General features: G+C 40.5%; 3 protein-coding genes and 1 pseudogene across 4 annotated transcripts; 1 reads left to right on the forward strand and 3 right to left on the reverse strand.

Annotated features, from left to right (window-relative positions):
* Positions 1-23,009: 23,009 nt before the first annotated feature.
* LOC141516860 (large ribosomal subunit protein uL14-like) lies at positions 23,010-23,430 on the reverse strand (annotated as a pseudogene).
* Positions 23,431-24,322: 892 nt separating this feature from the next.
* Positions 24,323-38,731, reverse strand: ZSWIM3 (zinc finger SWIM-type containing 3). Its single transcript, XM_074211227.1, has 2 exons — positions 38,193-38,731; positions 24,323-26,798 (listed from the first exon to the last, which is right to left on the reverse strand). The coding sequence occupies exons 1-2, from the start codon at positions 38,468-38,470 to the stop codon at positions 24,833-24,835; spliced, it is 2,244 nt and encodes a 747-aa protein (XP_074067328.1). The 5' UTR covers positions 38,471-38,731; the 3' UTR covers positions 24,323-24,832.
* Positions 38,732-38,865: 134 nt separating this feature from the next.
* Positions 38,866-51,412, forward strand: ACOT8 (acyl-CoA thioesterase 8). 2 transcript variants are annotated; one of them, XR_012473595.1, is made up of 7 exons: positions 38,866-39,078; positions 39,713-39,849; positions 40,944-41,169; positions 42,809-42,957; positions 44,273-44,467; positions 45,686-45,906; positions 51,243-51,412. XR_012473595.1 is itself a non-coding variant. In XM_074211229.1 (6 exons), the coding sequence occupies exons 1-6, from the start codon at positions 38,969-38,971 to the stop codon at positions 45,802-45,804; spliced, it is 936 nt and encodes a 311-aa protein (XP_074067330.1). In that variant the 5' UTR covers positions 38,866-38,968; the 3' UTR covers positions 45,805-50,130. The 2 variants fall into 2 exon arrangements, 1 of the variants encoding a protein (XP_074067330.1); XM_074211229.1 differs by lacking the exon at positions 51,243-51,412 and having other exon boundaries at positions 45,686-50,130.
* SNX21 (sorting nexin family member 21) lies at positions 45,914-52,037 on the reverse strand. Its single transcript, XM_074211228.1, has 4 exons — positions 51,916-52,037; positions 51,250-51,547; positions 49,829-49,986; positions 45,914-47,053 (listed from the first exon to the last, which is right to left on the reverse strand). Exons 2-4 carry the CDS (start codon positions 51,539-51,541, stop codon positions 46,382-46,384), a joined length of 1,122 nt encoding a protein of 373 aa, XP_074067329.1. The 5' UTR covers positions 51,542-51,547; positions 51,916-52,037; the 3' UTR covers positions 45,914-46,381.
* Positions 52,038-71,352: the final 19,315 nt, after the last annotated feature.

Here is a 71,352-nt window from a genome sequence, read left to right on the forward strand (position 1 = left end):
TATATGCCCATTGGGGACTATTGCTCTCTCAGAACTTGGTGAAAAGGCACCACTGCCCAGGATTTGGCAGTTTGTCATTTTCTGGGAGTTTTGGTTCCCCCTCTTTGCAAGTGACCCAAAGCAGAGAGACTCAGTAGGAAGAGAAAAGCAAATCCTCAGCCAAATCTGATCGATCGGTGGGGACAGCAATCTGTAACTCTGTGCACAGGCCCAAAGGTAAGACCTTAGAATCTGCTAGATTCCTGGAGGGTCAGGACTATTTGGGTGACTGAGGGTTGGGGGTGACCCGAAGGATTGGATGTAAGAGACTTGGTCTAAGGGCACTTGATCCTGAGAGGTCTCTGCCAATATTTAAAATGGGAAGAGCTCAGTCCAGGCCTTCCCCCAAGGACAATAAGGGAAATAGGGATAAGGAGATTGAGGTACCTGTGAATAGTCCATTAGGGAGAAGATTAAGTGAGTAGGATAAGTTACTAAAATATAAAGGGAAAAGTAAGAAGAAAATGATTAAGTATTGTTGTCTTGTATGGGGAAATAAGGATATAGGAGATGGAACTAAAATCTCCCCTCACAGCATTCCTGAGAAGTCAGGCATTTGCCATTGGCCTGTGTTTGTTGATATGTGTTGAAATTGTCAGTTTGGAAAATTCTGTTGCATTTGTGTGATCTGTGCTTGTGCCTTGTCTGTCTTTATGTGTTTAGATTGTTTATTTACTTGTGTGTTTGGTTCCTCCATTGATAAAAGGAGGGAAAAGGGGGACTCAGTGAGTTCCCCTGAAAATTTCCTTGGGTTGCCTCATTTAAAATGCTGCTCTTTATTTTTAGGCAGTATTCATCTAATGCCCTCACTGGCTCTCCCCTTGAGCCTGCTTTCTGCCTGTGTTACAATGGGTAATATGATCCCTCCCTCCTGATCCCTGTCTTGTTTCTTGAGCACTTCCAAGAGGGATTTTTAAAAATTTTATATGAGAAGCCCCCCCCCCAATTCCTTGTTTATGTTCCCTTCTCTTTCCCATTCTCCTTGATTCTGGGCTGCCAGAATCCCCTCCCTCCCCCTTTAAGGAGAGAGAGTTACTTCAGGAAGAATTAGTAAGATAAGTGTTAAAAGGGACCTTATTTTGAAGTTAAAGAAGCAGGAAAGAGAGTGAGAGCACTAACATATATGTAAACAAAGAAATCATAGAAAGAAATTCTATTTTAATTTGAAAAAGGGGAAAATAAAATTCAGAAAGACAAGAGAGTCAAGTTAATCCTATAGCATATAATGTGGTTACCAAGATATGCCAGTATAGGGGAAACTAAATGGTTAATCTTTTTTTTCCAGAATAATATGGCATCATTAGAGCTTCAGGAGTTTATCAATATACATTCAGATACTGTTAGTTAATACAGAAAAATTATGGGACATGTAAGAATTGAAGAATAGAAGTTCAATCCCCCCAGAAAGAATCTAGGATGGTCTCTCTGTAAAAGTTATTCAGTTTACTATATTTGAAGAAGGGAGGGGCAGGGAATATTCTAATTAGGCTAAGGGATTTTTTTTTCCTGTCCATACTTCTTTTTTCTTTTATTTAATATTTATTTATTCTCATTTTGTACAATGTCTTTTTATACTTTAATAAAATATTCTTGTTTAAGAGTGAACAAAATACCCCCTGCCCCCCCAAAATATAGACTCACTTGAGCAATAAAGTAAAGGGGAGAGGAAAAAAGTAAAATTAAAAAAAATAATAGTAATAATTGTAGGTATGGCCAGGTAGTGCAGTGGATGGAGCATCAGCCCTGGAGACAGGAGCACCCAAGCCCCTATCTGGCCCCATACACCCAACAATCACCCAGTTGTGTGACATGCAAGCCACCCCAACCCCACTGCCCTGCATAAACCAAAAAAAAGGAAAAAAAAGACCTAAAATAAAATAAAATAGTAATAATAGTAGGGGTGGCTGGGTGGCAGACAGAGCACTGGCTCTTGAGCCAGAAGCACCTGGGTCCGAATCTGGCCTCAGACACCCAATGATCACCCTGCTATACAGTCCCAGGCAGGCCACCCATCCCCATTTGCCCTGCCTTCCCCAAATAATAATAATAATAAAAAATGTGCTTCAGTATGTGTTCCAACACCACCAACTCTGTTGCAGGGAGATCACATTCTTTATGATAAGTCTATCACAAAAGTTACTTCCATATTTTTCCACCATTGCCATTGTTGATCACAACTCCCTCCTTTTGTATTTCTCCACTAACATGTACTATATTTTCTCTCTCCTTTCACTGACTCTGCTGTAGGGTAGCTGAGTGGCGCAGCAGACAGATCCCTGGTCCTGGGGCCAAGAGGCCCAGAGCCCCCATACCACCCCTTAGGCTCAGCATCCACCTGGCCCTATGGACAGGCCATCCAATCCCAGCCCCTTGCAAGAAGTAAAAAAGAAAATGTGTTATATCTTACCACTCTCCCCCCATGTCCATCCTCTCCTCCTTCATTCACATCCCCACCCCTCCCCTCTGTCCCCCCTCTCTCTCCTTCTTACTCCAGACGTCTATACCCCATTGAGTATATATGCTGTTTCCTCTCCTAGCCACTTCTGATGAGAGCAAAGATTCCCTCATTCCCCCTTGCCTTCCCCCCTTCCATATCATTGCAATAGCTCATTGTAATAAAGAAAAATCTTACTATATGAAATATCTTGGCCTATTCCCCCTCTCCTTTTTCTTTCTCCCATTATTACATTTCCCTTTTTTCTATTGACTCCATTTTTACACCATATTTTATCTTCAAATTCAGCTTTCTCCTGTGCTTCAACTATAAAAGCTCCTTCTACCTGCTCTGCTCATTGAGAAGGTTCATATGAATATTATCAATGTCATTTTTCTATGCAGGAATATATGCAGTTCATCATCATTAAGTCCCTCATGTTTTCCCCTTCTCCTCCAATCTCTATGCTTCACCTGAGTCCTGTATTTGAAGAACAAACTTTCTATTCAGCTCTGACCATTCCAACTACATTTGAAATTCCCCTGGTTCATTGTAAGTACATCTTTTTCCCTGGAAGAGGACATTCAGTTTTGCTGGGTAGTTGATTCTCAGTTGCATTCTAAGCTCTTTTGCCTTCCAGGATATTATATTCCAACCCCTACAAGCTTTTACTATAGTTGCTGCTAAGTCCTGTGAGATCCTGATTGCAGCTCTACAGTATTTGGATTGTGTCCTTCTGGCTGCTTGTAATATTTTCTCTTTGACTTGGGAGTTCTGGAACTTGGCTATAATATTCCTGGGGGTTGGTTTTCTGGGATCTCTTTCTTGGGGGATCTGTGGATTCTCTCCATTTCTATTTTGCCCTCTGCTTCTAGAATATCAGGGCAATTTTCCTGTAGTAATTCTTTGAAAATGATGTCAAGGCTCTTTTCCTGATCATGACTTTCAGGTATTCCGATAATTTTTAAATTATCTTTCCTAAATCTATTTTCCATATCAGTTGTTTTTTCAATGAGATGTTTCACATTTTCTTCTAATTTTTCATTCTTTTGGTTTTGAAGTATTGAGTCCTGATTCCTCGTAAATTCATCAATCTCCCTGAGTTCTATTCTTTGTCTGAAGGATTTGTTTTCCTCAGAGAGCTTTCTTATCTGTTTTTCCATCTGGCCCATTCTGCTTTTTAAAGCATTCTTCTCCTCAATAACTTCTTGAACTGTTTTATACATTTGACCTAAGCTGGTTTTTAGCATGCTATTTTCTTCAGCATTTTTTTGGATTTCCTTGACTAAGCTGCTGACTTCATTTTCATGTTTTTCCTGCATCTCTCTCATTTCTTTTCCCAGTTTTTTTCTAACTCCCTCATTTGATTTTCAAAGTCTTTTTTGAGCTCTGTCATAGCCTGAGCCCAATTTCTGTTTTTCTTGGAGTCTTTAGATGCAGGAGCTTGTGCTTCCTCATCTTCAGAATGAGTGTTTTGATCCTTCTTGGGCTCACAGGCAAAATATTTTTCAATGGTGTTCCTCTTGTTTCTCTGCTTGCTCTTTTTCCCAGCCTTAGCTTGTTTTGGGGGGTGCTTCCTGAGTTTTTGGGACACTCCCACAAGGGTCTCAGTGTGTGAGGCTCTGTCCTCCCTCCTGGTCTGTGAATGACCATATGCACCCCCCTCTTCCACGCGGCTGAGGTGGGAGGGGGTTCCTGCTGTTGTATGGGGGGACCTAGACTGCGATCAGGATCTGAATGCGGTCAGAACCCCAGGGTCCTGTTCCAGGGACAGAGGACAGAGCTCAGTAGTCTCTCTTCACTCCCCTCCCTGGGCTCAATGGGCTCATGCTTTTGGGGCTCCTGCTTACCGGCTCCACCTCTGCCTGCTTCTGTTTCCTGGATCTGAGCTGCTGTGGCCATGCTGCTCCCTCTGTGCCCTGAGGGCTGGGCTTCACATGCTCGCTGTGGCAGAGGTCCCCCCACCAGCTGTTCCCCCAATTTGTACCTAGTGCTCCCTGGGGCGTAGGTCAGGAAACTCCCCTGCTGCTGTGAACCATGGCTCCCAACACCCTGGAACTGCCTCCAGGAGCCTGACATTCTTTCACTCTGGCTGGCCACCCCTCTGGCAGGCTGCCCCTCTGACCCCGGGGAGAAGAGCTTTTCTGCTCTTTTCCAGGTTACCTTAAGTAGGAGAACTGCCTCACTGGGTCCCTCTGTGGGTTCTGTTTCTCAAAAATTTAGTTAGAGTCCTTAGTTTATAAGTTTTATGAGAGAGCGCCTAAGAGACAATCCTCTTCTCTTGTCACCATCTTGGCTCTCAGGCTAAGGGATTTTTGAATAACTGCCTTCTCCAGGATTTTAGCAGTTATAATCAAGAAATGTTAAATATTAAAACCTTGGAATGGAAAATGTATTGTGAAAAGTTGAATCTATCTGTGGTTTATATAGCTGTATAAGCTATATGATTCTAGTTCAGAATAGTATGAATTAAAGTCAAGAAGAGCTAATGAAAAAGAATGGTAGAACAGTATACTGAGGGAAAATGTGAGTTGTATAGCCTGAGTAAACAGATTTTGAACTGGAAAGAAAATCTAGACATACAAGCATTTGGGGTTTTTTTTTTTGAACCATTTGTTAAGTATGGAAATTGGTAAAAGCATGTAGACAGAAGGTTTGAGTAGGTTTGACTTTGTATACCAAAGATAGATTTTGGAAACTTTGGGAAATGGTTTACAAATCATTGTAAGAAAAGAATGTACAGAACTAGATAAGTCTATAGGGAGATAAGTGTTTAGATGAGGTTGGGGTGATTTAAAAATTGCATTAAATTGGTACTTTTTGCAAGTTTGTCAGTGAATTGATTGGAGAAGTAATAAACCCCATAAAGTGAAAAGTTAGATATGAAAGCAATTGCTAGGTAAATGTTAATCTCATTATGTTATTATTAATTCTATAATATGCTAATCTAAAGATACATGTAAATTGAATTAAGGGGTTTGTAAAAAAAATTGCTTGAGTTTGAATTCTGATGTTTTATGGCCGCTCCAGAGTCATGGGAGTCAGGACAGACTTGTGAGTTAGCTTTAGAATAACTAAACAAGGGGAAGGTAATATTTGACACTGATTGGAATGTAGTTCATGTATTTGGGGAAAATCTGGAGTGATTGAGTAATGATAAACAGTAAAGGTAAAGAATTAGTACACATCACTTTGATATCTCAAATTGTGGGAAATCTATAATTCGCAGATCATAGAATGTTCTAATATTAAGAAATGTTGGTCAGTGAGGATAGAAAGCTCTTATAAGTGAGAGCATTGAGAAGTTAGAATTGTACTGATAAAGATAAGAATTTGCAAACTTTTTAGCCTTTGAAAAGAAAATGATTTAAAGCTTATTTGAATATGACTTTTGGAATTTAAGAGAAGTATGAAGAAAATCTTGTCATAAGAAGGGTTTTTTGGGCAATAATTGATCTTAATTCTTTGTATTTTAAAATTTTAGGGAGTAAAGAAAACATACATGTAATTGAAATATACTGTAAATTTTATATAAGAACAATTTAAGCTATACTTTTTAAGATTTTAAAATTGTTTTGTAATAAATTATGAATGAAGTTTCATCTATCACATTTGTAAAGATTTTGTTATGAGAAAAAAAAAACTAGAGAATACCTTGCTAATGGGTTACAGTTCTCAAGGTCTTTTTGGCCCAGAAAATTTGTGAAAGGCTTTGTTTTTCACCTCATGTTTATGAAAGGGAACATTGATATGTGAGCTCAATGTAGCTTATTTATTATCTGTTAAAAGGAGTAAATTATACATATAACTGTAACACTGTCATGGGTAATAAATGTATATTGGACTTTTGAAATTATTGTATAAAATTAACATTGATAGAGGATCTTATTTTCTTTGAAAATAGAAGTGTATTTGGAAGAAGAGATAAAGTAAGTTATAAAGCAAAAATTCAGAAGAAGTTTGCGTGTAAATGATAATTATAAGGTTAACTTTAAGAGAACTTGTTGTTTTAGGTTGCTTTAAGAGAATGAGATAACGACATGTTATGTTTCATGTAGGTTAAGAATTTAATGTTTACATTATATCTTAACTGCAAGATACCCTTTCCAATGATACTGAATAAACCTGAGGGGGCTTTGGAAAATGATTAGGAAATTAAAAATTATGTAACCCTAATTAGATGACTTATCAATAAGTAAGATTGAAGGGTATTATCAAACAGGTGATCTACTTTTGGAAATATAAACTATTTTACTGTAATGATGTCAAAGCTGGAATTAATGATTGTTAATGAAGGAAATTATCAAAGCATGACCCTCTGTGTTCCCTGAAATTTTAAATGATGTGTTGGACCTTGATCTAGATCCATAGGACCAGGTATAAATGTAATAATGGAAAGATTATTCTGTGAAATCTAGTTCTTAATATTTTACACTTATTATTGTTTTGTTAAATTTAGAGACCTCAGCCCCTGAATTTCCAAACCCATCCCCCCCCCACCCCTGTCACCAGGTCCCGTCTGTTTCCCCTCAGAAGAATAAAAAAGGGGGAGAAGAAGGTAACAGGAGGATGGTGGGGAACTGGCAGAAAAATTCTTATCTCAAAAACAATAGAAAGAGAGACAGTAAAAACGCCTGCAATAGGTTTTGAGCACCTCTTGGTTTTTGTTGACACATTTTCAGAATGGGGAGAAGCTAATGAAACAGCCTTGGAAATAGTTTAAAAATTTTGAATGACCTCCTGCTAGGAATCAGGTCAGAAAATGGCCCTGCCTTTACAGCTAAAATCTCTCAAGGAATACTCCAGATACTGGGAGAACTTGACTACTTTTTGAATGTTTAGAAATTAACTCTATTTAATGTATTCTGATGACAGGGACACAGAGTAGATATAGGTGATATATGGGTAAGGAGGGGAGCTGATTGTGACCCCCCCCAATCTAAATTGTGAAGTGGATTCACTTGGAGATCTAATTAGGTAAAACAACTATTTTAGATCACAGTACTTTTAATCAATTTTCTTTTTATATCAGATGCCAGGATGGTCAGAAAAGGAAATGCTACTGGGTAAATGTCATGTTCTTGGAACCAAGGAAGCCAAGATGTCAGGTGACAGGTATGTGCAGCCAAAGGGGCAGCTTCTCAGTATGGCTGAGGTTGGACCCTTTTGATTTGATTTCCCCAAAGTGACATTTGGATAATGTCTTACCTGGGAGAATAAATCTGGCCTAAGACATTTGACTACCCACATGACCTCTGCCTGGACACTGATATTCAGTACCTATAAGGGAATTTCCCTTTGATGTCCTGGATCTTTATGGCTACTAAGCAAAGTAGAAAAAGAAGTTTTAGGTGAATTGGAGATTCAGAGATAGGTTAGGTGTGTTAGGTTTGTGACTCTGTCACCTGCTAACAGCTACATGTTAAGATAGGAATTAAGTTTCTTTAGTTTTATTTAGAAGGGATATTTAGGGAAGAAGAAGAAAGGGAAATTCTTAGGATAATTACAGTTTTAAGACCTAACTTAAGGAAAGGAATGTGAGTCAGATAAGTATATTAGGAAAAGGAAAATCAATGATATATCTAGGAATATTTTGAAAAATTTCAATTTGGTTAAGGATGTTTGAGCCATTATTGTAATAAGAAGCAAAGGCTAAGATTGTTTCATTTTTAAACCATATGCTGGGTCTCTGAACTAAAATGATTGTTGAATGTATGTTACAAGCTTAAGTCAGTATAATCATTCTCATTGGGAGTTTGCTCATATAGTAAAACACTAATGAAAGTTTATTGTGTTAAAGTTAAGTATGTGCATCAATATGGCAGTAAGGCAAAATGTAAATTGCAATAAGCTCCTAAATCTCATTGTGTGAAGAAAAGTTGTGTTTTGATCTTAGTAAAATGTTAAGAAGTTTCTTTACCAGAAGACAAAGTCTCAACCAGTCACCTGAGCTGGAGAGGATTTTTTGGAACAGATTCAGAAGATGCAGAAGGACATTGGAGGTCTCCAGGAGAGAAGAGAAGAGAGGAGAGACACTGGACCAGTTCATCGGCACCATTTCTCACCTATGTGTACATTGTTTATCTGTAACTTCCCCATGACTCTGGAAAATGTGGCCAGCTAAAGGTTTTAAGGGGTTGAGCAAAAGAATTCACTTAGAAAAGCAATTCTGAGTCAGAGGAGAGAAACACCAGTGGCATATGGCTAAGTTAATTCAGGGTGACTATTGTTGATAACTGACTGGCCAGGATATTTGCCTGGGGTGTAGCAAATATCTAGACATGTTCAGAAGCAGAGTGCATATATTCTGGACAGTACAACTTAGAGATAGGTGGCCTCAGACTCATGTGAGATTAATGATGGTACCTGGATCCCTTGTAAAGATGCACAACAAGGGGACTTGTTAAGAGAAATGATGACTACATGTTAATGTGGACTTGCAAGGAAAATGAGGATGATGACCAGATGGACCAGCAATGTGAGTCTATATTACAGATATTTGAAGAAATCTCATCAAAATAAAGAGGAGGGATTGAATGGGGTAAAGTCTGAGATTTCTTCAGTAGAATATCATAGATTAGAAATAGTTAAAGCTGTGTATTATGTCCCTTCTGCCCCCTCCTCCCCTGACAAGCAATTTTATGTTACCTTGACCAGAATGTAAAGAGTAAACTGACCCTGTCTTATCTCGACAAATCCAGATGGTTCTACAATCCTTGTCCTGGAGGGAGAGAAACTGTCTCTGTTTGAATTATATACTTATTCTTTAGAGTAATTTACTTGTATAGATTGTGAAGAGCACATTCCTCACTAGGATAAATGGATCTTGGATTTCCTGTTCTTTACCCCTTTTCTCTCTTTCCATGTTTAAGAAGGAGCAAAGGGGTCCAATTCTCAAGAGTTGAATAAAACTTTTCTCTTCATACCTTGAGAAATCTCTGAGTTTTATTTAAGTGGGTAAACTTATCCCACACAGGTAGAATTGAATTCAAGTAGCCAGCAGCTACATCACCAGCCTCTTTCTTCACCCAGCTCTTCCAAGGATCAGGCCCTGGGTCCAACTTTCCAGACTGCATACATGACCCTAATACTTCCCATCTTTGCCATGAACAGAACCCCCAAAGTGATTCCTGGATCCTGACTTAGAGGATCCTTATATCCACCAGTAAAGAGAGTCAGGATAGAAATCATTTTTACTGAGTTCAATTCAGATTGCCTTGGTGATGTACTTTTACTGTACTTGATAGACAGTTTCTAATTTCACCTGGACTGCTTGATCTTTGTCATGTTCCCCGACTTGACTGTCCTCTGCAAGATTCTCAGCTGTGGCTAACACTATGCACCTGCGATAGCAGATGAAATTTTTTTCTGGAGAATCTTGCTAGCTTGTGGAGCCATGGCTAAGGGCCCCCCACTGGCTTTGAAGTTCCTCTGCCTATACTGGGCTGCATTCCCTTTTTACCCACATGAGATAGACCTTTTCTGAAATTCCTCTATAATATTTTTAAGTTAAAATGTTGTTTTGATGTAGGGGAAAGATGAAGAGAATTGTGAATGTAAGAAATTGGGTGGAGATGTAAATTGACTACCACCTACTCTTGAGATGTAAATTGACTACCATGGAAAAGATATAGAGAATTATGACTGTAACAGAAACAAAATTTGTAATCTTAAAGGCTGCTAATCTAGTCAAATTGGGTGGAAATCCCCATTCTTGGTGTAAATCAGACTACCATTGATATATTGTTTAATGTAAAAGTAATGTAAAAAAATCCTGATCTCTTTAGGCTTCACCTTCTACTTAATTCCAGATTCATTAAGGGGAAGGGGATTCACTTGCTTGAACTCCCGCTCAGGGCAACCTGTCTTCTCTGACCTGCTTGGCCCTGCCAAAGCTGCTTAGTTCTTTTTTTCCCCCTCTCTCTCCCTCCCTCTCTTTCCCTTTTCCTCTCTCTCTCCCTATCCTTTCTTATGTGTTGTAACTTTTTTTTTTAGGTTTTCGCAAGGCAATGGGGTTAAGTGGCCTGCCCAAGGCCACACAGCTAGGTAATTATTAAGTGTCTGAGGCCAGATTTGAACTCAGGTACTCCTGACTCCAGGACCAATGCTCTATCCACTGTGCAACCTAGCCACCCCTGTTGTAACTTCTTTTAATAAATTTTTGTTTTATTACCACCCCTGCTTTCCCTAGTCTGAATAATGATTCCTCATAGGCAGAACCAAACTCAAGTAGCCAGCAGCTACAATTTCACTCTGCTTTTTCTTTTTAGGTTTTTTGCAAGGCAATGGGGATAAGTGGCTTGCCCAAGGCCACACAACTAGGTAATTATTAAATGTCTGAGGTCAGATTTGAACTCAGGTACTCCTGACTCCAGCTCTATCCACTGAGTTACCTAGCCACCCTTCACTCTGGTTTTTTTTTTTTGTGAATTGTTGTTTTAGGATCTATTAAGAGGCTTCATTTAAAGTTTTGGGAAAAGCTCTGGAGCTTCCTAGGTCCTGACCACATCTTGGTTCTGGCTAGGAAGTCTTACCCCTTTGCCTTCCCAAGAATTTTCCTTTTTGATTATTCTTTTTTTTCTTTTCTTCAGTCTCTCATTATCCACTTGATTTTTTTCACTACCTGTAATCTTGGGTAGGTTCTTCTCCTCCCCTCATCCTTAAACCTCTATTTAACTCTTTATTAAGACTATATGGGTAGATTATATTTAATACGACTATATGGGAAGATAATATTTGTAACTCTCTAGAAATATTTCTATTAATGCAAATTAAAGCATCTCTGAGGTACCACCTCACACCTCTCAGATGGGCCAATATGACCAGAAAGGACAAGGATCAATGTTGGAAAGGATGTGGGAAATCTGGGACACTAATACATTGTTGGTGGAGTTGTAAATTCATCCAACCTTTCTGGAGAGCAATTTGGAATTATGCCCAAAGGGCAACAAAAATGTGCATACCCTTTGATCCAGCAATACCACTACTGGGTCTATACCCTGAATAAATTATGAAAAAAGGGTAAAAACATCACTTGTACAAAAATATTCATAGCAGCCCTGTTTGTGGTGGCAAAGAATTGAAAATTAAGTGAATGGCCTAACAAACTGTGGACATGTATGTGATGGAACACTATTGTTCTATTAGAAACCAGGAGGGATGGGAATTTAGGGAAGCCTGGAAGGATTTGCATGAACTGATGATGAGCGAGATGAGCAGAACCAGAACACTGTACACCCTAACAGCAACATGGGAATGAAGATCAACCTTGATGGACTTGCTCATTCCATCAGTGCAACAATCAGACAGTTTTGGGCTGTCTGCAATGGAGAATACCATCTGTATCCAGAGAAAGACTTGTGGAGTTTGAACAAAGACCAAAGACCATTACCTTCAATTTAGAAAAAAAAGATCATTATCTTATTATGTAATTTTGCTATCTCTTATACTTTATTTTTCTTCCTTAAAGATATGATTTCTCTCTCATCACATTCAGCTTAGATCAATGTGTACCATGGAAACAATGTAAAGGTTAACAGACTGCCTTCTGTGGGGGGAGAGCAAGAATAGGGGGAAAATTGTAAAACTCAAAATAAATCTTTCTTAGGTTTTTTTTTTTGCAAGGCAAGTGGGGTTAAGTGGCTTACCCAAGACCACACAGCTAGGTAATTATTAAATGTTTTTTTTAAATTTTTTTTTTATTCTCATTTCGTACAAATTTTTTTTTTACATTAATAAAATATACTTGTTTACAAGTAAACAAAATACCCCTCCCCCATGAATATAGATAGACTTGCTTGGGCGAAAAAGTAAAGGGGAGAGAAAAAAATTAAAATAAAAAAAATTATAGTAATAATTGTAGGTATGGCCAGGTGGCGCAATGGACGAAGCACCAGCCCTGGAGCCACGAGCACCTGAGTCCATATCCAGCCTCGTAAACCCAATAATCACCCAGCCATGTGACATGCAAGCCACCCGATCCCCACTGCCCTGCAAAAACCAAAAAGAAGAAAGAAAAAAAAAGACCCCAAATAAAATAAAATAGTAATAATAGTAGGGGTGGCTGGGTGGCAGACAGATGGCTCCTTGAGCCAGGAGCACCTGGGTCCAAATCCAGGAAGACACCCAACGATCATTCTGCTATGTGGCTCCAGGCAGGCCACCCAGCCCCACTTGCCCTGCACCCTCCCCCAAATAATAATAACAAAAAATGTGCTTCAGTCTTTGTTCCAACACCATCAACTATGTCGTGAGTGGATCACATTCTTTATGATCTTTACATCACAAAAGTTACTTCCATATTTTTCCAAAGTTGCCATTGCTGATTGCAACTCCCTCCTTTCTTATTTCTCCACTACCGTGTACTATATTTTCTCTCTCCTTTCACTCTGACTCTGCTGTAGGGTCGCTGAGTGGCGCAGCAGACAGATCCCTGGTCCTGGGGCCAAGAAGCCCTGAGCCCCCATACCACCCCTTAGGCCCAGAATTCACCTGGCCCTGTGGTCCTGGGCAGGCCATCCAATCCCAGCCCCTTGCAAAAAGTAAAAAAAAAAAAAAATGTGTTATATCTGAACACTGTCCCCCCATGGTCTATCCTCTCCTCCTTCATTCACATCCCCACCCCTTCCCCCTGCTCCCCCCTTCTTCTTACTCCAGATGTCTATACCCCATTGAGTATATTTGCTGTTTCCTCTCCTAGCCATCTCTGATGAGAGCAAAGGTTCCCTCATTCCCCCTTGCCTCCCCCCTTCCATATCATTGAAATAGCTCATTGTAATGAAAAAATCTTATTATGTGAAATATCTTGGACTATTCCCCCTCTCCTTTTTCTTTCTCCCTTTCCATTTCCCTTTTTTTCCTATTGACTCCATTTTTACACCATATTTTATCTTCAAATTCAGCTTTCTCCTGTGCTTCAACTATAAAAGCTCCCTCTACCTGCTCTACTAACTGAGATGGTTCATATGAATATTATCAGTATCATTTTTCTATACATGCAGTTCATCCTCATTAAGTCCCTCATATTTCCCCCCTCTCCTCCAATCTCCATGTTTCACCTGAGTCCTGTATCTGAAGATCAAACCTTCTGTTCAGCTCTGGCCATTCCAAAAGGAACCTTTGAAATTCCCCTGGTTCATCGAAAGTCCATCTTTTTCCCTGGAAAAGGACATTCAGCCTTGCTGGGTAGTTCATTCTTGGCTGCATTCTACGCTCTTTTGCCTTCCAGTATATTGTATTCCAAGCCCTACGAGCTTCCAATGTAGTTGCTGCTAAGTCCTGTGTGATCCTGACTGCAGCTCCATGATATTTGAACTGTGTCCTTCTGGCTGCTTGTAATATTTTCTCTTTGACTTGGGAGTTCTGGAACTTGGCTATAATATTCCCAGGGTTTGGTTTTTTAGGATCTCTTTCTCAGGGTGGGTGGGGGGAATCTGTGGATTCTCTCCATTTCTATTTTGCCCTCTGCTTCTAGAATATCAGGGCAATTTTCCTGTAGTAATTCTTTGAAAATGATGTCAAGGCTCTTTTCCTGATCATGACTTTCAGGTATTCTAATAATTTTTAAATTATCTTTCCTAAGTCTGTTTTCCATATCAGTTGTTTTTTCAATGAGATATTTCACATTTTCTTCTAATTTTTCATTTTTTTTTTGTTTTGAAGTATTGATTCCTGATTTCTGTTAAATTCATCAATCTCCCTGAATTCTATTCTTTGTCTGAAGGATTTGTTCTCCTCAGAGAGTTTTCTTATCTCTTTTTTCCATCTGGCCAATTTTGCTTTTTTTAAAGCATTCTTCTCCTCAATAACTTTTTGAACTGTTTTATCCATTTGACCTAAGCTGTTTTTTAGCATGCTATTTTCCCTTCAGCATTTTTTTGGATTTCCTTGACTAAGCTGCTGACTTCATTTTCATGTTTTTCCTGCATCTCTCTTTCTTTTCCCAGTTTTTCTTCCAACTCCCTCATTTGACTTTCAAAGTCTTTTTTGAACTCTATCATAGCCTGAGCCCAATTTCTATTTTTCTTGGAGTCTTTAGATGCAGGAGCTTGTGCTTCCTCATCTTCAGACTGAGTATTTTGATCCTTCTTGGGCTCATTTGCAAAATATTTCTCAATAGTCTTCTTTTTGTTTCTCTGCTTGCTCATTTTCCCAACCTGGGTCTGGTTTGGGCTGTTTCTTGAGCTTTTGGGACACTCCCACAAGGGTCTCAGTGTGTGAGGCTCTGTCCTCCCTCCTGGTCTGTGAATGACCATAAGCGCCCCCCTCTGCCAAGAGGCTGAGGTGGGGGGCGCCCTGCTGTTCTATGGGGGGGGCCTAGACTGCGATCAGGATCTGAATGTGGTCAGAGCCCCAGAGTCCTGTTTCAGGGGCAGAAGACAGAGCTAGGCAGTCTCTCTTCACTCCCCTCCCTCAGCTCAATGGGCTCATGCCCTGGGGGCTCCTGCTTACCAGCTCTGCCTGCTTCTGTTTCCTGGATCAGGGCTGGGGAAAGACCATGCTGCTGGCTGTGTGCCCTGAGGGCTGGGCTCCACGTGCTTGCTCTGGCAGAGGTCCCCCGCTGTTCCCTCACTTTGTGCCCGGTGCTCCTCGGGGTGCAGCTCAGGAGACTCCCCTGCTGCTGTGAGCTGAGACTCCCAGCACCCTGGGGCTGCCTCCGGGAGGCTGAGGTTCTTTGGCTCTGGTGGGCCACCCCTCTGGCGGGCCGCCTCTCCAATCCTGGGGAGCAGAGCCTTTCTGCTCTTTTCCAGGTTACCTTGAGTAGGAGAACTACCCCACTGGGTCCCTTTGTGGGTTCTGTCTCTCGAAAGTTTAGTTAGAGTCCTTAGTTTATGAGTTTTTATCAGAGAGCTCCTAAGACTTGATCCCTTCATGTGGCCATCTTGGCTCCGTCCTCCATTATTAAGTGTTTGAGACCGGATTTGAACCCAGGTACTCCTGACTCTAGGGCTGGTGCTTAATCCACTGTGCCACCCAGCCACCCAACTGTGCCACCTAGCCACCCTAAAATAAATCTTTCTTTAAAAAATATTTCTATTAGGACAATTGAAAGAAGTATACTTAACAGAATTAGTATAGATTAATTATGATATAATGATACTTATAACTCTTGAGAATTGTATTTGTATTAAGGCAGTTAAAAGGAATATACTTAAATACAGGATTTGGGTATAAGACATAAAATAAGACATGAAAAAAGGATTATACTGGGAGAAGGCAGAGACAGAAGAAGATAAACAACAATATTTAAAGAGGTATAAAGGACCTACTTTAGTAGAAGGAAAAAAGGATGTGAGCATTCAGCAAATCTTCTCTCAACAGATTTGGCTTAAAGAGGGAATAACATACATTTCTAATTAGTTTTAGAAAATTATTCTATCCCACAGGGAAGTAGGAGGGGAAAGGGGACTGTTAGAAGGGAGGGGAAAAGGGAAGATAAAAGTAATAGGGGAAAGGGGGAAGAAAAGGGGGGGGCTGATAGAAGGAGGGCAGATTTGAGGGAGGTGCCAGGCAGAAGCAAAACATCGGTGAGGAGGGATAAAGTAAAAGGACAGTGACATACACAAAAGGGGGAAGTGGGAGATAGGATTAGATTAGGTACAAAACAAACAATAGTAAATGACAATAGTCATCTATTATTTGATAAACCCAAAGACTCAAGCTTCTGGGATAAAGTGTAAAATGGATGATTTTTGACTACATTAAATTAAAAAGATTTTGCATCAATAAAACCAATGCAGACAAAATTAGAAGGAAATCAGAAAGCTGGGAAACAATTTTCACAGTGTTTCTGATAAAGGACTCATTTCTAAAATATATAGAGAACTGAGTCAAATTTATAAGAATAAAGTCATTCTCTAACATAAATGGTCAAAGAATATGAATAGGGAGTTTTCAGATGAAATTAAAACTATTGTCATATGAAAAAATGTTCTAAATAATTGATTAGAGAAATGCAAATTAAAACAATTCCGAGGTATCACCTTACATCTATCAGATTGGCTAAAATGCCAAAAACGGAAAATGATCAATGTTTGAGAGAATGTGAAAACTGGTAATAGTGAATTGATCCAACCATTTTGAAGAGCAATTTGGAAATAAGCCCAAAGGGCAATAAACTTGTACATACCCTTTCATTCAGCATTACCATTACTAGGTCTATATCCCAAAGAGATCATTAAAAAAGGGAAAAGATCCATGTGTACAAAAATATTTATAGCAGCTCTTTTTAGTGGCAAGAATTGGAAATTACCTAGCCATGTGGCCTTGGGCAAGTCACTTAACCCCATTGCCTTGAAAAAAATCTAAAAAAAAAGAATTGGAAATTAAGAGGAAACTGAGGAATGGACAAATAGATGATAGAATATGGATATGCTAGAACTTCCATTGTTTTGTAAGAAATCTTGAGCAGGGGCAGCTAGGTGGCACAGTGGATAGAGCACCGGCCTTGGAGTCAGGAGAACCTGGGTTCAAATCCAGTCTCAGACACTTAATAATTACCTAGCTTAATAATTACCTACCCATTTGCCTTGCAAAAAAAAAACAACTTAAAAAAATAAAAAAAAAAAAGGAAGCAGGAGCAGCCAGACTTCAGAAAATCCCTTAGAGTTTTGCATGAACTGATGCTATGAAGTAGAACCAGGAGAAAGTTGTACATATTAATAGCAACATTGTGAGATGATCAACTAAAATGGACTCAGCTCTTCTCAGCAGTTCAATGATTACAGACAATTCTAAAAGACTTCTTTTTCTTTTCTTTTTTTTTTAAGTTTTTGCAAGGCAATGAGGTTAAGTGGCTTGCCCAAGGCCACACAGCTAGGTAATTAAGTGTCTGAGGCTGGATTTGAACTCAGGTACTCCTGACTCTAGGGCCGGTGCTCTATCCACTGTGCCACCTAGCTTTCCCAATCCTAAAAGACTTCTGATGAAAAAATACAATCCACATTCAAAGAAAAAACTATGGAGTCTGAATGTAGAGTCAAGCATACTATGTTCACTTACTATTTTCATGTTTTTTCCCTCTTTGTCATAATTCTGCTTTCACAACATGACCAGTATAAAAACATATAAAACATGATTATACATAAAAAAACCCATAAGATTGCTTGCAGCTTTGTGGAGGGGAAAGGAGAGGGAGGGTGGTGGAAAATTTAGACCTCAAAAACCTACAAAAAAAGATGAATGTTGAAAATTACCCTTGCATGGAATTGGGAAAAAAAATAAAATAATAAAAAAAAAAACAAAGACACAGCAGAAAAGCAAACAAACAAAAAAAGAAAGGCAATGGGGTAGAATCAAGATCACAGAGTGGAATAAATCCCCTCAGAGCCTAGCATAACCTCTGGAAGAGACTGGATCAAAGATGAAAACTGGGTTGAATGAGTTTTTTGAGACCTGAAGGGAGGAGATGAGGGCAATAATTTTTATTTTCCCAGTAAAGGAGGCAAGGTCCCTCCAAGTTGGAGAAACCAAAGATTTTCATCTGAACTGGTTAAAGGAGGGAAGAACACATATGCACACATAGTTGGGTACAGAAATATATTTTACTCAACAGGGAAATGGGCAAGAAAGGAGAATTAGGAGAAGGTATTTTTCTAAGCAAAACAAACTCTCAAGTTATACAGAAATATTTATAGCTCTTTTTGAGGTAGTAAATGGAAAGTTCAGAGGTGTGTCCATAAATAGGGGGAATGATTGAACAAGTTATGGTATATAAATATAATGGAATACTACTGTGCCATAAGAAATGATCAAGGAGATAGTTTCTGAGAAATCTCAGAAAGCTTTATATGAACTTGATGGAGAATAAAGAGAACAGAACCACAATTTATATAATGTCAATAATACTATATCAACAATTTCAAAAGAATTAATAACTGATCAGTGCAATCACCAACCACAATCACAGAATAATAGTACTCACCTCCAGATGAAATAAAGGGCTCAGAAATCTGGAGACACACAATTTTTTGGTCATGGCCAATGCAGAAATTATTATATATAACTAAATTTTTATTTTTCTTTCCTCTTATTTCTCAATTGTTAGAAAACTACATATTGAGGTTTGTAAGTCTGGAATGTTAGTGTCTCCCTCCACAAGGTCTATGTGAAGCAGCTTCTTCCCCTCTAATTCCATCTCCACAGTTATGTACAATCAGAGTAAAGACCGGTCTGAGAAGGCAAGAAACTGTTCTGGTTATCTAGATAAAAACCTGAATAAGTTCTTATGACATTTTAGAAAAGGAGAAATTCCAGTGTTTTATATCTCCATATCACATCTAATAACAACATAAAATAGTAAGTCAGGAGAAAAAACAGTAGTCTTGTTGCTAATTGTATCCTGGACAGTTCTGACATAGAACAGACTTTTGGATGGGTTAGAGAATCATAAAGTAATCAATGACACCTTTATGTACAAATGTGTAATCTGATTGGTTGGCCGCCAAAATTTTATGTTATTTTGTGAAAATTCTATAAAAATTGATTCGTTAAAATTCCATAAATATTGACTATTCATTTAATTCTGGGTTGATATCTGTGAAGATGCCATCCACCCATGAGTTATTGATAATATCCTAGAGAATTAAACTTCATTTATTTATTTATTTATTTGTTCATTCATTTTTTAGGATTTTGCAAGGCAAATGGGGTTAAGTGGCTTGCCCAAGGCCACGCAGCTAGTTGATTATCAAGTGTCTGACATCGGATTTGAACCCAGGTACTCCTGACTCCAGGGCTGGTGCTTTATCTACTGCGCCACCTAGCCGCTAAACTTCATTTATAAAACTAAGTTTTGTTATCTCATTTTAAAATTATGGTTAACAGTATATATACACATACATATATAATGTGAGAGAGTAATTAGACAACTTTGTGAAAAGTTGCAGCTGCATGAATTTCTCAGCTAAGGTAGTGCATATGAAGAAAGAAAATGATGCAAGAGAATGATGGCATTGACAAAGGTTTTAGGTTTGGTCAAATGTGGTCAGTATTTTCTGAAGTTTTTTTTACTTTCTCCATCTCTTCTACCACCACTCCCCTCCCTCTTAAAATTGCTTTGTATTATTTTGTACATGTTTACTTCTTTACCTGCATTCCCAGTCAAGAGGGAGACTAAAGGAAAGCTGATAGTGTATGACCAACCATAAAGTCAAGTCTTTTAAGGAAGTGACTTATAGGAGGTTGCAATGAGGATGAAAACTAAGTTTAGGAAACATGAGACACAAGGAAGAATAGGTTATAGTCATGAAGGAGGGACAATTATGGGTGATGGTGAGATCAACTCTGTGTTGGGGTGAATTAGAGAAGAGTTTAGGAGGGCAATAAACTTGGTATTTGAGGGGATATTAATGTATAAGTTTAATTAAAAAAATATGAAAGCAGTGAAAAGGAAGGTGATAAAAGCCAGCTACTGAACTTGAGAAAGCAGAGAGAATGACATACAGGTCAGCAGATGTCTGCTACAAGGAGCTGGGTGATAACCGGTGATGGAACGAATCTCTAAGAATAGGCTGCTGAGTGGCGGTGGCAAAAGAATAGTCTGGGAAGTGGCACTGAGGAATGAAGTACATTGCCTTCTCTTTGTGCCAGTTTAGTGCTTCCAGTGAATGAGAGGAACACCTGCTGCAGAGGGTAGTCAAGGTCTAGATATAGTTTTCCAAAAGCTCAAAGTGAAGAGAAATAGAATGGAGGCATGTTAAAAATTGCAAGACTTCCATAAATAACAAAAGAACAAAATTCTTTGAAGGAGCAGGGCAAGGATAGTGATAGTGATTTGGGGAAAGATTGGAGGGGAAGGGTTTTATTTGCTTAAACAGCTGTTGATTCTGAAGCAGAGATACAAGATGAATGGGAGCTGAGAATTTTGGCAGGAACCAGATAGATTAGACACCCACCTTTAGGATTTTATATGGCAAAGTATGAAGTAGTTTCAAGACCTACTGATTCCCAGAATGCCAGAATTCTAAGATTCTCATGACTAAAGAATAAAGTGTTGCTCTAGACCATGAGGGTCAAATTAAATTCAGAGTCAAAAGTTATTCCAGACCTTCTTCAAGATGGAAGAGAATTAGGCACTTCAAAGAGACTACAAGAGACAATATAGCCTCTTACAAAGTGTTAAACCATAATTTCCCTCAGGCTAAAAATGAAACAATAAAGTTAGTTTCATAAATGAAATTTACTTCTCCAGGATCTAATCAAAACCCATGGGTGATGGCATCCTTGCAAATATCAACACTCCAACTAACTGAATAATCAATTTTTATAGAATTTTGATAAAGGAATATAAAATTTTGGCAGTCAACCAATCAGGTTACACATTTGTACATAAAGGTGTCATTGCTTACTTTATGATTCTCTAACCCGTCCAGCTTGTTCTATGTCAAAACTGACAAAGATCCAATTAGCTCACTGACAGTTTTACGAGTTATTAGATATGATATAGAAATATTAAACACAGGAGTTTCTTCCTTTCCTAGATGTCAGAAGTACAAGAATTTATTCAAACTCTCATTTAGATAACAAAGCAGATTCCTGCCTCCTCAGGATGGTCCTTGACTGATTGTTTACACAGTTTCTGCAGTAAAACTTGCAGATGCAATTAGAGGGACATTAGGTTGCTTCATAAAGAGCCTTTCTTCAGATTTATAACTAGAGACACAGACCTTGTAGAGGGGCAGAGGTGAATATTTCAAACTTATAGACCTCAAATAGAGGTTGATCAGAAATATTTAATTCTAAATTAAATATCAGACAAAACCAATGCCTCCCAAGTAATTAAGACTTTCACCTCTGTGTCTTGTAAGTTATTAATACTTAAAAGCCACTTTCCCTTCCTAGATCTGGATTGTGACTAATTCATCTTTCTATAGTACTTAAACAGCTTAAAGAATTACCTCCCAATCAGCCTATGAGGTTTATCAAAGTGCTGTAATTTCTTTTTTTTTTTTTTTAGGTTTTTGCAAGGCAAATGGGGTTAAGTGGCTTGCCCAAGGCCACACAGCTAGGTAATTATTAAGTGTCTGAGACCGGATTTGAACCCAGGTACTCCTGACTCCAAGGCTGGTGCTTTATCCACTACGCCACCTAGCCGCCCCCCAGTGCTGTAATTTCTTGGTGTGAGAACTCACTCTCTTCTATCAAATATATTAAAAAAAAGAGTTACTTGAAGCTTGAGTTCTGTTACCTGAGAAGTGAGGTATTCACCTGTCCATGTTCAGAACTTTTGGCAGAGACTAGATTTGCCCTCAGGTCTTCCTGGATCTAAGTATAGCATTATTCAACTCCACTGTCTCCATAAGTATTATTTATTATTCCATGATAACTGCTAAGAAACTTGAGGCCAGAGAGTTTAAATAATGTTCCCATAGTCACTTAAGTATCAGAGTTAAGAACCAAGGACTGTTCTAGGTGATTCTTCTAATGAAATATTGGAGTCAGTCTCTAAAACTCTTCCTGCTCTAAGATCCAATGATATCCTGATTCACACAAAAAGCAGTTATGTCTCAATCATTATTGATTAGAGAAATGCAAATTAAAACAACTCAGAGGTCTCCTTCATACCTATCAGATTGACTAATATGACAGAAAAAAGAAAATGATAGATATTATAGGGGATGTAGGAAAACTGGGTTACTAATGCACTGCTAGTGGAGTTGTGCACTGATCCAACTATTCTCAAGAGAAATTTGGAACTATGTTAAACCTGTATATTCCCTTTGATCTAGCAATAATACTACTAGGGGGGCAGCTAGGTGGAGCAGTGGATAAAGCACCTGAGTCAGGAGTACCTGGGTTCAAATCCGGTCTCAGACACTTAATAATTACCTAGCTGTGTGGCCTTGGGCAAGCCACTTAACCCCATTTGCCTTGCAAAAACCTAAAAAAAAAATAAAATAAAATAATACTACTTGGTCTGTATCCTAAAGAGATAATTAAAAAAAGGGAAAAGGACTATATATACAAAATTATTCATAGCAGTTCTTTTTGTGGTTGGCAAAGAAATGGAAATTGAGGGGATGCCCATCAATTGGGGAATGGCTAAACAAGTTATGGTATATAAATGTGATGGAATACTATCTTTAAGAAATCATGAACAGGTAGATTTCAGAAAAACCTGAAAAGACTGACATGAACTGATTCTGAGTCAAATGAGCAGAACCAGAACATTGTACATAGTAACAGCAACATTATGGGATGATCTACTAAGATTTAGTTCTTCTCAACAACACAGTGACTGGGGTGGGGGTGGGTTAAGTGACTTGCCCAAGGTCACACAGCTAGGCAATTATTAAGTGTTGGAGGTTGAATCTGACTCCAAGGCTGGTGCTCTATCCACTGTACCACCTAGCTGCCCCTGATCAAAGACAATTTTAAAAGACTTGTGATGGTAAATGTCATCCTCATGCAGAGAAACAACTATAGAACACAGATTAAAGCATACTATTATCATTTTAAAAAAAAGTACTTTTCTTTTTTTAAGATAGACAGACACTTTAACAAGGTACGTTTTTTACAAATGAACTTTTTAGGAGAATCAAGCAATGCTGCCAGCATTAGATGCAATCCTGGGCCATAAGCCAGCACACTCCTTGGCAACAGGCCCCATGATGGCTGAACCTTTCATCTTGCCTTTGTTGTTTACTATGACCCCTGCATTGTCTTCAAAATGTAAGAGCATACCATCTTTTCTTTGATATGACTTCCAGCCATATTACCATTGCTGGATGGACCTTCTTCTGGAGTTCTGGTTTTCCCTTTTTGACTGTGGCCATTACCATGTCACTCACACCAACTGCAGGAAGCCTGTTCAATCTTCCCTTAATTCCCTTCATAGAGATGATGTACAGGTTCTTGGCACCTGTATTATCAGCACAATTGATGACAGCTCCAACTGGGAGACACAAGAAAATTTGGAACTTTGCTCCAGAAGACCCACCACATTCTCATTTAGACATCTTGGCTCCCAGAAAATACCCCCCCAAAAATGTTATTTTCAATCATGTGCAAAGATAGTTTTCAACATTCATCTTTTTGTAAATTTTTTGAGTTTCATATACCCCCCAACTCTCCTTCCTCATGACATTAAGTAATTTGATATAGATTACACATGTACAATCATGTTAAACATATTTCCATATTAGTCATGCTGTGAAAGAATCAGAAAAGGGAAAGTCTTGAGAAAGAAAAAACAAAAACCCAAATTTTTAAAAAAGTGAATAGGGGCAGCTAGGTGGTGCAGTGAATAGAGCAGTGGCCTTGGAGTCAGGAGGACCTGAGTTCAAATCCAGTCTCAGACACCTAATAATGACTTAACTATGTGGCCCTGGGCAAGCCACTTAACCCCACTGCCTTGCAAAAAAACCTTTAAAAAAAGTCAAAATATAAGATCTTTTCTGAAGTCCTTTCTTGATATCTTAAGCTGGAAAATACACCACTCTGTGGTTCTGGAATCCACTTAGAATACAGAAATGTTTAACATGATTATATATATATATATATATATATATATATATATATATATATATATATATATATATGTATATATATGTATATATGTATATATGTATATATATGTATAAAACCTGATTCAGATTACTCACTGTCATGGGGAAGGGGAGGAGAAAAGGAAGGAAGGGAGAAAAATGTTGAAAACTATCTTTACATGTAATTGAAAAAAAATTAAGAGAAAAAAATACAGAAAGTCTTTTGCAAGTGCTATGGTGTGAATGACTTGCTATTTATATTTCAGGTCAGTTGTTGACTAGAAGTAGATTCTTTTAAGGTGCCTCCTTGTTTCTCTCCAAGAGATACTTTATTCATAAAATAAATTAACAGGTTATTTAAAAATAAACTTTATTTAAACTTTTATTAATATTGCAAGGAAGACAGATATAGTGACAGAATCTCTGTGTATAGCAGCAACATCTGGAAACTATCTTTTCTCCCTTCTTTCCCGAACAGTTTCCCTTACTAGATCCTGACTAGATCAATTATGGAGAATGGTCTCAGTCTCAGAATGGGTAGGAACTGAACTATGTAAGAGATCTTTCAACATGAACATGACTTTGAACATATTTAACCTTTGGGACAAGAAGGATGCCAAAAACAGAAATTGGACATTCAGGTACCTTTCCTTATCCTGAGGATCAGCCTAGCTTCCAATCACAAGTATAAAGATACAGAAACAACAGTGGTACTGACTAGCTGAGGACAAGTGTGGTCTCATCCCTCAGTTTCTCATTAGCCTTGTCTGAGAGGAAATGGGGACAAATAAACAAAATAAGAAAGGAGTTTTGGTGTGTGCTTGTCTCAGTCCTGTTCTGCTTTCTAAGGAGGTCTTTGGTTTTATCAGGTCCCTCAATCTAAGAGTACTGTGGTCCCAGTACAAGGGAGCTTTTCAACTTCCTCCTGCTTCACCCAAAGGAAAGGGAGATGACCTACATCACTGTAATCTTCCATCTGCTGATCAATCTCTGTCAGCTCACAAGGCTCAGCCCATATGTCCACAATCTTTCCCAAAGTGGAGCAGCGTTCCTCTAGCTCAGTCCCTTCACTCTGCATCAGCAGATTCGCCAGCTCCTTACTGAGGCTCTGAATCACATCCTCTCTACCTTCTTCCCAAGCCTGGTTGATTTTCAAGTCTTTGACAGGGTTCTGAAGTTCCCCTTGGGGTCCAAGGAGGTGCTGGTACCGCTTCTGCCACCTCCTACATACCATGGCCTCCCCCACAGGCTCATTGTTCGTATGAAGCATGGCAAGGATGTGGCGGCATGGTAAATGATATCGCTGCTGGAAGGAACAGCTGCAAGTGCATCCATCCTTGCTAACCTGGTGGGAGTCCTCCAGCAACTGCACCTCAGCTGCACAGCCAGCTGCTTCGATCAACTGGGTAGAATTCTGCACAATTTCCCACTCATTGTGGCAGAGCTGGTAGGCAAGTTCAGAGCCATTCTTGTGCAACTTCTCTAGCATATCACCCCCAAAGGCTTGCTGCATTTGTGGCTTTTGCTGTGGCTGCTGCTGAGGATAAAGGGGAGCAGTTTTATTAGGAAGCGTGGATGTCTTAGACAGGTTTGATACATAACTATTGGAGGCTCCCTTGGGTCTCAAAGGAAGCTTAGCTCTCTCCCCACCAGGGAGAGATTGGGACGAGTTCTTTGGTCGTTTGGTATTGAAAAAGTCAACATAATCCACAAAGCACAAAATGCAGCCCACCAGGGTCTGCTGTTCCCTGAAGAGACTAGATACTTTACTTGTAACCAGGTCAAGGCTGTCCATGTAGGTACTACAAGCATGAAGACCCTTCCTGGCATGTATATACCAAAGCAGCTCACAAGAGAACCAGTGGTCCTGCAGGTAGCTAAAGAGGTCCTTGTCTAGAAGGGCCTCTGCCATCTTAGAGAGTTTCTGTAGGCCAGGACCTGAGGCAACAAATACTGCTTCCCTCAAAGCCTCCTTCATCAGGTTCTTGAAGGACTGACTGGCCCGGCTCCTCTGCAGAGTCTTCTCTAGGAGGCGGGTTGTATGGTAGATGGAGAGAAGCACATGAGCTAATGGGAACAGTTCCTGTACTACATCACGGTGCTGGAAAGATGGTTCCACAAAGATGACCCTAACTTTGGACCAGTCAGAATTGAACTCAGTGAAGACATTCAGCATCTTGGCTACAGAGGAAGCCGTCTCTTCCCTGAGCACTGCAAAGTGTACCACCCGTCCCTCTCGCTCCTTGCTTTCCACCAGGAAGGCATAAAGTATGTGGCCATACACATTTTCAACTCGGTGTAGCAGAAGGTTCTCTGGGAAGCGAATAAAAAAGTCCTGCATCTTGCTGCTCTGAAAGCTGAGTCGTTCAAGGTCTTGGTTGCTACCCACACTGAGAGAGGCCATGGAACCCATGTCTGCCTTTAGAAAATTCTTCATCACTTCTGCCACATGAGCCAGGTCTACAGAGGTAATGCCCTTCTGCCTCAGTTCATGGGGGAAAGAGGAAGGCGCAGTGCAGGATGTTGTCTCAGTGTCCTTAGAGGCAGTCTTCTCTTCCTGGGGTTCCATCCTCCAGAGTTTTGACTGAAATTTACCAGGAGGATTTTTCTGAGACTTCTTAGACAGTTCTGAGGCTCTTTGTCCAAGAGAGGTGTGAGCTCCTGGAACAGAAGCAGTTTTGGTTTTAACATGGATGTGTTGGGTGTTCAGTTCACTGATAAATAGTCTGTCTAATTCCTCATCATACTGCAGGACTAAGTATGCTGGGCACATGTTGGGCTCTAGGTGCTGCTTTCTGTATGACTGAGCACGGGTACAAACAAACTTCACCTGCATATACCTATGGAAGAAAGAGGAGATGACAGTAAGGATTCTGTTAGAATTTAAGATAGCTTTCCTTACATCTAAGGACCCAATATGCCAATACCATAGGGAATTCCAGGAGGACAGTCAAAAAACTCAAGAAGCACCATCAAGCAATTTGGAATTAAAGAGGGCACAGCACAAACATAGGGTCAGTGCCTCTTCAAGAAAGCATAAACAAATGTTCCTGATTCACAGGATGGTACAGAAGGCTAAGAACAACAAGTGATCGTGGAAATAAACTAATCTAAACTTCCTTACTCCCCCCCACTCTGAGGAACAGAGAAATAAAAGTCCAATTCTCTTAGACACAGAGTGCTATCACAGAAACAATTCTAGAAACTTAGAGCAAGAAGAACTTCAAAGGTCATCTAGGTCACTTCCTACTCCAAGATGGAATTCTCTTTTACATCATGGCTGCCAGACAGTTATGGAACTCTTAGGCCTCTAGTAAAAAGGAACTCACTTCCTTAAGAGGCATAGGAATCTACTTTAGGACAGCTCTAATTGAAAGGAAGGTTTTCTTTTCCCTAAAGCTGAATCTCCCTTCTTGTAGTCGCTCATTGGTTCTGGTTCTGTCTTCTAAAATCAGATTGATAGTTGAATTTCTGATTCATTTCCCTCTCATCCCTTCCAAAGCTATCAAACCATTTTTTTTTTTTAGGTTTTTGCAAAGCAAATGGGATTAAGTGGCTTGCCTAAGGCCACACAGCTAGGTAATTATTAAGTGTCTGAGACCAGATTTGAACCCAGGTACTCCTGACTCCAGGGCCGGTGCTTTATCCACTGTGCCACCTAGCCACCCCAGTATCAAACCATTTTTGAGTCAAAGGTTTAATAACTATTCTGTGTCTGTGGATAAGTCATTTCATCACTTATACTTTACGATTCTTCAGCTGTAAATTTCAGGGGATCTGAATACTTCTTAGGGTATTTAAGCCTCTTTTCCATATTCTCCCATCAATTTTCTTTTTTTTCTTTTTAGTTTTTTTTTTGCAAGGCAAATGGGGTTAAGTGGCTTGCCCAAGGCCACACAGCTAGGTAATTATGAAGTGTCTGAGACCAGATTTGAACCCAGGTACTCCTGACTCCAGGGCCGGTGCTTTATCCACTATGCTACCTAGCCGCCTCCTCTACTTTCTTTTTTAAAAAATTAAAAAAAAATTCCAATCACATGCAAAGATAGTTTTCAACATTCATCCTTTTCTAAACTTTTGAATTCTATATTTTTCTACTACCCTCCTTTTCCTCCCCTCTCCCCATGGTGGCGAGCAATTATAGGTTTAACATTTTTTTCCATGAGTCATATTATAAAAAGAGCAATTAGAATTAATGGGGGAAATCACATAACCTCCTTTCTTTTTTTCTTTAGTTTTTTTTTAATTTTTGGCAAGGCAATGTAGTTAAGTGGCTTGCCCAAGGCCACACAACTAGGTAATTATCAAGTTTATGAGGCCAAATTTGAATTCAGGTCCTCCTGACTCCAGGGCCAGTGCTCTATCTACTGAACCACCTAGCTGCCTCAACCCTCCTACTTTTAATGGGGTTCTTTTATTTACTCTCTGATAATACCCCAAAACTGGGGAGAGTAGAATCAAGGAACATGTATCAGATGTGTACCTTAATCAATGCTCCTTATTATTTGCCTATTTCATTCACTATTTCCTCTTCAAATATGGAAGAGGATTTCATAAGTAACTACCTGGACTTCCAGTCTTCATTATAGAAGCCCTCTCTCCTACCTGTTTGGATCTTACCTATCTAGTTATTTCAAGTATCACTCCTCTAGTAAAACGACTTGCCAGAGCAGGGCATTTGTTATAACTTTTTGTCAACTTATCATAACTTAATCATACACTGTCTTGTGATATCTTGCATTACTTGCATATATTTTTTTGCTTTTCATGTGTATTTCTTCTTAAAGAAGACTGATTCTCAAGGTCTTTTTTCTACTACATGGCAACTCCTTCATTTTCCACCTTCTCTAATTATATCCCTTCACATATGTTACACTCTAGCTAACCTGCAATACAGTTGATCCTCAACTAGAAAATGGCATGAAAGTCAAAAACTTGAATGTTGATATGTTGAATATCCAGGAAATAGATGGTTAAAAGATTACAGTGCATGATTAAGTTATAATAAGTGCCCTTAATTTACAAAACTGTAATCTTTTTTTTTAATTTAACAAAATTAATCTTTTACTGATTGCTGAAAGTACTTTTCTGTATACAATTCTTTATAACTAAACATTAAGTTTGATAATATACACTTTTCCTAACAAAGTAATACATAAAACATTTTACACAAAATAAAATTGGTAACAAGCAAAACATTTTTTCTTGATGTCACTTTGGTCTTCTTCGATAATGAACCAACCAAGAATTCTATGACTATTTGTGCTAATATCTCAAAAACAATACAAGTCAAATCAATTGATTTTAGGCAATATTCACTTTTAAAAAATACATAAAATCTACCATAAATACTTTCTTCTTTTTTGTGGATATAATGACTTACTGATTCATTAATACTAAAATCAGAATTGACAGCAGCTGCAGACAAGAAGTTTATCTTAACACTTTTATTTCCTCACTATGTGGTATCACTAACTTTGCAAATTTGGGCTTAGTGCCAAAGGACTTGCATTACTCTTTAGGGACATAACTAATCCTTTAAAGGGAGCAAACTGAAAATACACAATGATTTCAAGAAGCTATCTTTAGAATGATGGGATGAACCAGACTAGAAAAATGTCAAGTTGCTTCAGAAACTTTCACCCATCATGCCTCTTATTTTTGTCTCTACCACATGTAGCTTGGAAGGTGCAGGGATGCTAATGCAAAATTGAAAATGATGTTATAAATAAAACTATGCAAATGCTTCAAGCTGCAAAAGTTAAGCCCTTGAATGTTGAAGATAGACTGTATTTGTCATCTTTCACAGTATTTATCATTTTCCTATCTTCCCTGTTGAAATATTACCCATGTTTCAAGTTATAGTTCTAACACTTACTACTTATTCTTGATCATTCCATTTTCCTTTTAAATTTACACAGCACTTTCTCCCTGTCTAATGCGTATTATAGTCTCTGCTATATTACAATTACTGCATATTTATTTTATTTTACTTTGTATTACTTTTTCTGTTAAACTATTATAGTATGAAGACATAGATCATGTCTAAATCATCCTTATGTCTGATGTAGCATCTAACAAAGGTATTCAGTAAATGCTAGTCAAATTAATATTCTACTACTTTTCTTTCTTTTTTTTATTAAGGCAATGAGGTTAAGTGACTTGCCCAAGGTCACACAAGTAGGTAATTATTAAGTGTCTGATACCAAATCTGAACTCAGGTCCTCCTAACTCCAGGGCTGGTGCACTATCCACTGTGCCACCTAGCTGTCATTCCATTAGTTCTCAAAGGTCTCAAGAAGCAGTTTTCATAGGCATTGATTACCATTTAACTTACTAAACACTGTGCCATCATACATCTGAACTCAGGTTTTAGAAACTAAAATGTATTTCTTTTGTACTTTCCTTTAGAAAGGCAAAAACAAAACATCCTCCTTCTCCACAAACAACAACCCCAAAATAACCTGATCTCTGTTCTCAAGGATCTCAAAGTCTCATAGAGGGAAAGAATATATGAATAATTATGTAGACAAAAGATGCAGGGTAAACGATGTAATCTCAAAGAAAAGACACTAGCATTGAGGAGAATAAGGCCTCTTGCCCCTCCCCATGGCAATTTCATTTAGGTTGTTCATGTTCAATCATTGTTAAACACATTTCCGTATTTTTCATGTTGTGAAAGGGGAATTAGAACTAAAGGAGAAAAAAAAACCCATACAAAAGAAAGAAAAACATAAAAGTGAACATAGGATGTTTTGCTCTGCATTCAGATTCCATAGTTTTTTCTCTGTATCTGATGGCATTTTTCATCATAGGTTTTTTTTAGGATAGTCCTTGATCACCAAACTGCCAAAAGGAGCTGCGTGCATCACATTCTATCATCTCACAATGCTATTGTTAATGTGTACAACCTTACCCTGGTTCTGCTCACTTCATTCAGCATCAGATCATGCAAGTCTTTCCAGACTTTTCTGGAAGTTTTCTGGATTCTGCTCATGATTTTTTTTTTAAGGTTTTTGACAAGGCAATGGGGTTAAGTGGCTTGCCCAAGGCCACACAGCTAGGTAATTATTAAAGTGTCTGAGGCTGGATTTGAACTCAGGTACTCCTAACTCCAGGGCCAGTGTTCTATCCACTGTGCCACCTAACCTCCCCTGCTCATGATTTCTTACAGAACAACAATATTCCAACACATTCCTTTACCATAATTTGTTCAGTCATTCCCCAAATGATGAGCATCCCCTCAATTCTAGTTCTTTGCCATCATAACAAGAGCTGCTATATTTTTGTGTATGTGGGTCTTTTCCTTTTTTTAATGATCTCTTTGGGTTATTGACCTAGTAGTGGTACTGTTAGATCAAATTTTGTCCTTTGGGTGTAGTTCCAAATTGTTCTCCAGTATAGTGGGATCAGTTCCCAGTTTTCCAACATCCTCATTTTAGCCAGTCTGAGAGATGTGAGGTGTTACCTCAGAGTTGCTTTAATTTGCATTTCTCTTTTCAATGAATTAGAACATTTTTTTCATTTGATTATAGAAAGCCTTAATTTCATCTGAAATTAAATTCATCTGTTCATATTCTTTGACCATTTATCAATTGGAGAATGACTTGTATTCTTATAAATTGACTCAGATCTCTATATATTTTAGGAATGAGTACTTTATCAGAAACACTAGCTGTGAAAATTGTTTCCCAGCTTTCTGCATTCCCTCTTACCTTGCCTGCATTAGTTTTGCTTGTGTAAAACATTTTTAATATAATGTAATCAAAAATATCCATTTTGCAATTTATAATGTTCTCTGTCTTGTTTGGTCTTAAACTCCTCCCCTCTCCATAGATCTGATAGATAAACTGTTCCTTGTTTTCCTAATTGGCTTATGGTATCTATCATCCTTTATGTCTAAATCCTGTCCCCATTTCAACCTTATTTTGGCATAGGGTGTGAGATGCTGATCTATGCCTAGTTTCTGTCATATTATTTTCAATTTTCTTCTTATCCCAGAAGCTAGGGTTTATCAAACAGTAGATCACTATAGTCATTTACTACTACTTCTTTTGTATCTAATCTATTGCAATGATTCCCTTCTCTATTTCTTAGCCAGTACTAAAAAGTTTTCATAACTGTCACTTTATATAGATAGTTTTAGGTCTGTTAAGGCTTTACATTTTTTTCCCATTAATTCCTTTGATGTTTTTGACCTTTTGTCCTCCAGATCAATTTTGTCACTATTTTTTCTAGTTCTGTAAAATATTTTTTTTGGTAGTTTGATTGGTAAGGTAGTGAACAAATAATTTAATTTAGATAGAATTGTCATTTTTATATTAGCTCAGCCTACCTATGAGCAACTGACATTTTTCCAGTTGTTTAGATCTGACTTTATTTGTGTGAAAAGTGTTTTAATTGTGTTCATAAAATTTCTGAGTTTGTCATGGGAGGTAGATTCCCAAGTATTTTATGTTGTCTAGTTACTTTATTTGGAATTTCTCTATCTCTTGCTATTGGATTTTGTTCATCATATACAGAAATATGAAGATTTATATGTGTTTATTTTATATTGTATTACTTTGCTGAAGGTGTTAATTATTTCAAGTAGTTTTTAGTTGATTTTCTGGGATCTTAAATGGGAATGTTTCTGGCTTATACTCACTACATATAATGTTTACTGATGGTTTTAGATGCTTAACATTTTAAGGAAAACTCCATTTATTTCTATGTGCTCTAGTGTTTTTTAATAGGAAAGGGTGCTATATTTTGTCAAAGGTTTGGTTTTTTGGTTTTTTAGGTTTTTGCAAGGCAAATGGGGTTAAGTGGCTTGCCCAAGGCCACACAGCTAGGTAATTATTAAGTGTATGAGGCCAGATTTGAACTCAGATGCTCCTGACTCCAGGGCCAGTGCCCCTGGCCACCCCTTGTCAAAGGTTTTTTCAGCATCTATTGAGATAATCATATGATTTCTGTTAGTTTAGTTATTAATATGGTCAATTATACCGATTGTTTTCTAAAATTTGAAAAAATAAATAGTTCTGCCAAATTTCTTTTATGAAACCAATGTGATGCTGATACTAAACCAGGAAGAGTCAAAACAGAATAAGAAAATTATAAACCAATATTCCTAATGAATATTGATACAAAAAATTTTAAATACAAATATTAGCAAAGTGACTATAGCAAGTTATCACTAGGATAAAACATTATGCTCGGGGGAGATTTATACAAGGTATGCAGTTCAACATAGAGCTAAATTCTGAAAGAAGGCAGGGAAGCCAGTAAAAGGATAGTCATAGGAAAAGCACAGATGAGAATGAGAATTGTTCTATTTGGACGTAGAACTAGAATTCAACAATTTAGTTGAATGGAGGAAAGTCATCCATCAGTATATTATGAATACACACATGCACATAGATGTGCTCATGCCCATAAACAGTATGGCACAATGACTATATCATTTAACATGGAGTAAGACCGGGGCTGTAGCCTGAATAAGGCCTTTTAACATTTTGGTCCCTCAGTTTATTCACCTGTAACATGAAGAGGTTGGGCATGAAGAAAGGCCTTTAACATCCATGATAGCCCTAAATTTATGATAATGATATCTTGATAGAAGTAACAAATAGACCTTAAGATAGGCCCAGAACTGAAAACAAAAGAGTAGGCTAGATTACTTTGGGGAAACTGGAAAATTCTTCTAATAACTGCTGAATTGAAGGACTATCTTTTTTAATTGCAATATTTTTCTAGTATTACTGTATGAGTTTCCAGTAGAGTTTCTTCTACTGTCTCTGAAGAATGCAAATGAGATTTACCCAGAAGGCAACAGAAAGGTTCCTGATAAGAATGGGCAAACAGCAATACTTCTTGGATATGGGATTAAAGGAGAATCAAAGTCAAAAGGAGAACCAAAGTCAAGAATGTCATAAAAGCAACATAAGAAGATAGACTAATCACATAGTAATGATAGATAATAACCAATGGACTACCGATACCCTAAGTGATAGTTAAGAGAAAGGAAGAAAGGTCCCTACCATATTAAATGAACCCCTCGGTTAAACTCCTGAGGGAATGTAAACAAGAGCTACAGAGAATAAACAGGCATGGATGAGTTGCAATTTGACATCATGGGAGGGAATAGCCACGTCAATAAGGTCAAAGGTTCATTTGAGTATATTGTAAGAAAAACCTTAACCACCTGAGTTACCAAACAGTAAGATGGGGCCTTAGCAAGGAAATAATTGCTTCCCCACTTGAAGCCTTCAGGTGGAGGTCAAATGATCACTTCTTAGGGAAAGAATTTGGGTACAGGTTAAACAAGAAGAACTGAGATCCCCTGCAAATCTATGAATCAAAGACTAATTGGTGGGTGGAACTGACCATACAACCCCTCCTTTGGAGTATTATTATCACACAAACTCTCAGATGTTTACAAAGAAGACCTAGGTATTTTACCCTCCCATTTGCATACACTTAGAAAGGCAGGGTTTTTGCCTAGCTGGTCTTGCTACTCTGCAAACAAAACTAAGAAAAACAGGATGTGCCTAGGTTGGCAACACCAGGGCGGAGGAAGCAAAAGCTAAAAGTTGCCTGCATCTCCTATAGGTACAGTGTATGGACAGCTACATAGAAGAGACTAAAAAAAGTCTACAGAGTTTTGGTAAAGTCAAGAAGCAATGCTCAAAATTACCAATCAAACTTACCACAAAAAGGCTTTTTCCAAGATCCCTTTTTTCCAAAGACAGCACAGTTCTCCCCAACTTAGACTAAAAATCTTGGAGTTGTTTGCTACTAACAAACCAACTGACTTTGTAAGACAACTCAGTAACTATCTGTTCATTTTTTTTTTCTTAAATGTGTAAGAAGCGCTAAGTTCCTAAATCTCTTTCTATCTTTGGGCTTCAGTTCATTTCTGGTTCTATCATTCTATGTATTCTACTACATTCAATTCCTTTTCCTCCTTTCACCTCCTATAGCCAACCTATCATCATATTCTAAAGATTCTTCCTATAACTCACTCCCACCCCTATTTACCCCCCCCCCCCATTTCCAATGCACAGTGTGATATAATGGGGAAAAAGCAATATGGTCATTACTGGTCTTGAATCTCAGCTCTGATACTTAAGAGCTTGGAAGAGTGGAGGAGGTGGTGGCGGTGCTGTGGTGGTTTTCTGCAATCTTAAATATTATAGTCCTAATCTAGAACATTTTTACCTTGTGATTAATTTACAATAGAGGCTCATAACTAGTCTCTCACTCTTTCTTCATTCACTGGATCCTTAGGTAACACTACTAATCTGTTATTTCTTTGCTGCATCCCTATATTAATATTATTGTATCAGCTGGATTGAATTTCCTTAAGGTCATGGGGTTATATTTCAAGATATAATGCAAAGAACATTGAGACTTAAGTCAGGAGAGCTGGGTTCAAGTCTTGGCTCTTCAACTTACTAGTTTTATAACCCTGAGCAAGTCAATCTATTTCTCTGAGCCTCAAGTTTCTCATCCAAAAAACTGAGAAGGGGTGCTTGACTGTACTTTGTTCCCCAATCTGTGGGGCCCATAGAGTAGCTGGCTGCAAGGTCTTATGAACTCAAGTGTATCCAATCACTGTTACTCAAATACGTATATGGTTCCAACAAAATATGCAGGATCTACAGTGAGCTTTGTGGTCATAGATCTGTTACTGATTCTTTATTTATAGCCAAAAGAGAAAAAAAAATCTTTAAAATTAATCTTTGCACAAAAGTATCCAAGCAACTTCTGGCTATATGTTCTTTCCAACTGATCAAGCTGCGAAGTATCTGATATTTTCGAAGTCAATATAAGATTGTATATGTGGATTTTCTGATATTTATATAATGAAACAAGCTGAATGTGAAACTAGTTCTAAGAGTAGAATTTTCATCACTCCCAAGCTGCCAGTATTGCAAAGCTGCAAAACAATAACAACTACAGCAGTCTCAACAGAAAAATTCCATTAAATGAATGTAACCAGTAGGTAAATTATCACCTTCAGGAAAAGCATTGTTTTGCAGATGTATTTCTAGCTTTCAAATGTACAGAAAAATTTGTGAAAAATACAATCCAAATTATTTTTAAAGTAGTTCATTTTTCTTTATATCAGTGAATAATATTGGTGGTAAAAATAGGGGTCCATGAAATTTAAAAAAGGAGTCTGCCTACTTAAAAAGTCTAGGAACCCTTGGACTATAAGTTCTTCCATTAGACTGCCTACTGTCACAATTATAAGTGCGGGCTGGTCTTTGCCGGTACATTAACTAATAGGTTTTCTACTTGCTGAGTCATCATGCATACTGGTTTCTGACTATTTTTCCCAACATAAGACTAGCTAGTATGGTTTAAGGAACATTAGCCTAGAACACAGAGGGCATGGCTTTTCTTTCTGGACTCATCACTCATTTGGGCAAGTCACTAGACTTTTCTCAGTCTTTGATTCTTGTCTAGATAAAATGGGGATAATAATCTCTGCCCTACATATCATAATGTTGTTGCAGAGATAGAATGAAATCATGAATGAAGAAATCATTCATAAACAGTAATGTGCTCCTGTAGACATAAAGAACTATGAGTCATATTTCTCTGCAACTTTACTAGGTAATGTCCTCTCAGAGGTCTGATAGCACAGGTAATATAAGTGTTATTATTTCTATTTTACAGATGAGAAAACAGCCCTTACTAATGGCAGTACAATTCATTTGACCCTTAGGAAAAACTAAGAATCTGGAGGGCAAGGACCATATATTTCTTTCACTTTTTGCTAAAGCACAGTTCAGAGAGCCTAGCAGATTATTAGTAAAGAATTCAGACCTAGAAGAACTCCTAGTGATGCCCCAGCAAACTCATTGTATAGGGAAGAAAAGTGAGGATTTTTGATATGATACAGTTGTGATTCAAGGATTCCAAATTTGTATTTAAGTGAGATGCAGTACTTTTATCATGTTAAGAAATGGGATATGAAGGCAAGAGGTCTCAGCTGCAGTTCCAGTAGATCACTGAATTTTTTTGAGCCAAGTTTTTCCGTTTTTTTGGGGGGGGGTCTCAGTTTCCTCATCTTTAAAATGGAAAATATTTGGTTGATTTTATTATAAGGAAATTGCATCAGGATAGTGACTCGTCCAATTTCAAGTGAATTTGACAATCATTGAGCAAATTTATAGCCAGAACCCAGCTGAGGATAACTGCATATCTGATAACTGATATTCCGTGTGTGTGTGTGTGTGTGTGTGTGTGTGTGTGTGTGTGTGTGTGAATGAGGATAGTTTTTATGATGAGTGGAATCTGAAGTAGGTCTTGAATAAATCTAAATAAAGCAAAGAATATGGAAAGAGTACCCTTTAGGCATAAGTGGAAATGAGGATGGATGAGATAATAATAGCTAGTTATAACTAACTACCTTGTGCCAGGCACTCTGGGCTAAGCACTTTAGAAGATATTTCCACTTGATCCTCAAGAACACATCTGTAAAGTAGGTGCTATTGATTATCTCCATTTTACAGGTAAGAAGACCGAGGGAGAGTTTAAGTGACTTCCCCCAGTCACACAGCTTGTCTGAGGACTTAGTCAAATTCAAGGGCATCCTGACTCAACAGCACCATCTAAGCGATCAGGGCTAGTGGCCTGATTTGGCTAAAAAAATATACATATATTAGGTTTTTGAAATCTTTTAAATCCGTTATATTTCATTTAATCTGGTTTTTTTTTTTTAGGTTTTTGCAAGGCAAATGGGGTTAAGTGGCTTTCCCAAGGCCACCTGGCTGGGTCATTATTAAGTGTCTGAGGTCGGATTTGAACTCAGGTGCTCCTGACTCCGGGGTCAACAACCTTGGGACAGGCCATGTTTTATCCCCATTTTACTGTTGGGGAAAATGAGCTCATGGAGTTCCGAAGCAGGACCCAGGCCTAGGGTCCCTGGCTACCAGCCCGGCATCGTAGCGCCAACTCAAGCTGCCTGTGCCCGGTCTGGGCTACCTGGAAGGGCGGAGAAGGGCCTGGGCCGGTGATGTTGGGGGGCTCGTGTCCTAGGCACGGGGCAAGGCGGGCTGGGGGGCGCGTGGCGGGGCCGCGGCTCTCCATCTCCGTGGCGGATCTCGGGCGCGGCGGCCGGCGGCCTCGAGGCCCGGCCCGGGGCCCTAAGCACGTGGCGGGCGCAGAGAGGCCCGTGCCCTTCCCTGGCGTCCCCACCCTCTGCACCCAGGCCCGGGGGGCGGGGCAGGCCCTCTTACGTGACGTCCTCCCGGACGGAGGTGCCATGGCTGAGGTTATAGAAGCGGACGGAGATGCAGTCCCTCAGTCTGAAGGTGCATTTGTTCTCCCTCTTGTAGGTATTGAAGCACTCCCTGAAGTCCTCAAAGGTCTGGAAGTGGCTGCCTAGCTCCATGGCTACCCTCCACCCCCGGCTGAGCCAACGGGCCCCTGGCGTGGGAGCGCCACCAGAGGGGTCAGGGGGCACTGGGGGGGCGGAGGTCACGCAGATGCTACCATGAGGGTGAGGGGGACCCATGGACAGCACCCTCTGGGGACTTGCGGCCCATAACCTGCCATTAAAGTGGTGCCCCTCAAGCCTTTCCCAACCTAGGGAGTCTTGCTAGGAGGCAATGGCGACCCTGGCTGTGGCACAGGAATGGGGAGGGAGAAGACGCCCCCCACTCTGTGCTTATTATCCAGACTCCAGGCACCGCCCCCTCGCGGGGACCGAATCATAAGGTAGGTCCTCGGAAGGGCTTCTCCCTGGGCCAGTGGCAAAAAGAAGCATGGGCAACATGACTGGAGATGGGCGGGAGAGCCGATCAATGAAGGCCTAGTTCCCGCCTCCGAGCGGGTCTGCCGGAGAACTTCCGGATTATAAGCCCCGCCCCCTCCCCTCCCGGAAACGAGGCGCGCGGGGCGGCGCCGGGGGCGGGGGGCGGCGCTTGGCCGACGCTCCGCCCAGGACTCACTAGCGGCCCCGGCGGCGGGGGCCGGGAGGACCTGGGGCCGCGCTGCCAGTCTGGTCCGCGCGATGCCGCCCCCGCGGGAATCGGGGAGCGCGGAGGAGCCCTCCGGGGACCTGCGCAGCGTCTTGGTCACCAGCGTGCTCAACCTGGAGCCGCTGGATGAGGATCTGTACAGGTAGGGGGGCTCCCGGGCGCCCCCCGCGCCCCGGCTTTTCCGCCTTCCTGGAGCTCAGAGCCTCGGGGGTCGGGGACGCCCCCAGGGCCGGCCCTGGAGGCCCCGCCCACCCCGTAGCAGCACCCAGAAGTGAGGCCGGGACCCCTCATTCACTACGGGGGGGACCCTCCCACGTGCTAGGCTGCCCTTTGTTTTTTAAAATAGAACCAGGTCGGGACTTGGCCACAGGCAGTTTTTGTTTTTTAAAGACTCAGAAGCCTTCAATAGTGATCCCCTCTGAGAGCCCGGAAGATCGGGGCTCCCGAATTCCTGATAAGTTTCTTTGAAGGTAAAAAAAGTTAGAACCCTCCCCACACCGTGCTGGGCGCCTAAATAATTGATATTTATCGGATTACCTGCCTCCTTCCCTTACCCTTCCTTGGGACCCACTGATTCATTAATTAGAGGCAAAATGGGAGATTATGGGTACTAGCAGGAATTTACAACTTTATTTGTCAACTAGCATTTAGTTGCTTCTTGTCTCTGGATTTTAGTTTCCCCGTGAACTGAGATTAGATTTCCTGTGAAATGAGATTAGATTAGATGACCCTTCGAGGGATTGTGTTTATAGGTCTCTATGTCTCTCTCTCTACAGGGGAAGGCATTACTGGGTACCTACAACCCAGAGGCTCTTTGGAGGTCAGATTGTGGGCCAGGCCCTGGTAGCCGCAGCCAAGTCTGTGAGTGAAGATGTCCATGTTCATTCCTTGCACTGCTACTTTGTGAGGGCAGGTAACTGTTGTCCCTTTCCGCTCCCCACTTCCTTCTACTATCCCTCCACTCCCACCCCCCACCCCCCCAGCTATTACAGTCTGCATAAATGGATACTCGCCTTCATATTCTAGGGAGCCTACTTGGAGTGTGGGGCACAGTTGGCTGTTCACTTGAGAGCTTTAATTTCTCCTCCTTTTGTGTTAATTTTTTTTAGAGGATTTTTTTTTTAGGTTTTTGCAAGGCAAATGGGGTTAAGTGGCTTTTCCAAGGCCACACAGCTAGGTAATTAAGTGTCTGAGACCGGATTTGAACCCAGGTACTCCTGACTCCAGGGCCAGTGCTTTATCCACTGTGCCACCTAGCTGCCCTGTGTTAATTTTTTTTTAAATTTATTTATTTAAGGCAACAGGGTTATTGCCCAAGGTCATACAGCTAGGCAATTATTACTTGTCTGAGGGGATTGAACTTAGGTCCTCCTGACTTTGGGGCTGCTCTATCCACTGCTCCATATAGCTGCCCTCGTGGTTGTTAATTGTTAATATCACTAGTACTCACTTTGACTTTAAATCACATGCTGCTGAACTTTGTTATTTAAGATTTCCTGTTGCATTTCATTCTTGTACGCGTGACCCTGAATCTGGTAGATCTTCTTCCACCTATTTTTGTGAGGTATTGAGGTTATAAAAAAGAAAGAGTCCTGGCCTGGATCAGGGGACTTGGATTTTAGTCTGTATAGTGCGAATGTTGTGTGATATTGAGCAAGTTACTTCTCCTTTCTAGGCTTTGTTCTCTCATTTACAAAATGGGGATTGGGGGAGTAGGAACAGGGTCAGTCATAACTAGATTACACATCCAGTCATAACTGGTTATCTTCTTATGGTTTACAAAGTATATCACATACATTATCTAACACAATAAGGTAATGTAAGTATTATCTTCCCTGTATGACAGATGAGGCCAAAGTCACATAGTAAGTATCAGGGTCAGAGTTAGAACCCGGGTCTCCTCATTCCAAATCTAGTCTTTTTCATCATTCCAAGCACTGGTTTTCAAGGTCCCTGAGGTCTCTGGCAGCAGGGACATTCTGTGATCCTCTGGGGTTTCTCCTGCAGGGGACCCAAAGGTGCCAGTATTGTACCAGGTGGAACGGACCCGCACAGGAGCCAGCTTCTCTGTACGTTCAGTGAAAGCCGTGCAGCATGGCAAGGCCATCTTCATCTGCCAGGCTTCGTTCCAGCAGACCCAGCCCAGTCCTATCCAGCACCAGTTCTCAATGCCATCTATCCCTCCACCAGAGGAGCTTCTTAGCCATGAGGAGCTCATTGAGAAATGCTTTAGGTAAGGGGGCATGGGGTCTGGAGGTGGGAAGGCTAACCTTGGAAGTAAGAGGTTTAACCTCAGGCAGGGGTTATCTCTGGAAACTTAGAAAATGTCTTCAATTTCTTTTTTTTTTTTAATTTTATTTATTTAAAGCAATGGCCTTAAGTAACTTGCCCAGGGTTACACAGGCAATTAAGTGTCTGAAGTCGAATTTGAACTCAAGTCTTACTGACTCCTAACCCCTGACTTCAGGACCATGGCTCTATCCACCAAGCCACCTAGCTGCCCCTTTCCTTTCTTATGAAATGGAAACACCTACCTACCTTAGAGGACAGTGGCAAGATTACAGATGTAGACATTTGTTTTGAAAAGGTATAAAAATGCTCTGTATGAGGGGGCGGCTAGGTGGTGCAGTGGATAGAACACTGGCCCTGGAGTCAGGAGTACCTGGGTTCAAATCCGGTCTCAGAAACAGACACTTAATAATTACCTAGCCGTGTGGACTTGGGCAAGACACTTAACCCCATTGCCTTGCAAAATCTAAAAAAAAAAATGCTCTGTATGTACTCATTAGTGAGGGAGATTCTGGGAAATAGGGCTTCCTGAAGTATACGAAGCAGGAAGAAGGATGGTTGTGATTTGGGTTAAGTTTACCTCAATCTCAGGAGTGAAAATGGAGGGGTGGCTAGGTGGCGCAGTGGATAGAGCACTGGCCCTGGAGTCAGGAGGACCTGAGTTCAAATTGGGCCTCAGACACTTAATAATTACCTAGCTGTGTGGCCTTGGGCAAGCCACTTAACCCCATTTGCCTTGCAAAAACCTAAAAAAAGAAAAAAAATTAAAAGAGACTCAGTTCATCCAGTCCAATCCTTACCTATTGTCTCATCTGGTATGCTTGAAGTCTGGTGATTCAGGAGCTTGTGCCTTTTTTTCCCTCAAATAGAGTTGAACTGCCTTGAGAAAAGAACAGAAATGAAACTAAGTGGAGGAGGAAAGGTTATATTATCAGAGTATTCTCCCTTATCTAGAAGATTGTTAGATTTAGTACAAAAAGCCAGAGTTATATCTACTGCTTAATTCAAATAGGAATTAGTAGTTCATTGGGTGGGGGCAAGAGAGGCACAAAACTGGTAATAATAACTATGAGGTTGTCTTTCCATTTTACATAAGACCAGGTAGGGAGGAAATTGCACAATTAACTGCAGAATCTCAGAGATGAAAGGTATCTCAGAGGTCATCTCTTCAAATTTATAGCTGAAAAGGAAGTTCTCTTAGCTTCAAGCTTTCTCCTGTGATCTGCTGGAATGAGTAACTAACTCAATATATCCTGTTGAGCCAAAATATGTTTCTCTGAAGCTTTTATACATGTTTCCTAGTTATGATCATTGTGATCAAGCAGAATAAACCTCATCCCTTCTGCACAACTTTGATTTTTGGTTAGATGTGAAAGGATAGAGGACACTTCAGGAATTCTTTTGACCCTGGAACATGGAGGCACGAGACACTTACCAACTGTTCGACGTTGGGCAAATTGCATTTCTCTGGGATTCAGTTTCCTCAGCTGTAAAATTAAGGAGTGGCCTTGAACTCTAAGGTTCTTTCCAACTCTCTAGATTGTACATGGAATAAAATGACTTCTCATTTTCACTTTTTCTAGGGACCCTGAGTTACAGAAGAAGTATCAAATAGGATTGAAACGAATTGCTGCTCAAGAAGTGCCCATTGAAATCAAGCTGGTAGATCTACCCAGATTGGGCCAACAGAAGGCCAAACAGATGTTTTGGGTTCGGGCTCGGGGCTACATTGGTAAGTATTGCTGTTTCTTGCCTTATTCGTGTCCACCATGCTGAGGGATATAAGGAGAAATTTCCATTATAGTCATTCGGGGGGCAGTTATAAGATCATGGAATTTAAAGCTGGGGGGAGCTCTCATTGTATAGATGAGGAAAATGAGGTCCAGAAAGGGCAAGAAACTTAACAAAAGGTCACATAGTTACTAAGTAGAAAAGCCTATTTCAATGAGATATTTCACATTTTCTTCTATTTTTTCATTCTTTTGGTGTTGAACTATTGGGTCTTGATTTCTCACAAAGTCAACAGCTTCCTTTAGTTCCATTCTAGATCTGAAGAATTTGTTTTCCTTGGAGAGCTTTCTATCTCCCTTACTTGATTTTCAAAAGCTTTTTTGAGCTTTGCCCTAGCCTGAGCCCAAATGCTATATTTCTTGGAGTCTTTAGATGCAGAAGCTTGGACTTTCTCATCTTGAAATTGCGTATTTTGATCCTCCATGGGATCATAGACAAAGTAACTGTCAGTGGTCAGGTTCCTTTTTTTTTTCCTGTTCACTCATTTCCCCAGCCTGTGCCTGGTTTTGGGGTGCTAAGCTTTTGGGTTTTATTGAGACACCCTCAACAAGGACCTCAGTGTGTGAGGCTCTGACTGCTCTCCTGATCTGTGAATGACCACAAGTGTACCCCTCTGCCATGGGCTGAGGTGGCAGGGAGGTCCCTGCTCTATTGGGGGGCCTAGACTGCGATCAGGATATGAATGTGGTCAGAGACCCAGAGTTCTATTCCAGGGACAGAGGACAGACCTTGGAAGTCTCCCTCCACTTCCTTACCTTTGGTGGGCTGAGCACTCAGCATGCAGCTGCCTGGAGGTTCCTACTGGGCAACTCCACAGGCCTGTTTCCATTTCCTGGATCTGGGCTGCCGTGCCTGCACTAAGTGCCACAACCCTGCTGAGTGCCATGACTGGGGCTTCGCACTTGCTCTGGCAGAAGTCTACCTGCTGAACTTCCAAGTTGTTCTTGGTGCTCCCTGGGGTGCAGGTCAGGCACCCTGGGGCTGTTCCCAGGAGGCTGAAGTTCCTTCTTTCTGGTCTTTCTGTGGGCTCTGTCTCTCGAAAATTTAGTTAGAGCCATAATTTTAAGATTTTTGAAATATTTTGGAGAGAGCACCTAGGAGAGACTCTTCTGCTGCCATCTTGGCTCCACTCCTAGAAAACCAGAAAAGCCTCTTTCAAACCCACCTGCCTTCACTCCGCTCTTATATTTCTCTATGAACCTGAGGTTCAGAGCCCTAGCCTTCCTTAGGCTCACTAGCTAAGGGTATCATTTCAGGGGAAGGAGACATGAAGATGCATTGCTGTGTGGCTGCCTACATATCTGACTACGCCTTTCTGGGCACTGCCATACTTCCCCACCAGCACCACCACAAGATCCGCTTCATGGTCTCCCTTGACCACTCCATGTGGTTCCATGCTCCCTTCCGAGCTGACCACTGGATGCTGTATGAGTGTGAAAGCCCCTGGGCTGGTGAGTTCATGGAAGGGGGGGAAGGACCAAGGAGAATTGGGGGAGGGGGTTAAGACAAACCACTACACACACAGACCATTGGAAAGATGAATCCTGAGTGAAGGTGGCTGTGAACAAGTGGGGGGAAAGCACTTTTAGAATTCCAGCAGGGTCACCCCAACATTTATCTTGCACTATACATTGTCTTGTTTGATAATATTGTATGTGATCCCCACAACAACCCTGAGAGGAAGTGCCTCTGAAACTGGGAAGTCACAGGATGTAGAGCTGTAAACCACCACTGAGATTCATCTAGGTTTCAACCTTTCTCATTTTAATCTTGAGGAAAGCCAGAATCATAGAGAAGTGATTTGACCAAGGTCATGCTAGTAATCAGTAATAAATAGCACAACTACTAATTTGGGCTCTGACTCTCAGGTCTAGAGCTCTTTCCACCACATCAAATTTGAGTCTCAAAACTGCTCGCACAAGCGAGGTAGTATGGGCTGGAAATAGGTTTAGCTCCCAAGATATTGAAAGACATTGCCGAGTTTTAGGTCTACAGTGGGCTATTGAGAAATCTGGCTTTGTCATGTGGAAAGAGCCCTGAACTGGAAGAAGTGGGCTCTTACCCCATCTCTGCTATTCATTACCTATGTTGTTGTTGTAAACTGAGTTCAAAACCTGCCTTTCACATTTAACTGTTGTAAGGATTAAAAAAATGTTATATAAAAGTATTTATAAATGTCAGCTGTTCTTTCTATTAAAGAAAGGTAGGGCAGCTTATGATGTAGTAGCGAGAGCACCAGCCCTGAAATCAGGAGGACCTAAGTTCAAATCCAGCCTCAGACATTTAGCTGTGTGACCTTGGGCAAGTCACTTAACCTTGACTGCCTCACATCCAGGACCATCTCGTCATCCTGATCCAGATCTGGACACTGGACTCAGATGGCTCTGGAGGAGAAAGTGAGGCTGGTGACTTAGTGCACCCCCCCTCACTCAAATTCATTTCACTTGTTTTTCCTGGCATCACCTCCTTATGGCCTTTGAGATTAAAAGACAAACATCATTATATGGAAAAGTTAGGCTGTTGCCATATCTTGCCTCAGAAACCACAGGATAATAATGTATTCTTCCCCTATGCTTTCTTTGGGTAGTCTATTGGCATTATTGATTTAGAGAATAGTGAAGAAAGATAGGAGTTCATGCCAGGTATTCACTCTACTTGTCAACCCACAGGTGGCTCTCGAGGGCTGGTTCATGGACGTCTATGGCGACGAGATGGTGTCCTGGCTGTAACATGTGCCCAGGAGGGTGTGATCCGAGTAAAGCAACAGGAGCTGGAGAGTAAGCTGTAGGAAGAAGTTGCTCCTAGACCTTTTGCATCCATCCCTGTATTCTGTTCTACCAAGAACTTAGGCAAGGGCCATATCCCTCCAGCACTATGCACACAATAAAAGGTACCACTTGGAGAATTCAACTTTTTTATTCCCCTGGGCTTTTGAGTCCCTCAAAGCCAGTTAGGAAAGGGAGAATGGGTAGAACAGATGTATGAACTTAGTCCAAGGCTGCTCCTTGGTAGAGAAACATATGCCAGACTTCCTCCATTTCCATCACTGCTGACCACAGATACATAGGGCTCGTCAAGGGCACAGTAGAGAAGTAACGGGCTGAAAAGAAATGAGGGTCTCAAAGTAAAAAACCTGGGGTCATGTTTGAGACCTGCTACTTACTTTGCTATGTAACTTGGGGCAAGTTTGACCATTTTATAGAGATGGAAACAGATCCAGAGAGGTTAGACTAGGGACTCCCTAAGGTCTCTTCTGAGTCTTGTGATCTTTCTAGTTCCTATCACCTTCTATTGAATACCTGTCAGTCCCTGTTCCTACAGCTTCTTACTCAACGTCCCTATCAGGATGGGAAGAAGAAGCCCTTTCAGTCCAAAGCCTCCCTGATGAGCAGTTCCTTGAGGCTGGGGGGTGGAGTGGGAGTAAGGCCAGCTTCTTGCAGGGCCTGGAGCTGGGCCTCTGACTGGCGCTTGTCAATGCCTAGTCTCCAGGAGAGGCGAACGTGAGCCTCAAGAAAAGGTCCCAGCAGGGGATGGGAATCACTAGTTCCCAGCAGCTGCAGTGCCTGCTCACAACTCAGTCGAGCTTCACTGGGTTGCTCCAGCTCTTGGTGGCACACAGCCAGGCCTACCAGAGTCAATAGCGTCCGATGGGCTGTAGTGATGTTTAGTTGGCTCTGCAGGCGCCAAGCATTAGTCCAGAGCCCTAGAGCCTCCCGGTAGAGACCAGTGCAAGTAAGCCTTTGTGCCCGTTGAAGCTCAGGTAGAATGAAGAAGTCCTGGAGGTGGGGTGCCTGACGGAGCTCAGGCACAGCCTGCAGGTGCCCCAGGAATTGTTCAAAGGCCCGGCTGCGGCGGGCAATAGTCTCAGCAGTAAAATTCCTCCGTAGGCGTTTTCGGGGAAAGGATATTGCAGCCATGGGACCACGGAATTGCTGCCGAAGTTGCCGGTGTAGTCGTTCAAAGTCAGAGTAGCGCCGAGAAATCTGGGCTGGCACATGTTCCTTTGGCCCAGGACCTATCAGGGCGATGGTGTAGAGCTGGAGAGGCAAAAGGAAATAAAAGGGTCACTTGGTTTGGGAATTGTCCCCAACCACTCACCTCCCTCACTTTGAACGTCATCACCTCATCCCCTTTCCCACCTCATAAAGTAACAAGAGCTGGAAAGAGGGGAACCATGGGGACCTGGAGACCCACCTTACCTGAGGCTCCTCTGAATTGCCCAGGATCACAGTGCAGCACAAAGAGAAAAAGACAGATGAGATTCAGAGCAGGGCAGCTTGGGGCACTCACCCTTGAGCGAACCTGATTTCTTTGCTCTGTAAAATGCTGTCTTTGGAACTAGAAGGAACCTAAAACACTATGTTAACCCTAGAGCCAGACTCCCAAGAAAGCAATGAATGATTAAAAAAAATTCTTGATAGTTATGATTATGTTTTTATGGAATTAAAACCATTCAAAGACGGGGTTCACAGACCTCTCCAGAGTGCCAAATGAGAATGTGTGTGAATGAATGGAGTATCTGACACCAATGCATTAGAATCCCTGATCTCATCTGGGCCCTCCACAGGGGGAGAAGCTGGAAGGAGAGACTTGTCCCAGGTCACATTGCTAATAAGTGTCAGAACGGGGACTCTTATCTTGACTGTTAAGGCACTGCACTCTGGTCTTCTGGTCTTTTCATTTTCAATAGTTTACATAAAAAGGTAAAGAGCAAACTCAGGTTATTCTGTGCCACATGATGTCTCCTGCCCATGTAAGTTGTCTAAGCACCTAGGCAGATCCCTGGGTCCAGAGTCAGAAATCTGAGTTCAAATTCAGCCTTAGATACTAGCTGTGTGATCCTGGGAAAATCACTGATCTTCTTACTTTGATTTCCCCTGTTGCAAAATGGGATAATAGTACTTCTCTCCAGAGATGTTGAGATTACATGCAATAATATTTGTAAAGGTTCCAACACAGAGGTGCTTAAATGTTTATTTTTTGTTTGTTTTTGCAAGTCATTGGGTTTAAGTAGCTTGCCCAAGGCCATACAGCTAGGTAATTATTAAGTGTCTGAGGTAGGATTTTGAACTCAGGTCCTCTGGACTCCAGAGCCAGTGCTCTATCCACTGTCCCACCTGGCTTCCCCTGCTTAAATGCTTATTACAGCCTTCTTCCATTCCTCAACCTGATCATCAAAGCAGCCAATCATGAAACCGCATGATTCTAGTCATAATCAAATTGGGAGAGGGGACAATTCCCAAACCAAAATGTAAGATTATGTTTTACATTTTATAAATCACTTTCATGTATAATACATATAATTAAATAATTAAATCTAGACTCTGAGATTACTAGCTAGCTCAGGGGACCATGGCCAAGTCACTCATGATATAAGTATCACAGTAGATAGAATAGTCAGCTTCAGTACCTAGGGACCTGAGTTCTCATTATGCCTAAAACACTCTGCTGTTTCACTTACTTCTAGCAAGACATTTAACTTTACTTATAAGGATAATGTGTCACAGAGTTGTTGAGAATCAAATGAACCAACAAAAAACTAGTACATAAATGCTATTAATCCCATTCAATAGAGGAAGTAATTATAACAAAATATGTATAAGGTTTTTAGGCTTATGAAGTGTTTACTTCACAATAGCCCTATGTACCTTAAGTGCCAATTTTATAGATGGGGAACTTATTAGTTACGATTTGGTCAGTATCACATGGCTAGTCCTGATATTCAAACCTAAGTCTTCTGATTCTCAGATCCAGTGCTGTGATCATCAATGCTACTTCCCTCCCACTGTTGAATAAACTCCACTTTGGCCAATTTTTTTCTTCTTCTAGTTCCTCAGCTCTCTTTTGATTCTCTAGTCTCCCAGACCCCTTCTATACTGGCTGGAGCCCAGATAGACTTTTTATCTACATGAGATTTGCTTTTTCTTTAGGAATTTGGAAAGAGTTCCATGATGCTGATAAGTCTCTAGGTGGAAGTTCTCCAGTTTACAACAACAGAAGGGAAGGGAGGGAACCTAGACATGTGGGAGGAGGTTCCCATTGCTTCATTCTTGCCAGAGGGGTGGGGTGCATGTGCTTGTTACAGAAAGTCTTGGCTGGCTATATTAGATTGCTTTCTGTCAGGAGGGAGGAGAAAAATATAAAACTCAAAACTTTGCAAAAAATGACTGTTGAAAACATAGTTAGAAAAAGAATTTTAAAATATATACATAAATATATTATAAAAAGAAAGATAGTTTTGACTGGAGTGGGACTTTGTAGGACAGGCAAATTCCAGGACTAGTTATAAGTAAGTTCTAGAATTAGCTTCCTTTATGAGCCAGTTTCCTATGTCTAATGTCAAGTTTCACCATCACTCATAACTCCTCCATTTCAACCCCTCTTTCCTGCAAAGCAGCTTTTAGTGGCTTCTCTCAGGGAGTAGTCCTTCTACCAGCTCCTGCTCTCACCTTCTTCCTTAGTTGTTTGAATTAAATTAAAAAGCATTTGTTAAACTGTTTACTGTATAGTTTCTTTTTCACCTTCAAAGCCAGAATCCTTTCCCTTCCTCTGCAATGTTATCTCTTATCCATGTCACTTTTTCCAAGCATGACCAATGTTCCTTGGCATGGGTATGAGGATGTGAGGAGGTTTTGTCCCTCCAAATTTTCTGAATATCATATCTCAGTAGAATGGTTGAAGGTGGTGGAAGAAAGACTTGTCTAGACCTTCTAGATTTCTATGGGCACAGCTAGCCACCTTGCTCTCCAGAGCTTTAAGGAACCAGGCTGGAAGGACCAGGACCCAGCCAGAGGAAGGTGGGCCTCACTCACCACGTACTTGGAGGGTGGCTCATTGATGACATTGGCACTGGTCACTTCAAAGAGCAGCCGCTGGGGTACCAGGTTACTTTTTGACTTTTTCCAGAAGTCCTGTAGTTGCCTTGTCAAGAGGTTACTGCCTCGGGGACCATCTGAAGGGGGACTCCGATCTGTTTAGAGATAGGGTCCAATCAGCTTTTATCTGGTTAGCTGTGTGTCTTTACTAAAATCATTTGCCCCTTCTGAATTGACTACCTCTAATTCTCATGAGGGGTCACAGGGTATGCCAATAGCCTCAAGAGAAAAAGATTCACTTTACTTTGTGGGGTTTTTTTGGTGACCTCTAATCCCATTGTATCTTAAGGATCCCTGGGTGTGTCAGCCTTGGAAGGGGGGAAGATTCACATTGCTTTTGTGGAGGTCTGATATCCAGCTCCTTTGCCCCATTCTGAATTGGGGGTCACTCTCTTCTTTGATTAGACAAGTCAAGGAGGCTTTTCAGATCTGGCCTTCTGATAGTTAAAACCATAAAACCCCCAATTCAGTTCTCCCTTTTAGGGGTTTTGCTTTTTAGCCAGATCCCTATCACACATGTCTGCATATTCAGCAAGCTTAGAGAAGCAGCAATAAATGTGTATGTTAAATTAAATCTGTTTTACTCTACCTTGAAGCCAAACTCCAAACTTGTCCCTCATTAGGCCAAAACTCATGAAGGACCCCTTCTAAAAATTTAAGTTTCTCTTTCAGTAAAATGAGGTAGTTGGGGTGGCTAGGTGGCGCAGTGGGTGGAGTGTCAGCCCAATGGATAATGTTGGTCCTGGAGTCAGGAGTTCCTGAGTTCAAATCCAGCCTCAGACACTTAATAATTACCTAGCCCTGTGGCCTTGGGTAAGCCACTTAACCCCATTTGCCTTGCTAAAACCTAAAAAAAAATAAAAATGAGGTAGTTGGCCTGAATGATTTCTAGACGCCCTTCCAGCTCTAAATTCTACACCGCACTTGATTGGGTTGGGTTCTCATGGTGGAGTTCTGAAATTAAGATAGAGATTACCCAGTCTTTAAGATCCTTTCCTAAAAGCTGTGAAGTGGACCCAGGATGAGAGTGGACCAAATGCAGAGCTAGTCCTTTAAAGATAGCTGTAGGGCGGCTAGGTGTGGCAGTGGATAAGGCACTGGCCTTGGAGTCAGGAGTACCTGAGTTCAAATCCCAGCTCAGACACTTAATAATTACCTAGCCATGTGGCCTTGGGCAAGCCACTTAACCCCATTTGCCTTGCAAAAAAAAAAAGATAGCTGTAAAGACTTGTAAAAGTCTTATTTGAAACCCTTAGCAATTTAACTGAATGATTTTTAAAAAGTCAAGTTAAAGGGGGTAAAAGACTGCCCTCCCACCACCACATTTGCTTTTTTTCCACCTCATTCCCAGGGCTTGCCTCCATCCTCCCCAGCGCCATCCTCTGCAGAACTCTTCAGTCTTCGGCTAAGAGCAGCGCCTGATCCCAGGGGATCTCCCTCTTCCTCCTCTTCCTCCTCGTCCTCCTCCTCTTCGGTGCTGGTGAAGCTCAAGGTGCCACTGAGGCGGGTGGATAAGCCCTCGGTGTCATCTTCCTCGAGTTCCGAGCTCTCCGGGAATTCCTCGGCCTCCGGGCCTGGGCCTGGGTCTCCGGGGCCCTCTCCCGTGAGGGCCAGGGCGTGCCTCAGGCGGTGCAGAAAGCGGGAGGCCATGGTGCCCTGGGAGAAAGCAATGGGGGCACTTAGGGCCGGGAGGGAGGGGAAGCAGAGGGCAGGCGCCCCCGGGAAGGGCGAGGGCTTCTCTGGGGGAGCCGAGAAGAGCAAAGGCCCGGGAAGGCCGGGGAAAGGGAGTGGGGAGTGGAGGTGGGCCGGGCTGGCGAGGAGGGGCCCGAGGGCTTTGGGGGGCAGGAGAGCCAGCCGGCCCGCGGGGGGAAGGGAAGGTGGGTGGGCTGCGGTGGGGGAAGCCCAGGGGATGAGGGGCGCAGCCCGGCGCATCTGGGGGGCAGCCAAGTTAGACTCCCCCGTCTGCAGGGGGAGGGAGAGGGGCCACCCGCCCCTCCCCGGAGCCCCGCCCGGGCGCCCCTCACCCGAGAGCCGGAGAACCGGGGCCGCGACTGGCAGTCTGTCCGGGCGGGGCGGCCCGGCCCGCCGCAGCTCGCCCAAGCCGGGCCAGGGGACGGCCCGCCCGCTCGGCTCCGCGGCGCCCTCCGGCTCTTCCTGCCGCGGCCCCGCCCCCGGCCCCGCCTGCTCGGGACGGCGCTCCGGGGGAGCCCAGCCGCACCCCGCCGGCCCGACCTTGCTGTCGTCCGCGGCGGGAAGCTGGGGGGCTTGCGGCGAACCCCGGGATCCGACCTCACCGGGTAAAAACCCAGGTCCGGACTCTCGAATCCTTAGAATCCGGGTCCATCTACGCACTACCGCTACCCAGGGGTCCTCTCCAAAAACAATCCCCAGCCCCCCACACCTCTCTCTTTTCCCCGGGATCGATCAATCAATAAACATTTATTAAATATCGATTTTTTTTACTAGGCACTGGCTATCCAAAGACTAAAATGAATCAGTCCCTGACCTCATGAAGCATATATCCTTCGGGGGGAGACATGAGCATAAGAATTAGAACAAAATAAATGCAAAACTGTGGACTAAGAATTGGAAGAGGAGGGACGAGTATCAAGGAAAGCCTCCCATTTCTAACGGGTTTGAAGGAAATTAGGGATTCTGTGAAGTAGAGCTGAGAAAAGTATCCTAGGCATGGGGTGCAACCAATGTGAAAAGCCACTGAGATGGAATGTCTTCTGTGAAGAACAAGAAGACCAGTTTCACAGGAAGCAGTTTGAAGGAATCTCCAGGGCTCTCTGAAACCATTTCTAACAAAGTAAAAATCCAATAATCCCTCACTTGGGATGTTATGTAATTTGGTTTTGTTTTTGTTTTGAACTTTTTTCCAAGCACTTTCTTGGCTAGTATCTCAATACCTCTCCCGAGCATGCCTAATCCCCACAAGGATAAAATACTTAAAAGGGCAAGGTCGGGTGTCTGCAGGATTTAAAAAGCAGAATCTCTGCTCTGCCACTTAGGATTTTGACTTTGATCTAGTCATTGTCTAAGTATCTGATCTTTATTTTCTTTCCTTATAAAATTGAGAGATTGTATCAGGTGGCTTCTCGGGTCCTTTTATTCCAGCCTCTATACTTGTTCTCTAAGTCCCTTTTCAGATCTGATAAGTGAATGAAAAGGCATTTAATATCATTACAAGTACTTTACTAAACAAATAGGAAGTACAAAGACAAATACAATATAGTCCAAATCCTCGATGACCATTCATTCTAATGGAGAGAAAGCTAATCATTGGAGAAGTGGTGATTAGAAAGGCCATTTTGAGTTGTGTGAGGGGTCATAGGAGCCCCACAGAGCATAGGGGCTATAAATAATCCACTCCTAGGAAAAAAGAGCAGAGTCCATAAGTGGAGAGGGAGGAATTTTGCTGCCAGCATGACAGTTAAGAATCCTGAGACTATTAGTGGAGAATGAAGTCTAGTTATAGTGGTCCAGGTGAGGTTTCATCAATGGTGACAGCTGGGGCTTCTGGTTAGAATTCTAGAAAGGTTTGAGTAAAACCTTTAGAGCATGGTTTCAAGTCTCTGTTGGATTTGAGTGAGGTGGTGCTGTGCTGTCATCAACCTCACTTTCTCCAGACTTGTGAAATGACTTGCTTGAATAATGCTTCTAGTCCTTTACTGCTAGAACATAAGCTTCCCTCTACGCTTCTGACATTCTGTCTGATAACCTTAGTGTAGGGGGACCATATCAGATCATGGGGAAGGATGGTAGTTGGCACTCTCTAGATCCAACTCCATCCCCATCATCTTCCAATTTTATGGAACATCTACAGCTAGGAAAGCATGGGAGAAATCTCTGGAGACCTGTGATTTCAGTAAAACTATTCTCTAAGCACCTTTAATCTGCCAAGACTAGAAGGAGTTGGGGACTGCTAGGTGGCACAGTGGATAGAGCACCAGCCCTGGAGTCAGAAATACCTCAGTTTGAATCCGTCCTCAGACACTTAATAATTACCTAGCTGTGTGGCCTTGGGCAAGCCACTTAACCCCATTGCCTTGCAAAAAAAAAAAAAACTAAACTAAAAAAAAGACTTAGGTCAGTCACTATTTCACTTTGTGACCTTGGATCTATTTTTCTGCCTGTAAGACAGCAACAAAATCTTAGAAATCACAGAGCTGGAAGAGAATTGAGAAATCAGATCACAATTAGCCCATTCATTTCCCACAGGCACAAACTAAAGCCCAGAAGAGAGACATGATTTAACAAAGTTACTGCAAAGCTCAGACTCCAAAACCAGAAGATCTAACTTCTAAACTAAAGCTTTTCCCTCAGAACCACACTGAGTCAGAATCTCTAATTTCCTTCAAAAACCCAGTTAGAAATGTGAGGCTTTTCTTGATACTCGTCCCTCCTCTCCCAATTCTTTTTTGTCCACATTTTTGTATTTATTTTGTTCTAATACTTATGATCATGTCTCCCCCGAAGAATATATGCTTCATGAGGTCAGGGACTGATTCATTTCAGTCTTTGGATAGTCAGTGCCTAGTAAAAAAATTGATATTTAATAAATATTTATTGATTGATAGATCTGGGAAAAAGAGATAGAATGACCAATAATCAATCAATGGACAAATGTTTATTAAGTGTCTTCTATGTTCCAGGCATTAATTAAGCTCAAATACAACTTCTGGTACTTTCTAACTGTGTGACCTTAGGGAAGTCATTTAAGGTCTGCCTCAGTTTATTCAACTGTGAAAATGGGGATAATAGAGTTGTTGTGAGGATTAATGAGCTCATATTTGTAAAGTGTTAGCTACAGCACCTGATTCAGAGTAGGTGTTATGAGGATATTGGCTTGCTATTATTAATTACCTCCCTATCATATTCACTACATATCCTTTCCTAATATTTTCATCCTTTTTCAAGCTTTCATTGATTCCCCTTCCTAACACCCTTCCTGCTGAGAACCTTGCTTCATCATCATCATCATCATCATCATCATCATCATTATTATTATTATTACTATTATTATTATTATTATTATTATTTTTGTCCTTCTGGATCTAGTGGCCAGATATGGATCAGGACAACTGCAGATACCCCTGGATGTGAGGCAATCAGGGTGAAGGGACTTGCCCAAGGTCACACAGCTAGTGAGGGTCAAATATCTGAGACTAGATTCAAGCTCCCATCCTCCTGGCTCCAAGGCCAGTACTCTGTCTACTGTACCATCTAGATGCCCTACCTTGCTTCATATTTTTCAGGAAAAAACTGAGGTCATTTACAAAGAGCTTTCTCTTCTTCCCTTCTTATTTCTCATCACCCTTTGTCTCTCCTCCTTTTCCCCATCTCACATGATGATGTTGCACTTCTCTTTGCCCAGGCTAACCCCTCTATATCTACAAGTGATGCCATTCCATTCATTATATCACCTCCAACAGATTGTCCCCTTTGCCATTTCTGCTCTGTCATTTATCTTGTTTCTTTCCATACATTGGCTGCTTCCCTACTCTCTAAAAATATTCCTCTTCCTCAAAAAACCTTCACTTTGATGTCAGATGTAGCAGAAACAGAAACTGTTAGATGGGTGGAGGTTCCTGCTCTTGAAATTCTCCCTCCCTTGGACCCTGTTGATCATATCCTGTCCCCCCTCTTGTTTGTACTGTATCCTCCATTTCCCTCTTCACTTAAACCTGGACACCGGTGGGCAGGAAATAAAGTACCTTGAGACAGGAAGGACCATCATGTAGATTGACACTGGAAATTACCTGCTTCAAGGTGAAAGACTATACCCCAAGCACCACCCTCTGTGCAGCCTACAACAGAGGGGTATTTAACAGGAGGCCACATGGTGAAGCCCATGGAGCTCCTTGTGATTTAAGGAAGAGCCAGAGGAAGGCCCATCTTTCTGGATGGGAGACTGGAAGAAGCAAGAGGGTGGCCTGGTTAACCCAAGTCTCAAGGCTGCCCTTTTCTCTCTCTCTCTTCCTTTCCAAACTTCAACTGAGCCTGTCAGCTGACCTACCAAGATTAATTAGCAACCATGTGGTTTTTTTCCTTAAACTCTTAAGTTTCATATCACTTCATATCTTTTGTATTGTATTGTATTTTGTATTGTAACTTCTTTAATAAATCTCTATTTTCTTCCACATCTGCATTCCAGGATCTGAATTGTGATTCATCATAGGCAATAATCGAACTCAAGCAAAGTAACTTGATCCTTCCATCTTTGCTAACTATTCTCCCATATTTCTTCTGCTTTTTTATTTTTTTTTTTAGGTTTTTGCAAGGCAAATGGGGTTAAGTAGCTTGCCCAAGGCCACACAACTAGGTAATTATTAAGTGTCTGAGGTCGGATTTGAACCCAGGTACTCCTGACTCCAGGGCTGGTGCTTTATCCGCTATGCCACCTAGCTGCCCTCCTCTTCTGCTTTTTATGGCTAAACTCCTTTGTCTGTTGAGGGTCACAGAGCGGTCATTGCACAACTGGGAATGGCCTAGGGTTCCTCTTGCCCACGTACACACTTGGCCTAATTTTCTGGGTCTGCATTCTGGATCTTATCTGTTCCTTAAGTTTGGCACTTTCTACAGCATTGTGTTAAACACTAAGTGGGGGAGTGATAGCAACATTGTGTAAGAAGTACTAGCCTGAGGAAGTAAATTTTTATCACCTGCTGTACACTAGTACTGAGCCATTTGTTTGATTTGTTAATTGGAGAGTGAATTGGGAGTAAATCAGGGATTAAGGGGATATTTAAACTCTTGCTTGTCATCTTTGTCTCCTGCCTCTTCAATGTTCATCTGAGTGGGCCCTCTTCTCTCTTCCCTTCATACTATTTAACTTGATAATCTTAACAGCTCCAAATACTACAAATCCAATGGCATCACAAATCTATTTATTTAGCCAGATGATGTCATCTAAAAACAAATATAAATTTTGTCTGCTTTTCTCTAATAACAAATATGAATCTCCCCATTCACAGATAGGCACAGACATCCTGGAGGTGGATTCATTTGGATGAAAGGGATGGGGAAGAAAGCAGTACAGTGAAAATGATGAAGGAAAAAATGTTTTAGGATGGAACCAAAAGTGATGAAGGAGAAAAAAAATGTAGGGGTGGTTTAGTAGAGAGTTTGAGAATGTGTGAATGAATTCATGGAAAGATTGACTCAACTCAGAAGTATTCAGGACAAAAAATGTTTATTCATGGCAAGTAAACAAGTAAAGAAATTCAGTAGAATTATGATCTAGTTTTTAAGGAAAATCTTAACAAAAGATAAGAGAGAAAGTAAAGGGGGTTGCAAGGCTGTGGTAACTGGGATGATCCCTTGAGGGAAAAAGCAGCCAGAGAAATTTACCAAAGTAATTAGGGACGGTTGGAACAGTTGGCGATCAGCAGCAACAGCCAGCAGGGGATAAGTGGCAAATAAGAAGCAGAGCAACACAAAGAAGAGAAATTAGGACATTTGTAAATTTGTGGCAAATGAGTTGATTTTAGCAGCCTACAGGGGTAAGGCCAGGATTTATTTGGGTACACTCTGGGAAGGGTGGAGTTAGAGTCAAGTTAGGAAGGAATTAAGGAGTGGGTAACACATAGATTGCACATTATCCTGAGGAGTTATCTTCAAGTAATTTCTGTTAAGGTAGAACTGGGACTTGAGTATAGGTGAGTTTCAAGTAGTTTTGATAGCCCTGAACAATGGAATAGAAGTAGCTGGGACAGTTCAAATACTTAATCTTGAGTCCAAAGCAAGGATTTATTGTTTTGATTGGGATTTATTTTGTGCCTTGGGGCTCAGGATTTATTAAATCCTTGCCAAGGGCAAGGTGCTTCCCTGAAGTTCATTGACCTCTTCTGAGGCTGGAATGTAGTATATGTGAAAGGTTGGAAAAATTGGGTCTTTTTGACATATTACCAATATCAAAGGTAAATGAGTTTTTAATGTTTTTTAAAATATTTTATTTTTCCAACTACATGCAATGATAGTTTTCAACAATCATTTTTTTTGCAAGGTTTAAAGGTTCACATTTTCTCCCTCCTCCCCCCTCCCCTGTCAGAATATAATCTAAAATAGGCTATACATGTAAAAACATGCTAAACATAGATCCATATTAATTATGTGAAAAAAGAAGCAAATCAATATGGGAAAAACATTTAGAGAGAAAAAAACATAAGACATAAAAAAATGAAGACTTTAGTGGGTGGAGTCAAGATGGCAAAGTGAAGGAAGTAAATCCTATAAGTTCCCCCCATATCACTCCAAATACCTTAAAATTATGACTCTGACCAAATTCCAGAGAGGTAGAATCCACAGAAAGTCTTAGTGAAACAATTTTCTGACCCAAGACAACCTGGAAGGAAAAGGTCTGTTTCACCAGGGTTGGAAAGAGCCACAGCACAGCCCAGGTCATGCCTGATTGAACCAGCTCCAGCTATCCAGGAGCAGCCCCTAGGTCCCTGGAGGTGCTTGAATCTGTGGCAGCAGGGCCATTTCCAGACTTCTCAGTCCAAAGATTGCCAAAAGCAGCTCAGCCCCAGACATAGGAACCTGAGGAGCTACCTAGCAGCTGTTTCCTTAGATTCAGGTCACAGTATGAGTCCTGTACTGCCATAGTGTACAGACCTTCCTCAAAGTTCCAGGGCAGAGGGGACTGCTTCTAGTCATCCAAAGACCAGAGTACAGTCTAGGAGAGCAGTCAGAGCCTCTCAAAATGAGGGAATTAAGGTCCCTGGAAGGGGGTGGCTCTGTCCCCAAAACCCTCAAAAGCCTGGGAAAGTGCCTCTTCCACTTTAGAAGCAGATTCCCACCTTAACAAAGAGTCAAAATCAAGTCTTAGGCTGGGGAAATGAGCAAACAACAGAAGAAAAAGAATCTGACCATAGACAATTACTTTGATCCCTTGGAGGATCAAAATATATACTTGGAAGATGACAAAGTTAAAGCTTCTGCATTCAAAGCTTCAAGAAAAATATGAAGTGGTCTCAAGCTATGGAAGGGCTCAAAAAAGATTTTGAAAATCAAGGAAAGGAGGTAGAGGAAAAATTGGGAAGAGAAGTGAGAGCATACAAGAAAATCATGAAAACTAAGCCATCAGCTTGGTGAAGGAATCACCAAAAAATGCTGCTGAAAATAACATCTTAAAAACCAGTTTAGGTCAAATGGAAAAATGCAGTCTGGAAGGCCAATGAACAGAAGAATGCCTTAAAAAGCAGAATTGGCCAGATGAAAAAGGAGATTAAAAAAGCTGTCTGAGAAAATAATTCCTTCAAATGGCTAATGACTTTGTGAGAAATCAAGAAACAACAAAACAAGCTAAAAGAATGAAAAACCAGAAGAAAATATGAAATATCTCATTGAAAAAAACAACTGATCTGGAAAACAGGAGAGGTAATTTAAAAATTATTAGGCTACCCAAAAACAATAACCAAGAAAAAAAGCCTAGGCTTCATTTTTCAAGAAATTCTTGGGGTAGCTAGGTGGGGCAAGGAGTGGCTAGGTGGCACAGTGGATAGAACACTTGCCCTGGAGTCAGGAATACCTGAGTTCAAATCCGGCCTCAGACACTTAATAATTACCTAACTGTGTGGCCCTGGGCAAGCTACTTAACTCCATTTGCCTTGCAAAAAAACCTAAAAAAAAAAAAAAGAAATTCTTCAGAAAAATTGCCCTGATATCTAGAAGCAGAAGGTAAAATAGAAATTGAGGGAATCCATCAATCACTTCCTGAAAAAGATCCCAAAGTAAAAACTCCCAGGAATATTTAGTCAAATTCCAGAACTTCCAAGTCAAGGAGAAAATATTACAAGCAGCCAGAAAGAAACAATTCAAATATCATGAAGCTACAGTCAGGTTTGCACAGGATTTAGCAAATTATACCTTAAGGATTTGTAGGGCTTGGTGTATGATATTCCAGATGGCAAAAGAGTTTGGATTGCTTCCGAGAATCAACTCCCCAGAAAGACTGAACAATCTCTTTCAGAGGAAAAGATGGATATTCAATGAAATAGGATACTTTCAAACTTTCCTGTTGAAACCACAAGAGCTGATCAGAAAGTTTGATCTTCAAGTACAGGACTCAGGTGAAGCATAGAGAGGGGGACAGGAAGGGCAAATTATGAGGAATTTAATGAGCTTGAACTGCTTGTATTCCTGCATGGAAAGATAATCCTGATAACTCATATGAACCCTTTCATTTATTAGAGCAATTAGAAGAAGCATTTATAAATAAGGCACAGGATGGAGCTGAATATAATTTAAAAAAAATAGGGAGTTAATGGGTGATGAGAAAGGAATGTACTGGGAAAGGGAAAGGAGAGTTTGAATGGGCTAAGAAATTTCACATAAAAGAGGCAAGAAAAAGTTTTTGTGAAGGGGAATGAATGAGCTTTCACATAGTAAGTGCCCCAGGGAAGTAATAACATGCACACTCAATAATGTATAGAAATCTATCTTTCCCTAGAGGAAAAAAGGAGAGGAAAGGGATGAGAGGAAGGGGACAGGGAGAGATGAGGGGGAATGTAGGTGATAGAAGAGAGGGAAGATGGAGGGAGAGCGCAGTCAGATGCAACATACTTTTGAGGAGGGACCAGGGAAAGGAGAGGTTGAGAATAGAATAAATAGGGGTGGGGAGGGATAGAATAGAGGGAAATACAACTAGCAATAGCAACTAGGGGAAAAAAAAATATTGAAGCAACTTCTTTGATGAACTTTTGATAAAGAATGTAATCCATCCCAGAGGTAGAGATGGTATCTGAACCCAGACTGAATTACACTTTTTTTCTCTCACTTCATTTTTCTTGTGGTTTTTCTAGCTTTGTGTGTGTGTGTGTGTGTGTGTGTGTGTGTGTGTGTGTGAGAGGGGGGAGGATTATGTTTACTTTTATAACAAAACTATTGTAGTAATGTGAAAATAAACACATAATTTTTAAAAATTGAAGAACATAAGTTTTGGTCTGCACTTAAACTCCACAGTTCCTTCTCTGGATATGGATGGTATTTTTCATCATGAGTCTTTTAGAATTGTCTTTGATTATTATACTGTTGAATTGAACAAGTCCATCATAGTTGATCATCACCCATTGTTGCTGTTAGTTTGCACAATGTTCTGGCTCTGCTCACTTCACTTAGCATCACTTCATGTCCCTCATGATTTCCTATAGAACAATAGTGTTCTATCACATTTATATTACCACAATTTGTTCAGCCATTCCTCAATTAATGAACATCCCCTCAATTTCCAATTCTTTGCCACTATGAAAAGAACTACTATAAATATTTTTGTACATATGGGTTTTTTTTTACCTTTTTTTGTGATCTCTTTGGGTTACAAAAAAGGTGAACGAATTTTAAACTTATATTTCTATAACAAGTCACTAGAAATTTCCCTTTTTCATAAAAACTTCCTTTTGATCAGAGTAAAGAATTTGAGTCTTTGAGCTCCAGTCAATATGTCTACTGATAATTAAGCCATTTAGCATTTGAAAAGGGTACCTAGAGACAACTCACAAAACAAAAGCCTTCTAATCCCATCAGAGGTCCCTCTAGGTATATATTTGTCTTAAAGGTTTTATAGACCTTCTTTTGGAATTCCTCACCCAACTCTTTCCTCTCTCCCTCACATACTGTTTTCCTATCTTTCCTTCCACTTCTCCCTCACATTGCTTCCCACCATACTATATTGGGGGCCATACTCTTGTTTGGTTGAATGAACTGGAGATGATATTTTGATTAAGCCTTCCAATGGATAGTATTATTAAAGTCTGAGTAAACTGGATGTCCTGCTCTCTGTTCAGGTTTTCCCATGATAGCTAGCTGAAGATCTCCACTTCAAACTATCAATAAATGTACTTAAACCTAATTCAGTTTTTTTCCTCTTTCTTAAGGCCAGAACATCCCTACTTTTGGGGAGTTTTCTCAACAGTTTTGTCAAGTATCATACAAAATGAAATTAAGAAACATGCTTATTTTTTTAAAGATTTTATTTGAGTTTTGAGTTTTACAATTTTTCTCCCAATCTTACTTCCCTCCCCCACCCCCCCCCCCCACCCCCCACCCCCACAGAAAGCAATCTGTCAGTCTTTATTTTGTTTCCATGTTGTACATTGATCCAAATTGAGTGTGATGAGAGAGAAATCACATCCTTAAGGAAGAAACAAAAAGTATGAGATAACAAGATCAGACAATACGATATCTGGGTTTTTTTTTTTCCTAAATTAAAGGGAATAGTCCTTGAAATTTGTTCAAACTCCTTGTTGCACTGATGGAAAGAGCAAGTCTATCAAGGTTGAACATCACCCCCATGTTGCTGTTAGGGTGTGCAATGTTTTTCTGGTTCTGCTCATCTCACTCAGTATCAGTTCATGCAAATCCCTCCAGGCTTTCCTGAATTCCCATCCCTCCTAGTTTCTAATAGAACAATAGTGTTCCATGACACACATATAACCACAGTTTGCTAAGCCATTCCCCAATAGAAGGACATTTATTTGATTTCCAATTCTTTGCCACCACAAACAGGGCTGCTAATGAATATTTTTGTACAAGTGATGTTTTTACCCTTTTTCCTCATCTCTTCAGGGTATAGACCCAGTAGTGGTATTGCTGGATCAAAGGGTATGCTCATTTTTGTTGCCCTTTGGGCGTAGAAACATGCTTATTTTATAGATAATGACACTGAGGTTCAGAGAGGTCAAGATTTATCCATGACCATAAAGTGAGTGACCCAAACCTACCTTCCAGATTTCCTTATTGTTCCTGAAGACACCACTAAAAGATCATACATTTAGAGCAGGAAGATGATGGGGAATTTAGGTGGTGGAGCCCCAATGAGCTCAAAGATAAGAATTCTTTTGTGAAGAACTTATGACTGATCCTGGAGGTGTAAAAACTCAGATTCTTTATTTCACAAACCTGCAAAATTCATTCCAGATCTGCAAAATTCAAAAGTTTCACAGATTAAGCTTTTTCTGAAGAGAGTAAATTACTTTTTTATTTTTGTACGGCAATGGGGTTAAGTGACTTGCCCAAGGTCGAACAGCTAGATAATTATTTAGTGTCTGAGGCCACATTTGAACTCAGGTACTCCTGACTCCAATGCCGGTGCTCTATCTACTGTGCCACCTAGCCACCCCTGAGAGTAAATTACTTAAAGACAGTCAGAAAAACAAAGTCCTAGGGGAGAATGCCTGTCCAGCTCCAAGGGGAATGTGGGTCAAACTTTTATAGTCTTGTTACTTTCTGTTCAGGGAAGAATCAGGGAAAAGTGGGTTAAAGGGGAACCCCACCTTGTCTATCTGACTGGGATCAGGTACCCACTTTGGAAGACTGAGAGGCAGGAATCTGGAGGAGGGGGTAGAGAGATGACTGACGTTGCTCTGGCCAATTTACATTTAACAATGAAGTTACATTACAAATTTACATTTAACAATGAAGTTATGTTGAACAAATAGAGGAAATTTCCATCTTACTTTTGCTGTAGAGGAAGCCCTCAGAAAATAACAGACAGGCCCAAGTCATGTTTTCTTAATATTAAAAAAAAAACCTAAACAGATATTTATCTTTTGATAAAGGAACCTTAGAGACCATAGAATCTAATTCTCTAATTTTATGGATGAAGAAATTGGGGCTCAGAGAAACTTGTTCTAGTGCCATAAAATCAGTAAGTATCTGAGGCAGAATTTGAACTCATGTTTTCTTGACTCTGGTTACCTCCTATATATTTCCTTTTTTTGGTTCCTCATTAACACCACATCACTGTTGAAAGTTGATTTTGACTCCATTTTGTCCTGTATTTGCTGTTTTTATATATTTTATATATATATTTATATTTATATATATTTCTATATTATATATATATTTATTTCTATATTTTATATATTTTTTTCCTTTTCTGCATGATGCCTCTTTGACAGATACTAAATGTCTCTTTTGTACCTCTTTTCCCTCATTCCCTCTATTTTACTTTGGTCAGGCAAGGCAGGATCAATGTCTTGAGGCTAAATTTGAACTTAGGTTCTCCTTACTCCAGAAGAGGTGTTCTGCTTGACTGTCCTATTTCATTCATTTATATTTATTAAAGAAAACTCATAACATTTTGAATAGTTCTAGGAACTCACTCCCTTCACTTAATCCTAACAAAAGCTAATTAACTAACTCACCATTAAAGAAGATCGGTTTTCTTGTTGTTCAGTGGTGTCAGATTGTACAGGATCCCATGGATAAAGTCTGTAGAGTTTTCTTGGCAAAGATATTGGATTGGTTTGCTATTTTCTTTAGTGTTTCCCCATTTTACACATGAACAACTGAAGTAAATAGGCATTAAATGACTTGCTTAGGGTCATACAACTAACACTTGTCAGAGGACAGATTTGAATTCAGATCTTCCCAAGTCCAGGCCCAGTACTCTATCCACTGCACCATCTAAAGTTTTCTTTGGTCTGATAAGAAGGCATTCTTTGTTTTGCAACAATTGAAGCATCCTAATAAGCATGTTTTCCTGCCAAAACTACAGTGTAAGAACATTTTCTCTTCAATTATTCTGAGTCTTGTAACTTTAGAATAAAGAATATAGGTGGGGTGGCTAGGTGGTGCAGTGGGTAAAGCACCCGCCTTGGAGTCAGGAGTACCTGAGTTCAAATCTGGTCTCAGACACTTAATAATTACCTAGCTGTGTAGCCTTGGGCAAGCCACTTAACCCAATTTGCCTTGCAAAAACTTTAAAAAAAAAGAAATAATATAGGTAATTTTGGAACTGTGAAATGCACATGTCTATCACCCTGTTCACACATTTCAGTGGATAAATAAATTTCCATTTACCTGACTTGTCTGCATTCTATGCTGGCTTTTTTTTTTTTGTGCAGCAGTTAGCTGCTATTTGTTCTTTATTCTTGAAAAGATCTATGACATCAGAGAAGTGATGCCATGACATGCTAGTGAATTGGATCTAAGTGAGGAGGGTTATGCAAAGTCACCAGCCTCACTTTTTCCTCTAGGGTCTAGGTCCACAGGCCAGATATGGGTCAGAAAGACTGGATATGGCCCTGGATGCTAAAGTCTTTAACAGGTCTCAGTTTGTCTGAGGCAATGCCCATACCATTACAATAGTACAAGCATACTTTGCTCATATTATTTCATCTAAGATACAGACTGGCTAAGTGTGGAAAAAGTCAGAAAATGAAGGGGGATGAATTTAATTTTAGTTACAGCAAGACCCCTGAGTACCCTGAGATTCACTAACATTGGCTTCCTTACTGCTTTCTCACACTCAACCCTTCATTTCCAGGCTTCATTTATTTTCACTAGCTATCCCCTATGACTGGAGCTTTCTTTTCATCTCAGTCTCTTGACTTCTCAGTCTTCCTTCAAATCTCAGCTAAAATTCCACCTCCCACAATATATGTCCTTATATTCTCTCCCATTGAAATGTAAGTTCAATGTAAATAGGAAACTGTGTTTCCCTACCACCTAGCACAATTCCTGGTCCTGGACTTTGCTTCATAATAAATATTGATTGAGCTGCTAGCTAAATACCAGGCACTATTCTAGGTCCTGAGGATACAAAAAAAGGCAAGACATAGGAAGACATTATGCAAACAATTAGGTAGGTAACAATAGCATAAGCAAAAAAGGCAGGGGGCAATCTGAGAGGGAAAGATATCAGCAACTGAGGGGAACAGAGGAAATCTGAAGAAGCCCAGGATAGGAGTTGAATTTTGAAGGAAAGAAGGGAAGCCAAAGACCAGCCAGGACAAAGTCAGGGAAATAGCATCCTGTTCAGTTCAAGAAGGCTCATCTTGTTGAAACTTACAGTAAGTGGTGTAGTGTAAAGTGTGAGAAGACTGGAAAGATAAGAAAAGAGTTTCTTTTCCTATAGGTTATCAAGATAGGAGGAGCAGAGTCTGACCCTGTGCTCTGGTATTATCAGCTCCACATTCTCTTGTATTGGGTAGGGCAGGAGCTATCCTTAGGAACTAATTCTGGAAGGAGACAACTATCTCTGGAGTGTCACGTCTCCCTGGAGCTAGCAAGGACCTTAAACCAGATTCCTTTTACAGGAGAAGAAAGCCTGGGTTGGCAAAGATTCTTTGCAGTCTGTTCTGTACTCTCTACAGCCACAACTGAGGCAGCTGACATAGTGGGAAGATCTTAGGTCTGGGAGACAGAAGGCAAAGTTTGTGCACCTTGTGTTCCCCTTCCAACATTATCTCACTCTATAATCTTGGAGGAGTTATTTCCCCTCTGGACCTTATCTAATCCTCTTTAAAATGGGTTGATTCAATGAAAACAAACATAGCAAGAAAAGAACTATGTGTACAAAAATATTTATAGATTGAAGGAGCTAAAGAAACATTTTCTATGATATCAAAGAATGAGTAACCAATTGAGCATCAATTGACTGAGGAATGGATAAATAAATTTATCTTAAATACATGATCTTATTTATGTCATTAAGCATTTCCCAATTACATTATAAAATTTTAATATTCATTTTAAAAAATCTTGAGTTCCTGACAAAAATATCCTTGTTCACAAAATAGTGTTTCAGCCCCTGGTAATTATGATTACTATCTGAACATTAAATTTATGGCTAATCTTTTTGGAAAGAAACTTTGTTGAAGTATTAATAAGCTGCCACATAGATGTTGCAGTTGTGTCCTGGAATATCTGAATGTGAAAGCATTTCAAATGAGCACAATTTTTCATTTAGATCCAGAGAGTTGTACTTCACAAATAATTTTAACAAATAATTTGCCACAAAAAAATTAAAAAATTGAGTTTCAAATTCTCTCCCCCACCTGCTCTTCCCTTAATCCTTGAGAAGGCAAGCAATATATCAGTTATGCCTATGAAGTTGTACAAACATATTTCCATATTTGACTGAATAAATACTGTTATACAAAAGTAATGGAATGTTACTCTACCAGAAGAAATGATGGATATGAAGAATTCAGAGAAACTTCAGAAAGCTTGTCTGAAGTGATACTGTGACCTAAAGAGAAGCAGGAGAACTGTTTATATACTTTTGTAAAGGAAAGAAGAACTTTAGAACCCTGACTGGCAGAAAACCAGTTGAGATTTCAGAGAACTGATGATGGAACTTGTCTTATTCTCTTGGCTGAGAGTGATAGATTAGAGGTGTAAATGTGTTCTATTTAACTATAATTCTTTGATACAAGGAAAGACTTTGTTGTGGAACTGTGGGGAAGGAGAAAGGATGAAGTAGTAGAAAGTATGAAATGTAATGCCTTTCCTATGATAGACAGTTCTTCTCAGCAATGCAATGAACAAAGGAAATTCTAAAACATTTGTGATGGAAAATGCTATCTACATCCAGAGAAAGAACTATAGAGTCTAAATGCAAATCAAAGCAGACTATTTTCATTTTTTAAATTTATTTTTTGTTTTTTCTTATGGTTTTCCTTAATTGTTTTGATTCTTCTTTTCCAATGTGACTAATATGGAAATATGTTTGTGTAAGTATAACCTATATTAGATTTCTTACTGTCTTAGAGAAGGGGCAGGAAAGGGAAGGAGGGAGAAGATTTTACCAAAATAAATGTTGGAGGCAGCTAGTTGACATAGTGGATAGAGAACCAGCCTTGGAGTCAGGATGACTTGAGTTCAAATCTAGCCTCAAATATTTAATAATTACCTAGATGTGTGACCTTGAGCAAGTCACTTAACTCTATTACTTTGCCAAAAAAAATCTCCAAAAAATGAAAACTTTACATGTAACTGGAAAAAAGCCAGTGCTCTATCTGCTGCACCACCTAACTGCCCAGACACACAGACACAGACACAGACACAGACACACACAGACACACACACACACACACACACACACACACACACACACACACACTTCACTATTCATATCCCCAAAGGAGCTCTATGAAGAAGAGAGTAAGGTATGAAATCTGGCATGCAGAATTGTTTTTTCTCTTCTTTCTTACTTTTCCTTTAAGAGGATTTTCCTTTAACTCCTTGGGGTGTTGGGAGCATGACCAGGACTATGAAAGAGAACAGAAGCAGGAACAGAGTGGAAAGATATCCAGAGTACCAGGAATTATCAGCTATTACAAGTCTTGTGGTTCCATGAGCCAGGAAATAGGAAGACCAATTTCTGTCCTCATGGTTTCCCTGCCTGTCTTATATTCGGAGGTCCAGAGCTTGAGACGCATAAATATACACACACACACATATATACCACATACACACACACACACACACACACACGCACGCCACACACACATACCTCCCCACAAAACCTCCCCAACACATATCCACCAAACACACACCACATAAACATACCACACACATATCACAACCCCTCCCATACACAAACACCCCTCCACACACATACCACACCCACATACATGCATATACCACACACATACACACATTACACAAACCACAAAAACACACAAATACATCACACACATCACATACACACCACACACATAACACACACCACACAAACATACCACATATACACCACATACACACCATATACACACTACACATTCACCACATACATACCATACACTCGCCACCCCCCCACACCTCACCCCCGACTCCTCACACAACCACCAAACACACACTACATAAACACACCACACACACGTCTTTATTTAGTCTCTCTTCAACATTGACTGTGGGGTTTGTGTGTGTGTGTGTGTGTGTGTGTGTGTGTGTCTGATACTACCCTAGCCACAATGCAGAGAGAGTAATCCAATGGTGTTTGGGGAGACAGTTGGACAGAGGAGTCAAGGGTCTCTTGAACAATTTTTCTTTTATTTTTGCTATGATAAATTACTGGATTGGCCTCTATTTATTGAATGTCTATATCCAGCAGTTGTGGAGGCCATTGACTGGCTTCAGGAGTGGAGCAGAAGAGGGATCATTTGGTAGCTTGATCTTTTAAAATTTGAGTTTTTTTAAGCCAATATTTCACATTATCTCCTAGATCAGGAGTTTTTAACCTGGGTTAATAAACTTTGAAATATATATATATATATTTCAAAGAAGATCTGAGTTGAAATCTGGCCTTGGACTAGCTGTGTGATCTTGGGCAAGAAGACATTTACCCTCTTTCTATATTAGCTTCCTCATTAACAAAAATGGAGATAATAGAGCCTATCTACTATCTAAGATTGTTGTGAGGATGGAATAAACCTTAAGGCATTATGCTAGCTGTTATTGTTATTTTATATATTTAAAAATAGTATCCTTAGAAGGGGTCCATAATGTGGAAGGCATTCATTAAAACAAAAGTTAAGAAATCCTACTTAGACCATTATTGAATGTGGCCAATACCAATAGAAAAAGGAGAAGTTGGGGAGGGAGGGTGTAAAATTTTTGTAGGCTGAGTGCCCCTTATGACTAGTGGGGAGACTGAAAGCTCTGCTATACTGGTAGCAGAAAGATTGGGGAGAGGCTTTGGGTGTTGATTTAGGGAAACCACCACCTAGTGGACAATGCAGATAAATTACACTCCAGATAATAGAATACTACTTGCATGGGTATGTAAGTATAAGTGTGTATATGTATTCTGTAGGCTTTAGCAAGAGCTGATTTAGGCTAACTTTACTAAAATAGTTCTATTGTTGCATAGGGTGCATTCAAAAGTCACAGAATGACTACAGGTGTCATTTTTTTTTAACAGGAGATTTTGTCACTTCACTATCAGGGCAGCAAGATAGAGTGAATGAGGAATGATGGACTTGCAGTCAGGAACACTTGGATTTGGATCCTACTTTACCACTTCCTTAATTTGTGAACATGGGAAAATCATTTCACTTCCACTTGTGTAAATTTCTTCATCTGCAAAATGAGATTAATAGTATCTATAGTAACTATATCACAAGTGAGAATCAGATAAGATGCTTATAAAGAATTATACAAATGCCAAGTATATTTACTTCTCTGAGTCTTAGTTTCTTCATCTCTTAAATAGAAAGATAATATAACCTATATTAGATTGCTTGCTGTCTTGGGGAAGGGGCAGGAAAGGGAAGGAGGGAGACAATTTTACAAAAATGAATGGTGGGGGCAGCTAGGTGGCACAGTGGATAGAGCACCAGTCCTGCAGTCAAAAGTACCTGAGTTCAAATATGACCTCAGACACTTAATTGCCTAGCTGTGTGACCTTGGGAAAGTCAACCCCATTTCCTTAAATAAATAAAATTTTAAAAAAAGATAATACCTTAATATCTACCTCATTGGATTATTGCAAAAAATCAAGTAAGATCATGAATTAAACACTTAATTATAAAAAAACAACTAAATGTTAGTCTTTATCATTATACATCCACATGGTCAATCTCCTCCTCATCTTTCTCCTCTTCCTCAGTATGATTTTCTTTTGATCTGGGTTGGAAGCTCCCTAAAGGAGTGGGGTACCATATCTTATACTTTGTTATCCTCTGGAGTCCAACTAACCACTGGGTACTAGTAGGTAATCAAGAAATAAACTGGGGGTGGCTAGGTGGCCAGGTGGATAAAGCGCTGGCCCTGGAGTCAGGAGTACCTGGGTTCAAATCCAGTCTCAGACACTTAATAATTACCTAGCTGTGTGGCCTTGGGCAAGCCACTTAACCCCATTTGCCTTGCAAAAAACAAACAAACAACTGAATGAATAAATGTAGACTGGGCTTGAACTCCAGTTCCTTAGAAAGCTAGGTGGTATAGTGGAGAGAGCACCAGACCTGGAGTCAGGAAGACCTGAATTCAAATCAAGCCTCTCTTACTAACTGTATGATCTAGGCAACTCATTCAACCCTGTTTGCCTCATTTTACTCTTCGATAAAATTAACTAGAGAAGAAAATAGCAAACTATTTTAATGGGGTCAGAAAAAATTTACTGAAAACTACTTAACAATAGGACTTGGAGTCATCTGATCTGTGATCTGGTTCTAGCTTTCTGTGGGCCCTCAGACAAATTGTTTCTGCTTTCTGGACTTGTTTCCTTATCTATAAAATTATCTATATCTAATCTTATCTATAAAATATCTCTATCTATCTATCTATCTATCCATCTATCTATCTATCTATATACTTATATTACTGGCTTAACACAAAGAGAATTGTAAGCCAGAGGATGCAAAATGAGATGATCATCTTTCTGTCCCAGGACCATTGCCCCTGTCCTTGTGGGTATTCTAAAGATCTTTTCTGGACCTTGGCTTTCCCAGGATGTAAATGGTTCCAAAAGGGAACTTACCCAGTCCCCTTCCCTCTGTCTCAGGCTGGCTGATGCCTTATTTAGTCTGGCTCGACTGCCATGCTTTTCTTGGGATTGTCTATATATAGGGGAAGAAGCCAGTGCCATTTGCTGCTGTCCATCTTGACCTCTCCTTGGCATTTGAATGCCCTGACCCCTTCCTTCCCCCACTCTTATCTCCTCATGTCTTTTGATTAGCTGCTTTATGGGGCTTTCTTAACCCTCTTTATTCTTCTCTCCATCT

Source organism: Macrotis lagotis, chromosome 1, assembly GCF_037893015.1.
Source record: "Macrotis lagotis isolate mMagLag1 chromosome 1, bilby.v1.9.chrom.fasta, whole genome shotgun sequence".
Lineage (NCBI taxonomy): Eukaryota > Metazoa > Chordata > Mammalia > Peramelemorphia > Peramelidae > Macrotis > Macrotis lagotis.

Excerpts from the sequence above, each read along its gene's own strand:
- ZSWIM3 (XM_074211227.1), bottom strand. The coding sequence starts at position 38,470 with ATGGGTCCCCCTCACCCTCATGGTAGCATCTGCGTGACCTCCGCCCCC. Across the intron at positions 26,799-38,192 it reads TCCGTCCGGGAGGACGTCAC|GTATATGCAGGTGAAGTTTG; the intron begins GTAAGAGGGCCT and ends TTTCTTCCATAG.
- ACOT8 (XM_074211229.1), top strand. The coding sequence starts at position 38,969 with ATGCCGCCCCCGCGGGAATCGGGGAGCGCGGAGGAGCCCTCCGGGGAC. Across the intron at positions 39,850-40,943 it reads CTGCTACTTTGTGAGGGCAG|GGGACCCAAAGGTGCCAGTA; the intron begins GTAACTGTTGTC and ends TTTCTCCTGCAG. Across the intron at positions 41,170-42,808 it reads CTCATTGAGAAATGCTTTAG|GGACCCTGAGTTACAGAAGA; the intron begins GTAAGGGGGCAT and ends CACTTTTTCTAG.
- SNX21 (XM_074211228.1), bottom strand. The coding sequence starts at position 51,541 with ATGGCCTCCCGCTTTCTGCACCGCCTGAGGCACGCCCTGGCCCTCACG. Across the intron at positions 49,987-51,249 it reads TGGCGCTGGGGAGGATGGAG|ATCGGAGTCCCCCTTCAGAT; the intron begins GCAAGCCCTGGG and ends ATCTCTAAACAG. Across the intron at positions 47,054-49,828 it reads AGCCACCCTCCAAGTACGTG|CTCTACACCATCGCCCTGAT; the intron begins GTGAGTGAGGCC and ends TTGCCTCTCCAG.